General features: G+C 37.8%; 4 protein-coding genes across 11 annotated transcripts in view; 2 read left to right on the top strand and 2 right to left on the bottom strand.

Annotated features, from left to right (window-relative positions):
- Positions 1 to 14,623, top strand: part of tmod (tropomodulin) — a 69,194-nt gene extending 54,571 nt beyond the window's left edge. Inside the window, 7 exon segments of the mRNA XM_074086614.1 lie at positions 470 to 585; positions 1,459 to 1,563; positions 2,166 to 2,417; positions 3,157 to 3,304; positions 6,283 to 6,329; positions 6,331 to 6,614; positions 11,579 to 14,623. Of these exon segments, the coding sequence (XP_073942715.1) occupies positions 470 to 585; positions 1,459 to 1,563; positions 2,166 to 2,417; positions 3,157 to 3,304; positions 6,283 to 6,329; positions 6,331 to 6,614; positions 11,579 to 11,684 (1,058 nt within the window). The 3' untranslated portion in view covers positions 11,685 to 14,623.
- Positions 14,624 to 30,801: 16,178 nt separating this feature from the next.
- qm (geranylgeranyl pyrophosphate synthase quemao) lies at positions 30,802 to 52,912 on the bottom strand. 2 transcript variants are annotated; one of them, XM_074086599.1, is made up of 8 exons: positions 52,752 to 52,912; positions 51,862 to 52,016; positions 45,821 to 45,965; positions 44,892 to 45,012; positions 42,214 to 42,353; positions 38,053 to 38,155; positions 37,152 to 37,279; positions 30,802 to 35,332 (listed from the first exon to the last, which is right to left on the bottom strand). In XM_074086599.1, the coding sequence occupies exons 1-8, from the start codon at positions 52,794 to 52,796 to the stop codon at positions 35,261 to 35,263; spliced, it is 909 nt and encodes a 302-aa protein (XP_073942700.1). In that variant the 5' UTR covers positions 52,797 to 52,912; the 3' UTR covers positions 30,802 to 35,260. The 2 variants fall into 2 exon arrangements, with proteins under 2 accessions (XP_073942700.1, XP_073942701.1); XM_074086600.1 differs by lacking the exon at positions 52,752 to 52,912 and adding an exon at positions 52,247 to 52,443.
- Positions 52,913 to 54,049: 1,137 nt separating this feature from the next.
- On the top strand, positions 54,050 to 57,008 carry LOC141427296 (uncharacterized). Its single transcript, XM_074086612.1, has 3 exons — positions 54,050 to 54,511; positions 55,130 to 55,331; positions 55,791 to 57,008. The coding sequence occupies exons 1-3, from the start codon at positions 54,271 to 54,273 to the stop codon at positions 56,527 to 56,529; spliced, it is 1,182 nt and encodes a 393-aa protein (XP_073942713.1). The 5' UTR covers positions 54,050 to 54,270; the 3' UTR covers positions 56,530 to 57,008.
- Positions 57,009 to 59,665: 2,657 nt separating this feature from the next.
- Positions 59,666 to 72,089, bottom strand: part of slo (calcium-activated potassium channel slo) — a 110,545-nt gene continuing 98,121 nt past the window's right edge. For 5 of the 7 annotated variants that reach the window (XM_074086601.1, XM_074086607.1, XM_074086606.1 and 2 more), the window contains 8 exons: positions 72,023 to 72,088; positions 69,074 to 69,245; positions 68,098 to 68,322; positions 66,961 to 67,258; positions 66,441 to 66,577; positions 65,901 to 66,037; positions 65,458 to 65,683; positions 59,666 to 65,224 (listed from right to left, as the gene is read on the bottom strand). In XM_074086601.1, the coding sequence (XP_073942702.1) occupies positions 65,132 to 65,224; positions 65,458 to 65,683; positions 65,901 to 66,037; positions 66,441 to 66,577; positions 66,961 to 67,258; positions 68,098 to 68,322; positions 69,074 to 69,245; positions 72,023 to 72,088 (1,354 nt within the window). In that variant the 3' untranslated portion in view covers positions 59,666 to 65,131. The remainder of the gene's footprint in view (positions 65,225 to 65,457; positions 65,684 to 65,900; positions 66,038 to 66,440; positions 66,578 to 66,960; positions 67,259 to 68,097; positions 68,323 to 69,073; positions 69,246 to 72,022; position 72,089) is intronic. The other 2 variants (XM_074086603.1, XM_074086605.1) reach the window with 1 other exon arrangement.

Here is a 72,089-nt window from a genome sequence, read left to right as displayed (position 1 = left end):
TGAGCGACCTTGCCCAATAAAGTTTGGAAAGTCTGTAAAAGTCAGATAAAGTGAAGGACAAAGACGTTGATGATAGCACGGTCCCACTTTCACAGACTCGGCAACTTTTTCTTTTTCAGGTGAAAAATTTCACTGAGCATTTGTCGCAATTTCAGATTTTTTAAAACTCTTTATCTCATTTTCTAAAGCTTCTCCATCTGTAGTCTATTTTTTAGAGGGGTGTTGTAACTTTGACGCCATTGTTTGTCACGCCATGGACCGATTAAGATGCGGTTTTTTACGTGAAAGCGAGTTTCCATGCGGTATTTCTTAGCTATGATTACATAATTAAAATCGCTTCAGCTGCTTTTGAGATAAGTATTGAACTTTAAAATGACATTGACGGAGGTTTTCCAACCTTTCCAAGTTGGTTAGGTTATAATACAGCCTGCTTACACCAACCTAACCTACAAACTGTTTGTCATTGCAGCTATCCTTGGCTTCCATTCGATGATGAATCAGGACCAGTACCACGCGTCGTTGCTCAACAAAGGGCAGCCGGTCGGGCTCGGATGGGACGGCATCACCAAGGCCACCAAACAAAAGGTAATCATCATCATCATTAGTTAGTATGGCCAGCAGAGCTTGGTCGTTTATCTTGTTCTTCAATTAGTATGTCAAGCATCTTGTGTGATGTGTGTATTGGATTACAGAATCCATGCATAACCTATCAATGTAATATACACTATCTCTGATTATACGATATCGAAGGGACAGCAATATTTGGCCGTTAAGACGTTTTGTAGTATGTTATAACAACTAGAGACTATTATAATAACTAGAAATATTTAGATGACGAAGGTTGCCATGAGACCCGCTATGTTATTATATAAATGATGTTGTTATAATCGATTTTGCGTGTATTTTTGACGCTTTGTATAACTAAAATACCACAAACGGGACGGGACTTATCATGCTAAATACACGAGTAATATTTACCACATTACAAATAAATAAGTATCCTGTTATAAATAAGTGTCGGCGTCAGGATGAACGTTCGGGGGGACGGTCGGACATTGTTAGTGTTGTATGTCGGAGTAATGAATTTAAATAATGATGATGATAATAATTTAAGCTTTCATCTTCGTGGAATCCTGTTATATATAAGTGTCGGTGTCGGGATGAATATTCGGAGGGATGATCGGACGTTGTTGCGTGTCGGTGTGAGGGGGTGACAAATAAAGAAATTACCAAGTGCGGGCAGTTCGAGATACTAATGCCGGTACTATTTGTGATCAAGTGCGGGTAGTTCGAAGGACTCACGCTGCTAGGCAGACTTAACACCCTCCACCAGCCGTTTGATTTAGTAATTTTAGTGCCTTTTTCGCTCGTTTTCCACTCTTAGTCATCGTATTTACTCTCTTACAAGTATTCGATTCTGTATGTGTAATGAGTAATATTGTGCGTGCTATGTTTCAGATTTACCCGATGGATCCCCCCAACGACACAGACCCCGAAAGCACTATCAAGAGCGTCCAGACCAACGACCAGAAGCTCACTGATCTCAATTGGAATAATATTAAGGTAATTTTACGTTACTATAAAATTTATCAAAAATTAGTTGTTTTTTTTGGTTAATGTTAAGCGCGGTTTGAATAATGCCAAATTTCAACTTTGCCCGTCGACAGGGATCAATATTATGATAAAGAGGTAAATAGTGTTTGTTTGTTAGTGTGTTTTTAAACTACTGAATGTTACACCGTCCCTGATTAACATAAATAATTCGATCTATGTAGCTTTTTCTTTCTTTCTTTATTCAAAATTCAAATTCAAAAAATATTTATCAGCACACATCATCCATAGGTGTTAGTATATTAAGGTAAGCGTGCATAAATATCTCATACGACTCTTATTTCCAAGGGCGGTTGGACGTGTCAGATATTTTTGCACGCTCAAATGGCAGATATTAATGCAGGTGAATCCATAGTGAAATAAACCCGGATAACTCACGTCTTGAATCGAGTTTAGCTCGACTGTTTCGGGCTAATTCGTAGCCCTTCCTCCCGGAGCACACATCACACCTCTGCCCGCATCTGCTCGACGAAGCTAATACCGGCACACAACCACCCACGTTTTCAAATGTATGTAATGTATATTAAATTCATAGACATTTTTCAATATTCCAGAACATTAGCGACGAAAAATTCGACAAATTATTCGAGAGTCTCAAAACGAACACCCACCTCGAAGTGCTAAATCTGGTGAACGTGGGGCTCACGGATCGCGGGGCGGGCCTGTTGGCCGCCGCCCTCGAGGCTAACACCACCTTGCGGGTGGTCAACGTCGAGACTAACTTCATCAGCCCCACCGGCGTCGTGCTGTTGGTTAAGTCGCTGCTTACGAACAATATTGTCGAGGAGTTCCGGGCTTCCAACCAGGTCAGTGCTAAACTAATACTAAATAGAATCTAAAATGAGGTCTGTTGAAGAACTAAAGTGACTGCTGAGAATTACCAAACTTAAGTGGCACAGGGTACATTGCTTGTAGAATTGGGTAGTTTCTTTCTTTCTTCTTTCTATTCTATATAATTAACGGAAAAAAATATCAGATTTTTAAGTAAGTAGCATCAATTAATTTTAGGAAATGAAAGAATCTTCTTTACCATCAAATTACGATAGTCTTGGTTACGGATTGTTCCATAGCTCAGAACATAACATTAAAAAATGTGTCTTTGACTCTGTAGTTTTGACAGGTGACACTCTTTACCAGTTCGGATAATACCAACATGGAAATACCTACCCTGTTTTTTCATGTACACGCCTATAGAAACTGACATGAGCTTCTATGGGTGTGTACCTGTCAAAACGAACTAGTCAGACTCATTTTTTAATTTTTTGTCCTGAGCCGAGATCGTCATTTGTCGGTAAAGATAACTCTTTAATTTTTTTTAATTAAATGATGCTACTTAAAAATCTTATATTTTTTTCTGTTAATTAGAAAGGTTATTCCTATCGAAATTTTCATCCATTCCACATTAAGGACCTTAACACCGTAGATAAACCTCCTAAGTTGCATGTTCGAGGTTCATCACTTAGGAGGTATTGGTAATTCAACGTGTCTCGCTGCCAAGTCACTTTTTTTTTTCAATATCATGGTTTATACTAATTATCTCCGCAGCGGTCGCAAGTGCTCGGGAACAAGATAGAGATGGAGATAACGGCGCTCGTGGAGCAGAACCCGACGCTGCTGCGGCTCGGTCTCCACCTCGAGTACAGCGACGCCCGCCACCGCGTCGCCAGCCATCTGCAGCGTAACATCGACCGGAGTGAGTGCACACACTTATACGGCCTAGGAAACATGGTTAAAGTAGCGGGTTCACGGGGGATGCAAGCCGCTTCTAACCGAGGCAGCTATGGTCTATGGGGGAGGACTATGTCCAACAGTGGACGTCCTACGGCTGAAATGATGATGAGGAAACAACGACGTCGCCAGTATCATGGGTGCGATTATTATACGTCAGAAGTGCTACAATTCCACATAATTGTACTTTTTTGTATGAGAAAGTTAACAATGAGGATGTGTATAATAGTGAACTTGGATAATGGGGAATGGATGAAAATTTTAGAAACGCTTGAATTTTTTTAAACGATAGGAATAACCTTTCTAATTAACAGAAAAAAAAACAGATTTTTAAGTAGCATCAATTAATTAAAAAAAATTAATGAGTTTTCTTTACCGCGAAATTACGATAGTCCGGTCGGTTACGGGTTGTTCCATAGTCCAGAATAAAAAACATTAAAACATAATTTATGTGCTTTGACTCGATCTTTTTGACAGGTGACACTCTTTACCGGCCCGGATAATACCGACATGGAAATACCGACACTGTTTTACACATCCATAGAAGCTCATGTCAGTTTCTATGGGCGTGTATATCAAAAACAGGGTTGGTATTTCCATGTCGGTTTTTTTTTTAAATGGCGTTTGTCCAATGAGACAATTTTGCCAGCGTCAAGGTTGAGAGCATGTCGGTATTATTCAGCCCGGTAAAGAGTGTCACTTGTCAAAACGAACGATTCGAAGACATATCAATTCCTTTTTTTAAATTTTTGTTCTGGGCTATGGAATAACCCGTAACCGACCAGACTATCGTAATTTGGCAGTAAAGAAAGCAGCAGCAGTTTCTGCTGTATTATTTTGTTTTAGTTGGAATGGGGTAGTATCTGACTGTTGAATAAAGATAGGATGGTGTTAATGAGGCTACAGATTTTGTCGAACGCTTTATGAGCATTTTTTGGGGATAGAAATGTTTAGACCATCCCCGAGTGTGATACTATAAGACTGAGAATGAAAGAAAAAGTATCTTAAAGAAGAGAAAAGTAGGAAATTGGCTAGTTCTTAGTTATTTCTGACATAGAATGGGACGCTTAAAAATGTTTCTATGTGAGACATATTTCTCAAACTCTTCATTTTTTGGACAGAAAAGTTTTAATACATGACTTTGACCAGCAAAGGGGACAGGAAAATATAGCGTATGTGTTAGGTACAATACGAAAAGTGGGATTGTTTCTTGGTTTCTAAAGTAAAGTATGGTATTAAATCACGGGTGAATCGGTGTATGTTTATAGAGTGGTGTTATCATGGAAAGAATTCTTAAAGCTGTACGTAACATGATGGGGTAATAATACACATTTAAGTATGAGTTTATTAGACATGTTGAAATACACTCTGAATTTCTTTTATCCGTATAAATTAAGTGTAGAATGTGCATTAAAGCGTGTGCTAAAATCACCTGCAAGATTTAGCAAAGTCTCTAGATGATAATTATTGTAAATTCTCACATAACTGTTCACATAAACTATTTTCACGCACAATCAAACTCACATATTTTAAACATTCACGATTGAAGCATATGACATTGTGAATAAACATATCACGTCACAAATCAAATATTTGGCCACATTTCAGACGCTGTTTAGTAAGTGCTTCTAATTATTTTTATTTAGCTCAAATACTTTGATATGAGTTGAATAGGGATACAAAATAAGCCGACAAGTTGCGGTTTAATTTACGTCAAAAAAAATTAAGTGCAATAAGGATGTTGTTCCACCAGCTGAGCTATTACTAAGCAGCAGAACATTAATGCAACAATTGCGATGCAGATGGCGCGCGCGAACGGGCCGCGTTCTACCGTCGGCGACGCTAGTAATGTTTCGTTTCACCCCATAGCATTAATACTGGCTTGTACGGAGGATTAACAGTAGTTGGAGTTACGCGACAGGTTGCGATGAGTAACGATACAAATAACGGCAACTTTGTCTAAGCCCGGTTTAGACATGTTTTGTTTGTTTGTTTATACTCTTTATTGTATAAAAAGGAAAAACAAAAAGGTTACATAGAAAAAGTAAAGTGTTAAGTACAAAGGCGGACTTATCCCTGCAGGGATCTCTGCCAGTCAACCTTTGAGTGGTAGAGGAGCAATAAAAAAACAAGGATCGACAAATAGAGCAAAACATGTTTTAAAATGCAAGAAAAATATGCAAGCGCCGCAATGCAATGCAACTTTTTTTTTTATTCGACTGGATGGAAAACGAGCAAGTGGGTTTCCTGATGGTAAGAGATCACCACCGCCCATAGACACCTGCAACACCAGGGGGATTGCAGATGCTTCTACGATTTTTCTTGCGAGTCTAAAATGGGTTTTAGATTGTTAGGCAAGTTTGTGCGTATGATTCATTTGTTTGCTGCGATCACAGCTAAAAATTGGAAAAACGCGAAAAGGAACGAGTGAAATGGTGAAGGGGGTGTGATCCAATAAGGAGCGCCATTAGATAGCGCATTCATTTATTTATTTCAAGGCATAAATGTACGCACTTTCAGAAGTTAACAGACTATTTAATATGTTCTCATTTCAAAAACGAGCTAAAACGAATAGGTTTAGTTAGTGAAGATCTCTAAAGATGTGTAAGTACACCATTTAGTTCAGAGGTTCCCACACTTTTTTTTAATCGTAGACCACTTTTAAATTTTTACTGTTTCGGGACCTGGGGTCCACCTGGACCACTTTGGGAACCTCTGATTTGGTTAATAAAATAATAATAATAATAATAAAACTCTTTATTTTACAAAAAGGAAATACAAGAAGGTTAAAACAAAAAAAAAATCTAATCGTTATTCATCGTAACTCATCCCATTCAAACGTCAACTAAACACCACAGAACTCCCATCCCTAGTGTGAGTAGACCGGCGACCATAGCATGCGCTTCGTATCGATAAATATCAAATATCGATATTCGTGATCAGATTGCCGAATACAAAAGCGCGCGAGCGCGTCTTTAAGCCTGCGCCTGCCCGCGCGGCCGGCCGCCGGCCGTGGGTATTGACAGCAGCTTTTTCAACATGACCCCGCCAAGCGCCGAGGCCGTCACCCCAACCAACCAGGAAAAGACCATACTCACAGAAAACGTAGAAAGCTCCGTCACCGTCGAAGCCAAACCGACAGAAATAGACACGTCGGAAAGAACCATACCGGTCGAACTGGAACCGGAAAAACCACCGGAAACACCGGTAACGAACGGCGACGCGGAGAGATTCGTGAAGGCTGAGCAACCCGACTTTAACCCCAATCCTCACTCGTGAGTAAACGCGTGGAATTTCACTCACACACGCGTGCCCCCACCATTTAAAAACTGGAATAATACGACATTTCTGGCGAATTAGCTAGATGCACCTTATTATTCCAGTTGTCCCACACGTGTTCTAGGTACACTAGCCCATAGTCACAGTATGTGTTTCCATTCCAGTACGGAAAGACCTAACGCTGCGACTTCAGTTCAGATTCTTTAACCAACTGCAAAAGGGGGCGCGTAGCCAATAGAACTCGAAAGGTCAGGCCCGACTGGGCGTCCTGTTAGCACGGCGGCCAATAACATACTTCGCTTACCAAACAGCTTATTTGAGTGTCAACACTTACTTATGGTGCAGTTTTATACCATTAAATAAGACCACGCTCTTAAGCATGGTTTTATTATATTGTTTAAATTAAGATAGGGTTGCATTAGTCACTAAGAGTATCCCTAAAATATTTAAATAGGGTAGAAAAAAATGCACATAAAGAAAAAAATGTCTTCTCATTCGACTGAGGAGCCACTTGTACTATGTATTTTCCAAATATTCTATAACACTAATTATTGTACTGATAAAACTGCACCAACTAAATATTTGAAGAAATATATCACTTCAAAAGTGATATATTTAATCTTTAACGTGTTTTATTACTTTTACTCTATAAACTTTTCTTTAAATAATCTCTACATTAAAGATATATGTCTAAAATTCTTTACTTTCAAACGAAACACCTAAATTGTAGTATTTACAACTAATGCAGTGTTTTGTTTTATAATTTTCTAACAGTTAACATTTGATTTTTAGCCGAGAGGGGAGCGTAGAACCGAATGATAATAATTAGAAATCGGCCGCAAAAATCGGTAAAATTCCAGTGTACTTTGCGCGAATGCTGTAAAGGCCGAGTGTTTTTTTTTTTCGGGAAATAACGGTTTTTTACAGCGCAAAGCTTCAGCTAATCAACAGATCCGCTTAGTAGGCCTGGACATCGCTAAGGGATTCCAATAAGACAGGATAGACATTTTTGTTCGACCATTGTCTTCCCGATTGCCTTTCACTAAACACTGGTTCAAAGTCACAGAGATCGATGACTAGAAACAATTAAAGTTTTATATAAAAAAGTTATGACTAACTTTAACCTGTCATACACGATCCATATACTTGTCTATTGCAGCGAGCTGTAGTAGGAAAGTAAAATTGAAATAGCCAAAAGTAAATTAAATACCATAGAGACGACAGATAAAGCAATTTATATTTCTCTTACATATTAACGCTAAGTCGTCCCTTCGAATTGTTGGCAAGGCCAGTTGGGCATAAAACCGTTCAAAAAATACAGCTACCAGTACCGGTGCTTTTGGTCTAGTTTCAAAAACGAATACTGTAATACTGTAAGTGTTAAGGCTGTATATACCGGTATTTTCGGCATCCGTCTCATGTCGAGCCCTAATGGCCGGCTAATAAATACTGTCATCTCTTTCTGAAGCTGGAGTGGCTGTATTATTTTGGCTGCTCATACAAACTATTTGAGTGGATGAACCACGTTGGATAGACAAAGAAATGGATCGTTTTGAACTGGTTTTCTAGCATGCGTGTGATATATTAACTGAATGCAGAATGCCGTGATACTTACAAAATACCACTCGATTTACAAGGAGCATGATTAACTTATCGCAGACTCCGATTTCGTTTGTCACCTCTGAATTGTTGAATAAAATCTTTGATTGAACCTGAATTTTGGTACTGACATTCACTACTTGAAAATTGAAGTATTTTTGTGAAATATAAAGTTTCTTTGATGCCGAATCTTTTACTATTTGTAATGGTACAAAAAGCGAAGTATGTACGGTCAAAAGCATAAAATGTATACGTTACCAAGACGTCAAAAATATCTATACACCTTTATGCCACTAAACATAAGATCGATGTATACATATTTTGACGCTATGGCTGTATATATTTTTTTTGCAGTCGACTGTACATATACCTTGCTAGGCTAAAACTACACGCGCAAGGTAACTTTAATTCATGCATATGGACCTCCGTAAAGCAACACCTGAATCAATCAATTAATCTTTAAAATTGTGTAAGTAGTGAACGTCAGTAGCTAGTAAGTTTATTGTAAATAAATCCCCTTATGTTTGTCGGTGTGTATGCATTTCAGTACGCCAGCAACGTCGGAGCAAGAACAGCGCGTAGAGCCTTGATCGTTCGCGTACGGTGAGTAACTATAGTCAATATAATTTCTTTATTATATTATCAGTCCGTCTTCAGTCATACCATACGGTATTTTATCAAGAGCCACATCAGTGAAATGAAAAGGCCTACACTCATTTTGACTGTTCTCACGCACCTTTCCACTATACCGACGTTACGTGGCACCGACGAAGTTGGGTCCTGGTCAGAATAAAATTATAGTTGCAAAAAATATTTAATGTTTCCTTCCGATGTTATCCTTCGTAGTAAATACAAAAAAAAACTTAGGCTAGCCTGAATTTGTGTATTTTCACAAATAGAACACAAAAAGGAATGCACTAGTTGCTCCGACCTATTTTTATTTCTATTTTGATATTTTCATAGGTTTCTACCTCTTTTTCGCAGTCGTCAATTTAAAGAAAGGGGTAAATATTTGTTATAATGAACGTAATTTTAAAAGTGTTACAGTTATATACCTGTATGAATATTTTTGCATCTCGTGTTATATGTAAACCTTGCATTACTTTATTTCTGCCGTTATCTTCATGTTATGCATCGTGTGCATGGTCATTCCTTTGTATATACCTCATCTCTCAGGACAATACCTACTGCTAAACAAAACAGGAAAATACTTAAGACTAGCTGCACTCGTTTTTATTGTTTCAAATATTTTATTTACTTTTGAAGAAATACACTTACAGAATAAAATGTTTAAATCATTTTATAATATACTTATTTATACTTTTTAAAGCTTGTGCCCAGCTGTGGGATGTATAGTTGGATATGGTGATTGATCTCTTAAGGTTAACTTTACGTCTGTAAAGGACGGGGTGATAAGCTAGAGTGAGACACGTTTGCCGATCGAATTCTATGAATATAATAACATCGCTTACCATTATCATACTTAGGGGCTGTTTCACCATCCATTGATTAGTGTTAACTGGCGGTTAAGTGTGATGCCGTCTGTATTTGTTTTGTTCGAATAGACGGAGACGGCATCATATTTAACCGTCGGTTAACGCTAATCAATGGATGGTGAAACAGCCCCTTGATAAAATAACGTATTTATACACAGGAATGAAAGGGTGGAGTCCTAAAACTTGGGTTAAATATTCAGTTGTGCGGTTGTGCGGCATAAATTTAACCATACAATTTGTGAATAATATCTGTTTCACAATGGAACTTTCCATTCAGTTGTTTAGTATGGTTAAGCGCATCGAAAAACGTTGAAGTTTTTGAACTCCACCGTAATATAACGCCTCTAGAATATAATTCACGCGTATTACTGACGCATTAAGACTACATATCTACATGAGTTACAACAATCAACGCATGGGCATTTATAAAAAAATATGCCAATTTCATTTTCTATTTCGATTAGCAAAAAAAAGCCCAATACGTAAGTATATTTCAATTTACCTGCCTGCAATTTTTTTAACAAATCGGAATCTGAAAATGAAACTTACAATATTTTGAGAAATACGCGATTTGTCACATTTGTACGGTACATAGAGTAAGATGGTGTTTATACAAAATCTATAATGCAAAATGTTCAAGCGCCATATGTGTTGTTGTGTAAATTAACAATTTGCGTATTGAATTTTTTTCCGTACACATTTTGTGTGTTGCAATTCTGATTTTGTAGAACTTACGTGCAATTAGTATTTTGCGTGTCCTACACCATCAGATCAGAGCAACTTGTTCTTAAATGTCAACTAGTGGGGCTTTCTTGACAGGAAAAATATCGTTAGATGGCGTTAGTCTCGAAAGGTCCGTTTGGCGTTACGGTCTTGCTTGTGATTGGCACATTTAGTTATTTAACCAATCACAAACGTGATGCAAATGTCAAAGTTTTTAAATGGATCTTGCGACACTAGCGCCAACTAGCTGGTCACAGAAACTCTCATTAGCGATTTAAGATATTTTAAAATATGGTGGTAAAGCCCAGTTTAGACCAGAGGGCGTATTTCTTAACGTTTCTGACGCTCGCGATCGCAACCAAATGACAGTTTTTATATAGAAAGAAGAAAGAAAGAAAGAAAATACATTTATTCACAACACAAGACAACAATATTATTAGGTACAAAAAAAAAAAAAAAAACAACAACGGTATGTGTCATTGCGGTTGTGAATCGGACACTGGCTCAGCGTAATGCTGAAGCGTTAAAAACACCCCAGCGCTGATTTTCAGCCAGCACCGTCGGCAACCCTCGGGCTGTTATGCGAAATCTGTCATTTGATTGCGATCGCGAGCGTCAGAAACGTTAGGTAATACGGCTTGAGGCCCTTTACTTGACTTACTTTACGTGCACATTACTTTAAGTTTAAAATTCGAACTTCGTGTTTTGCCGTCCTGCTGGCGCTTATATTATTTAAGCGAGACGAGAGGGACGGTACGATGTGAACTTCGATTTTCGAATTACGTAGTAGGTAGCCCATCTGCAAGAAAAATTGTGCAAGTTATATCACATGGCAAGGCACTAAAGCGAACGAGTTGGAAGTCAATTGAGCCGCTCAATGTAATGCAACTTGCACGATTATTCTTGCAGGTCTAAACCAGGCTTAAAGCCCACTTTACACTGCGAGCCGAGCGGAGTCCTTACGGACTCAGTTTGACGTACAGTCGCCATCGCCGTCGGCCGAGGTGGTCAAAAATATTTTATGAAGTTGGCCGATGTAAGTTAAACTGAGTACGTGCGGATTCCGCACCGCTCTCGGTGTAAATTAGGCTTTAGAAGCCACACTTGGATGCAAATTGGTCTAACAGCTCCCGTTTCCACAGTCGGGCGTCTGCGCCGCCTGACGCTGTTCACGCGCAGCCGCAGCTACGTCGTCGGCTGGATCCCCTGAACCCCCGCGCTTGCTGGCGCCGCGCCGGCCTCCGATGATAGTGTGAGACAATTATTGGTCAGCTATGGCGTGCATTGAGTAGCCAGGGTAGGCAGCGCTAGTGCTGCTGCGGCGGAAACTACCAACTGCCTACCCTGGAATCGACCCAATTCACGCCAATATTAGTCAGTATAATTTAACAGGTTCCCTGTCCTGTATACATTTGGATACAAAAACTGTTATCTAAGAGTAAATGTAAGCAAGATCTTTCATGATCTAAAGCGTTTTGTGCAGTGTCATGTGATACTTACTCGAACGCACTGTCGTTTTTAGATCTTCACACATTACTAGCCCCAAGACCTATGTATTTGGACTAAGGATACGCATAAAAACACACACACACACACACACACACAAAAATATATCAGAATGGTGTCAAAATAGTGGCAAATCGAACAATAAATTCAGTAAACAAAATACAGTAAATATTGGAGTGGACTTTAGGAAAATTTACACTGTGTATGGGCGTTAGGGAACGTGTTAATATCCGGCTTAATATGCTTTTCCAAAAAAGCGTAAAAGAGAGGAGTTTCGCTTAAGTACTGTTAAAGTATTTGAAGTTAAGAGCTTTTATAGACATGCAGGTGGCATGCTGCCAAAGGCACTTTGTGTACAGGAGTCAGTTGCAAAACGGATTTCGACGGATTGCACTATGAATGCGCACTGTAGGACTATTGACACGACACGCTAGTTGTTGCTAGTATTTGACAGTGAAGTTGTCTCTGCCTTTGGCAATATACCGCCCGTTACGGGAAACCAAAACGTATTCGAGATACGTAAATAACACATTTTTTTATGTTTGCTGTTATCTAGTCTCCTCGCGCTTTTGCTTTGATGGGATCAGTGCCGAACTACGAATATTATGACGCCTGCAGTATTTTGTGAACGAGAAGACAAAAAACACAAAACGATACATTTCTTTGCTCACGAACTCGTCTCTTGCTTAGATTTTGATACTGCTATATGTTTTCGTCTCCTCGCGTACTACAGTACGGCACAGTCGATATAGTTTCACAAAGAAGTCATTTTTAACGACATATTAAAATGCAAAAGTTTATGAAAACCTTTCTTCAATAAAATTACGGCAATAAAATTCTATATATATGTAATGCATTGGAAAACGACGATGAATTCATAATTTCTGATTGTTTGAAATTTGAAATAAATAATTGTCTAGCACGATCACGAAGGTCTGAGCAGATTGAGCAACTGAGCGATTGATGACTGGATGATGTGAGCAGACGAGAGTTAGGATTTTAAACTAAACTGGACAAAGCCCATTGTGACAAGAACCGGTATTTCCCAACACATGACGATGGCAGGCCCATCACTAGACAAAAACTGACAAATCTAGAATTTAATAAAAATCATAACTCTTGTCAACGAGTGCTTGATTTAGCGTACGTTTTAATATTAATTATTATTCTAGTGTGCTAATAAATTGTATTAATTTTATGACGATAAATTGTATTATATCTAGATGTATTGATATTCCATTCATGCGGCACATTGTTCGTTTTAATACCACGTTTCAGTCAAAGATTACCTTAACTCAAAGTTGCACTGTTAGTAACTATAAAAATGTTTTATTATATCGCATACTAATCTAAAAATTAAGATTTAATTGTTCAAGTGACCATTTTTTATCTAAATTAGCTTTAATGTTTCTCATGAATGTTTATTCAGCTCAAGTGATAATTCTATTTCAAAGACGGAGAAGCTTTATTTTGCGACCGGATGGCCAAGTGTTTAGAGAACCTGACTACGAAGCTTGAGGTCCCGGGTTTGATTCCCGGCCGGTGCAGATATTTGTGTGAATAATACGAATGTTTGTTCTCGGGTCTTGGATGTTTAATATGTATTTATCTATTAAAGTATGTTTATCCGTTGCTTAGTATCCATAGTACAAGCTTTGCTTAGTTTGGGACTAGGTCAATTAATTGGTGTCAAATGTCCCATGATATTTATTTATTTATTATTTATTAAAGTATAAGTTCCAAAATCAACTATGTGCCGCATAAATGAAAGTCATTTAATAAAGCACGAGGTGTCGTCGCATTGTGTAGTGCCTTCGCCAAAACGTTGATGCCGAGGCAACACAATGCCACAAATTTGCCACATAAAATATCTACCATGGGATTATTCTTGACTTGAGTGATCGATCAGTCACTAGCCGTGTGCTTTTAGCGCGCCATCCCTCTTCAAAGTATCACTTGAGAAAGAGACGGCGCGCGAGAGAATTTCCGAGAGGTTAATGTCCAATTGCTTCAAAATATGGCATGGTGTTGCATCAGTATTGACGAAACGAGGCCCATGCTAAGCTTACACAAACGTTCTTTTAGCTCGCACGGAAAAGGATCATGCTATTCCTTCGACGACGATATAATCTTATTGTTTCTAAGCATAGCTGCATCTCTTTCTGCCGCGATAGCGAAGTCTTGTGTAGTTTTACAAGGCCTTAGATGTACTGAGTAGCTTTCGTAAAAACCAACTGCTTTTTGAAAAAAAAATTGTTTGCTTATTTAAAATGTAACTTTATGTATATTTGAAAAGTGAATCTACTGGGGGAGCCGAGTGTCCATAACATTGTGATAAACATTATGTTTTTCCATTTTAAAATACTGCTTCGATTTGTTTTGTTTAAGTTGGGAACAATGGGCTATTCACCGTAATAACTAAACACCGAGTTGACTCGATAAAATATAGTATTCTGCACTTAGCAGCTCCACACTATTCGATACAGAGTTTGATGACTTAGTATTTTGCAAAAAGAATAATGAAGAAATGAGAACAATTTGTTTCCGTGGTCAAGTCTGTTTAAAATTATAAAAGATAAGAACGAACGAAAATACTAATTTTCATTGCCAATATGTTATATGTTATCAAGTTTAGCTAATATCAGGCAATTATAAATGCTGTTATATTCTCAGTATTATTACTAATTGGTAGTTATTTCATACGAATTCTTACCAATTAGTGATTCTACTACGAATACTGGGAATGAACTTAAACGTCCGCTTTATTGTTCCCATCTTAAAGTTTAATGTAAGAGAGATTATTTGTATATGAACTTAGATTTTTTTAAATATTATTTTATTAAAACTTCATGAAATTATTAATATAAATTGTATTTTATTGTAATTTTAGGATTATTTGTGCAGTTCAGGAGCATTTTGGTCCAAACCTTGACTAGTAGAGTTGCAGTTCTGTAGTTTGTGACATGTAAAAAGTCCAATAAAGTACATAAACATCATCTTGCTGTTTTAATATACGCTCAAATCCACTTCCTTTCTGCATTTAATAATTAAACAATAAAGCAATTTTAAGGTTAGCATATTTTATACGTACGCAAATTTTCTCAGAGATTGTTCAAATTGGGCACCATTTAGTATTTTTTCAATAAAACAAGTTGCTCACTCAAAGCTTTATTTCTAAAGGATATGCCGATTTCGATACAATTTTTTAAATTGATATTTCTCTTATCTTAGAACTACAGAATTTTTATTGTCATTATGGAAGACAGGGAGCATACATAAGCAGTCGAAGAAGGCGATAATATATATTTAAATGTTCCTGCGATACATCCCGCTTTCTTATATCAATAATACAAAAAGTAGGCAAATTTTATGACAGTGTCTTAGGCTCACAATCTTGCATGCTCTAACTCTAACAGTTTGTACAAATAAAGATTCCAATGCCGACCGCAAACGAATACTGCAGGCGACAGTATCGAAGCTTTATTGTCTAACGCACTCAGAATCACCATCGTTATCTCTTTCTGTCGCACGTTATGAGATGAGGAATAATATTTCGCAAACAAATCACTGAATCGAAAAATTGTTTTAGCAACCCCCTAATGGTTTTAAAAGAACTATCCAACGATACCCCACACTATAGGGTTGGATGAGAAAAAAAAATCACCCCCACTTTACGTCTATGGGAGGTACCCTAAAAAAAATTTTATTTTTATTTTTAGTTGTATTATTTTGTCGGCATAGTTTACTTATATATCTGTGCAAAATTACAGCTTTCGAGCATTGATAGTCTCTGAGCAAAGCCGCGGACGGACAGACAGACAGACATGGCGAAACTATAAGGGTTCCGTTTTTGCCATTTTGGCTCCGGAACCCTAAAAAGGACAAAACAATGAAAATTATAGTGATGAATCATTTGAAGATTTTGAATGTCTGGGTCAGGTTTTGACTATGGCGCAGATCATTTGGATGAATTTGAATGAATGATTTTAAGAATAAATTATATGCATTAATTTCCATTTTGTTTGCGCGCATGTGTGAGCCTTCTGTTACTTATTGGTGATAGATATTTTTTCTCACTGAAATGTGCTGCCAATCCCATTTTAAGGGTTTTATTTTTGATTTGCCGCCATCCCTTGCCGCCAGAATTCACTGGTAGAGCAGACTAAGTTTTTTTTTTATGAGTACTTTTAGATCAAACGCCTAAAGCCTAGGTACATTATTATAAAATAGAGTGGGTGATACACCTATTGCTGTGTTAAGGGGGTTGCTCTTCCATACAAACCTACGGACACCCCGCATAGCTTCCACGGACATGTTTTCTTAGAGGATTTTTTGAGAATAGTAAATTATGATATGCTCTTCAAGCAAAATCCAAAAAAAAGTAACTTTATTGCATCAAAAGTGCAGCGTGATGCAGTAAATTTTGATGCATTTACCATTGTATGAGTACAACTGACAGTGTTCGCAGCGAGCATGTAGTGACATCTTATATGGGTGCGTGAGTCAGTGTCACAAAATCAAACTATTGTAAATAGGTATCGACTATTTCGTGTGGTCACGTGACCATCACCTTTGGCTCAGATAATACGACAACTAAATGAAGAAAGCATGAGATCACTGAGAGATCAAGTTCAAGTTTCTGAGTCTAGTATTTACTTTTTTTGTTTTTAAATCTGTTATTTTCGGAAGTTGAAACGCCTAAACTATTATTTCTGATTAATGCAAGGACACAAACTTTAAGCAGGACGAAAAACAGGTAAGTTACTTTTAAAATTGTCATTTAAAATAATAATTATTTAAGTAACAGACCCAGTCCTCGGCAAAAATTATTTCATTGCATACTTTACATACATTATAATGCGGTGCTTCGATCTAGGACAAGTGGTTTTAAATTCAACTTACAAATTCTGAACAGATATTAGTTATTTACTCTTACGTAGACAGTAGCGCCACTAATTTATATAAAGCATATATATTCTCACAATAAAAGGTGCTAGGTGTAATCACTAAACTAATTAGTTAAAAAATAAGGTCTACATTCAACATACATTGCATGTGTATGAATATCAAGTTTAACAGTGAGGCTCAAATAAATTCCTACATATCACGGCATTTTACGGCCGCTAAATCTAGGCTCAGTGAATAAAAAGGTTTTCACAATCGAAGTACTTTTCGTACCACCTTTTTTATTATTATTACTGGCTAGATAAGTAAAATTTAAACGTCATTATAATACATTTTTGTCACAACGTCAAGTCAATGAGATTGATATTCAAAGCAATTATGTTTGAATAATTATGGTTTGAACACAAATTAAGAAGTCAAAAAGTTGGCGGACGAGAGGAAATTAGCAAGAGTGCAACTCTTAAACTATTTATGTATGTACGATTTGATGATGAGGATAACATATGTAATTGAATACACGGGTATGTTAATTTTATAATTTTTGTCAGAAACATTAATATTTGTTACAAGAACACCAGAGACAGGGCTGTAAGAATTTCATTCCTACTGGGTGGCCAAAGTATGGCTTATCGTGTGTACCAAACTTGTGGTCTGCAGCAACCTACTACGAAAACATACCAAATTTCCCTAACTCTTAGTTGCGCCGTGACATTTTCACTCCATAGAAGTAAGTCGCTTCCCACCGTCTGTCTGCATATGTACGAGTATGTACTGTATGTACTCTATTATGAAGTGATTCAAGATTTTTTATTTTATTTATAAGTGTGAGAAACGGCAAGGGTTATGGTTTTGGAGCATAATTGTATGGTCATTTCTTTCGCACGCTATGCAACAAGGCCATGATGCATCTAACAAGTAAGACAATAAACAACAAGACATAGAAGAGACAAAAAATAAGTCTTTGTTAGGAGTGACACAGGTTGTTAATTTTATGCGTATGTGAGTCTGTCTGTGTATCTTTCGGTCGGCCCATCCGTCCGTCCGTCTGTCGATCCGCCATCTGTCTGTCCGTCTGTCTGTCTGTCTGTCTTTCGAAGTGAACACTACATCATTGATGACATATGGATCCGAGACGTGGTGCTTTACTTTAGGCCTTATAAATAGGCTCAGAGTTGCTCAGCGAGCTATGGAGAGAGCTATGCTTGGGGTTTCTCTACGGGACCGAATCAGAAATGAGGAGATACGTAGAAGAACAAGGGTCACCGACATAGCCAAGCGAATCAGCTCGTTGAAGTGGCAATGGGCCGGCCATATAGCACGGAGAGCGGATGGCCGTTGGGGCCGAAAAGTTCTCGAGTGGAGGCCGCGGATCGGCAAGCGCAGCGTAGGACGTCCACCAACAAGATGGACGGATGACCTGGTTAAAGCCGCAGGTTCACGGTGGATGCAGGCCGCTGCCAGCCAAAGCAACTGGAAGTCTGTAGGGGGCCTATGTCCAACAGTGGACGTCCTACGGCTGAGATGATGATGATGATGGTGAATAAAGTTGTACCAACTGTACTTTAGTCGAAAATTTTACTACGACCTTTAAAATTATAAGTATTTTATTGATAATTAGAAGCAGAGTCTTGGGAAATAGCTCATGTTAGGAGATAGAGAGATCAGAAGAGGTATCGTTAGATTTGTCTCTGTTAGGCACTCCTAACACAGGTGTCACTACACAGGTTGTTAATTTTATGCGTATGTGAGTCTGCAGTCCTGGATTTATAAATAGGCCGTATAGGCCGCGGCCTAGGGGCGGCAGATTTAAAAAAAAAAATATTTTAGAAAGTTACATAGGGCGGCGGATATAAAGTGGCCTACACTCATAAAAAAACATAAATCCGCCACTGTGAGTCTGTCAGTGTACCTTTCCGTCGCCTCATCCGTCCGTCCGTCTGTTGATCTGTCCATCTGTCTGTCCGTCTGTCTGTCTGTCTGTGTTTCGAAGTGAATCATTGTCCTATTTTTTTAATGATTGTTTTACCAACGCACACACCAAACCTTTTATCCTAAAAAGCTGAAATTTAAGATAAGGAAAATATGGGCTTATTATGTACCTACATAAAATTCTACTGGTTCGTAACTATTATTTAGTTTTTAGGGTTCCGTACCTAAAAAGTGCCAACGGAACCCTATTGCTGAGACTCCGCTGTCTGTCTGTCTGTCTGTCCGTCCGTCTGTCACAGGGCTCTATCTCTTGAGTCGTAATAGTTAGACACTTTAAATTTTTACAGGTTATGTATTACTGTGGCCGCTATAACAACAAATACTCAAACCAGAATAATATAAATATTTTAGGGCGGCTCCCATACAACAAACGTGATTGTTTAGCCGTTTTTTGCATGATGTTAATAACGGCAACAGGTAGACGCTTGAAATATTCACAGAATATTTAGCTGTATAATTACTTTAAAAATAAATAAATTAATTAAAATAAAACAAATATTTAAGGAGGACTTCCATACAACAAACTTGTTTTTCTGGCCGTTTTTTTTTTTGCTTATGTCTAATGTTGTATAGATAATGGTACGGAAGACATCGTGCGCGAATCCGACTCGCACTTGGCCAGTTTATTTTTAATACCCAGGGTAGGTAGCATGGAATTCAATGTTATATATTTAATTTTACAACTCTATCTCCATATCACTAATCTCTGTAAATTGACATGCAGGCAGAAAGGAATAGCAAAAATCTAAATTCAATATCAGGATATTTTGAAAAAGATAAGTATTGTTCACAAACCGATCTTAATGAAGATGATGATGGTGATGATGATGATGATGATGATGATGGTCGTATGTCATCCCTGCCGAATTCTTACTTTATTCAATGAAAGACATGGAGAAACTTTGTCACAAAGACTTAGTTCAGATAGTTTGATATTACGCTGTCCGTCCGTCTATTTCTATAGGATTACTTAAACTGAAGCAAACTGAAGTGGCAGTGGGCCGGCCATATCAGCCGAAGAACCGATAACTGCTAGGGTAAACGAGTAAAAGCCTAGCGTGGCGTGGGACGCCCTCAGACTAGGTGGAGCGATGATCTTCACTGGGTAGCTGACAGTAACTGGATGAGAGTGGCCGAGGATCGTGCTCAGTGGCGTGCAATTGGAGACGCCTATGTCCAGTAGTGGGCTAAGATAGGCCGATAATGATGATGATGATGATGATGACTTAAAATAAGACAATAATCCCACTCATATTATAAATGCGAAAGTTTGTTAGTCTGTTTGTTTATTTCTTTATTACCTTTTCACGTCTAAATCGTTGAACCGATTAGGATGAAATTTGGGATACAGATAGTTTGAGTCCCGTGGAAAAACATAGGGTAGTTTTTTTTAATCACATAATTCCCGCGGAATAGCTATAAACGAATTCTACGCGGACAGAGTTGCGTGCAACAGTATGTACATTAGGGAATTTACCTACTGATAGTCTGATTTACGTCCTTATGCTGTAACTAAAAGGCATCGGTCACTTTATTCCTCCACCTAAGTATCTTATAGTCTGTCTGCTAATACTATTTCTGTATTTATTAATGCACAATTCCTTTCAGATTCAATGCTAACTAACTGCATATAACTTTGCCTGGAATCATTATATTGCGAAAGTAGCCATGGTGCTGTCATGCAATATTCAAGGTGAAGAAAAGAAGAAACGTTTAATGTTGATATGCAAGAAATTTAGGAATATCCGACTGATTAGATTTATTTATTAACGCTGTGTTAAAAAGTTTGTTCTAAATAAATATGATGTACACAATGAAATAAAGTCTTCGTAGGCATCTTTCTTTTAGCGTTCCGTGGGTGGAAATTTTAGTGGAGATTCTAAAAACAAGAATACCAACAGGTATGTAGTTTTTATTTGTTGAATGAAACTTCAGTAATTTCTGATGATGAGATAATAGGGGTACATTATATCGACACCTCCTACGTATACTGGTACAAGTGCATAATCATAAATTACAGGAGAGCTGTTCAAAGGTTCCAAAACCTGTAACTTTCTCATTTGATGATATAACTTTTCAAAATTTTGCATTGGTTCCAAGAAAAATATTTGCTTTCTACCTGTATTCATGGAATTTTGAAATTTCTTATAGTTTTTGAGAAAATTGCAGATACACTACTATACGCGTATTTTACATCTTGTAGTTGTGCGGTATACTGAGCTAATTACCACTTGCTCCAGTATACGGCGTAATGCGTAGATTACTGATCTAACGATATTTTTATATTGTATATGAATTTTTAGATGAAATACTTATATGGCTTGCAATGAACAATAAAACAGATGCTCTTTTACCTTCATCTATTGATTTATAAACGTTTTTATCACTTGCATCAATATACGCTAACATTAGCATGCCACTTGTACCAATATACCGCTAGTAATGTTTTAAACGTGCTATACAAAATACAGAAATATACCTTTATAAAAAACTCACTTGAAATATAAATGGTTTTATTAAGAAAAGTAATTGTATTAAGTGCTTTAAATTAATGGAAGCACATTCAATGGATTCGTATTCCTGTTCAAATGTGTACTCGTATTTTATTGTGAATGGTTCCTCATGTGATACATATATCGCATCGCACCCATTTGTATCCACATAACGGTTTAGCTTTTTGTGCTTCTTCAGGGTTCCGTACCCAAAGGGCATAAACGGAAACCCTACTTCTATATACTACTTCGCTGTCCGTCCGTCTGTCACCAGGCTGTATCTCATGAACCATGATAGTTAGACAGTTGAAATTTTCACAGATTATGTATAACTGTAGTCGATATAATATATATATAACAAAAAATAGAACAGAATAAATATTTAAGGGGGCCCCATACAACAAATGTATTTTTTTTGCCATTTTTTTGCTAATCCTGATGTAGTTGTATAGATGGTATGGAACCCTTCGTGCGCGAGTCTGATTAGCACTTTGCTTAAGCCAAGCTTTGACATGAAATATTGAGTCAAAGTCAAAAATATCTTTATTCAATTTAGATTGTAACAAGCACTTATGAATGTCAAAAAAATCTACCACCGGTTTGAAAAAACCTCTGTTGAGAAGAGTCTGGAATAAACCTAGGTATATTTTGTAAACAGATTTACAATCATATTTTAGTGATATCTATAGGGTACATCACAAGTATTTAGCACAACTACATATTTAAAACAGTTCTCAATTCGCTATTTGGAGTAAGCACTCGCCAATGCGGATCGGAATTATTTCCAAATTTCCCTATCCATGATAATCATTAATTTTAATAATACGCCTTATATATTAATGTCTTCTTGACAATAGATTCAAATTTTGTGTCTGTTTCCGAGTCTTGGGAAACTTCTATAACTTCATACGGTTTACCCGTTTTCGCCATATACATAGCCAGGTACCATTATTAGGTGTGTATATAAAAATGTGTATAGGGGGTTATTAAAAACCTGTACTATACTTTAAGCCACATTAGGCTACTAATTACTAATATGATCCAAGTAGAAAAATACTGTGATTCGAAAAAAAAAGTTTTGCATGGAAGTGGAGTCGCAAGAAGACTATCTAATTTCGATGTTTTCCCACTTATATCGTATTAGTAATCAGTACCCTCATATGGGTTACAGTATAGTACTGGATTTTTTTTATCAACCTGTAGGTATATTGAAATTTACTGTTCTCATTTTAATTAAAGCATGCATGCCTTCGCTTTCTTTTTGGGATGCTCAACTACCAGAATGCAATGTAATACTGCAATGTTATATTTCTAGCACGCATACATGTAGGTATAGCCGAGGAAACTGAATCACGTACTGGTACTGGGTGGAACCGTTGTACTACCAATGTTATGTTGACATCCCATACATTTGCCAAAGAAATCATAGCGAAATAGATCACGAAAAGGTTTCACATTGGATTTAGTTTCCATGACTGTCTATGAGAAATACGGCTATTGTGGTCTTGCCCTCCGCAATTGTCAGACCAAAACATGTTTTTTTATATATACTATCAAATTATGTGTTCGTAGAACAGTTTAAACGGTCCGCACGCAGCGACGGCTAGCGCGTACACTGAGGCAACTGCCAGTTACACTGGACTTCCCCGGCCCCGCGACAATATCGGTGCCGCGTATAGTGGTGCATGTCGGTTGCCTCAGTATACGTTGTACCGATTAGCAAAACGGTGTTAGATGCATTCATATACGTCACTTTATTTCCAAAACTAATAGGAATATCCGTGCAAATTTTTGTGGTAGGTAAATAAGGAAATATTAATCACAAAATTGCAAAAACTAAAAATCAGAAATTTGTCACTTGTACCAGTATACGTAGGAGGTATCGATATATAAAGTACTATAAAACCGTACAACTTTGACTTTTGAGATAACTTTGCCCAAGTTGTCATTTTTTTAAATATCTGAAATAAAACAAAATTGACTGATTTGTGACCACTTTGTGACATGCACATTTCTAAATAATTTTCGTACATTTTTTTCCCTTTTGTCACGAATAAGTCTTTCTTTTTCGATATTAGAATATTTCTTTATTCCTGACGGGAGTTACTTCTTCTTTTTAGGGTTCCGTACCCAAAGGGTGCCAACGGGACCCTATTGCTGAGACTCTGCTGTCTGTCTGTCTGTCTGTCTATCTGTCCATCCGTCTGTCACAGGGCTTTATTTCTTGAGCTGTAATAGCTACCCGTGTGATGTCGGGTTAGAATTAGACCTCTCCATTTCTTCCGTGGATGTCGTAAGAGGCGACTGAGGACCGTAGGCCACAGGCTAGCAACCTGTCACTATTGTACCGTTTTTTGTCAAACTTAAAACCTAAAATTGCTAAAAGTGGCGCCGAAGCTGTTGTTGACAAAAGATTCACCATACTGTTCTTTACGTAATCGTAAGGCACCCGGGCAGTGAGGCCGGTGCGCTGCCGTCGGTCATATTGTTTTTTTTAGCGAGATTGCGGGTGAGTGCGCGCTAGCGGGTGTGGCCCGTGTCACAGGCGAGTCTGTTGTGATGCGCGCGCGCAGCCTTACATGTTTTATGGCGAAAACGATTAGTTTTGTTTGTTATAAAATCGGTGTTAAACTGCCCAAGGTTTGAGTGTTTGTATTGTGGATGTAAACTTAATGATTAAGTGTTAATTAACCGCTTAGCGCGGTAATTTAAAGGGATTAGCTGTAACGTTTCGTGTGCTTTGCCTACCCCATTTAGACATACATGTTTGTGTGTGCTAGACACTTGAAATGTTGACAGATTATGTAGGTATTACTGTGGCCTCCATAACAACAAATACTAATAATAAAGTAAGTAAAATTAAAAAATAAATGGAGTTGTCATACAAGAAACGTGTTTTTTTTCCAGCGTTTTTTGGTTACTAGGCGTTGCTAAAACTTATTAGTGAACTGTTTTAAAAACATTGTACGTACGGAACCCTTCGTATGTACGAGTCCGACTCGTACTTGACCTTTTTTTATCCTGCCAAGGCCTTTTTGTTACAGCTTATATTTAACTCCGCGGGCAAAATAAATATCAACGGCAAAATTGGACGGTTTTATGGTACTAAAAAAATAGTCTTCTATTTATAACAGAAAATGTAATTTATGTAAATTATTGTAAATTTATGTATGTAGGTGCAGTGGGACGTATATAGGCTGGGATGATGATGATGATGATGATGTATGTAGGTAAATTATTTAATAGTGTTACATGACAGCAGCAGCAGCAGCTCGTGAATTTGCTGCTCTGTATGTATGTGTGTTCTGGTGTTCTAAGTGACGATTAAATATTCACAGAACAAAAACAACCAAAATAACTAAATATATATTAATGTTTATTTGTTAGGCCTTTACCATATGTAATTCGACTTTTTATGAGTGTAGTTTTTTTTTTTTAACTTTAGCGTACAATTTCGTAACATTTTTTCTGATTTACAAGAAATTAGAAAAGTCGACTGCTTCATAGTGAAAAAGATAGCGCCCGCCAGAAAGTACTTCAAATTAGTAGATTTTTTTTGTTTTTTTTTATAATCGGTTCCATTTTTTGTTAAAAAATTTTTTCATGTACCTACATTTTCTGATGTCAGTGAATTCCATGCGACACCATGTCACCGCCAGGAAGTATGACACTCAACTTCGAAGCTGTCTCACCCTGGAGATTGCGTGGATCGATATTTACTTGAAATCTTATTAACTTATTTATTGTTTTGTCACTAGTAACGTGCTAGCACAAGTCTTTTCGCGATAGTTTTAATCTTCTTCTGCGTGAAACATTGTAGTAGAAAAATAGTAGAATTATTATATGTTCAATTTTTTTAACAAACGAGTTAGTGTTATGCTCTATGTCACAGGATGACTAAATATTGACTATCGATATCGATAATAATATCACTCATGTTTAGACTTTGCTCATGTCTAGCTTTAGAGACATTCTTGACTGAGCCGGCCGCGATAACTGTAGTAGGTAGTATGACGTTCTTTTTAGAGTGTCATTGCTACTGAACTGTCAGGTTGCCTTACAGAAGAAAAGTAAACTCGTGTAAAATGACAATCTCGCATACAGATACCCAGAATCAAGAACCAAAATCAGAAGAATTGTATAAGTTCATATATTGATAATTTTTTATTGTGAGCTTACTTTTTTTTAATTATGTGTAACTATTATTACAAATTATATATTTTTAAGCTTCTGGTACCTTGACTTTTGTATTTAGGACTATTGCATGGTAGGTGCACGCGGCTAGTAGCTAATTTTATAAGATCTCCGCTTACAAATTGTATCTTTCGCGTCACTGCTTTTATTATAGTGGCATCATAATAATGTTTGATTTTGAGTTTGCATTATATTATAGGCACTAAGTAAGTATAGAAGTTAGGTTGGTCAAAACTGTCATATTGGCTGTACATTAATTTTCATCTAATCTAGTGTCCCAAATTTCAAATTTGTCAATTTTCAAAATCACTCAATATGCTTGACTGAAATGTTTACATCGTAAAATCTGGGCCATATTGTCCGAAATAAAGGTCGTTACTTATTATTGTAATAGCTGGTTCAGATTTTCGATCACGAACCCATCTGGACCCGGTCATTTGAAAGGCATGGGACCACAGCCAACATATCTAATATAGATGAGATGAGCAGAACTTTGGAGGTCTATCCCCTAATACACTATAAGGATGTGCTAGCGGACAGGCCTCTACAGTTGCCAGATCCGGACAGTAATTCACATGGAGTGGGCTATGGCGTTAATAGGATGCCGCATACAGCATTACCGAGATATGGAGTGAGATAACGGACACCTACCATTCCAATTTTCCAATATCATATAAATTGTACATTTAGTAGACGATGACATTATGCCGTTCACTAAATGGGCCGCTCAAACTATTGACCCCCCGAAACAACGAGGTGTAGTATAATATAATGCTTCAAAAATATATTTCACATACTTTTATTCTGACCTAGAAAGACGTGTAATAATATGTGATATTTTTGATTGGTTCGATTGTATATCTATCTTGTCTTGAGTGGATAGAGATGAACAAAATAAATACTTGAATAATTGAGTGGTTTCGGTGTTACCAGGTTCCTTGACCCTTGATGCGTGGCTTTACTGGTACGTCCATGAGGCACATGTACCATATGACCAGTGATGTAAATAATGGAGTTGTTCTTTCAATAAATAATAAACTTTATTACATACATTATAATAATTATTTTTATTCTTGAACCACATTTAGATAAACAATGAAAATTGCTACGGGGATATTATATTACCTTATCATTACTATGGCGACGTGTCAAAAGAACGCTGCACATTGCTTCGGGACAGAGAACTTGTTAATTTGCGGAACCTCATATAAATTGACAACAATATTTTTTACTTTACTTCTGCGCTACGAACCGTGCCCCACAACTACGTCCATGTGAAATATCTATACAATAAGTTTACATACACGCCCGCTCTCTTTCTCTTCGATGTAAAACAATATTTTATTATGTATGTATAGTATATGTCACACAAGCTCGACTAGCTGTCACAAATACCTACTATATAACTATTATTAGGTATTGTGTGATATATATATTATTTCATGTAGGAGGAGGGAGGTGGAGGAGGGCGTGTACTGCATGTTATTATATTATGTAGGAACGTATCACATAGATCTAACTGTGCCGCACGGTTGATAGCAGAGAAACCTAGGGCAAAATTAAATACTGTAGGTTCTAGATGCTGACTAACAGTCAAGCTCAAAAAAAATTAATTGCTAGTGGTACGGTTGGCTTGTTGATTGACTGGACAGCGGGCATATTTAACTTGTATCACAAAGTTTATACCTTTTTTTTGTTCTCAAAGTATTAGCTGAATCTAATGCCGACGTTGTTCACTAGCAGACCTGACCCCCTGATCCTGATAATTATTCTCAAACGCTGTCTAATGCGACGTACTGCATTTTACTTACCCCAAAGAAAAGATTGTATGGTAGAACTGCAACTGTCACAGGCGGAACGGCAGTGATGGGTCTGGTAATTGCAGCCTGCTCGCGTGCACAGACAGATGAGAGGAATAGAGCAACAAAATAATTAAAATAAACTGGAATTAATCAAAATACCACGCACAGGACTTATCACGCTAACGCACACGAGTAATATTTACCTCGACGTTTCGGCAACATTACAGTGGCCGTGGTCACGGGTAGACTGAAGTGTGGGGTGTCAAGTCTGCCTAGCAGCGCGAGTCCTTCGAACTACCCGCACTTGGTCATTTTTATTTGTCACCCCACACTTCAGTCTACCCGTGACCACGGCCACTGTAATGTTGCCGAAACGTCGAGGTAAATATTACTCGTGTCTAAAAATATATTGTTTCCAAAATAGTTACTTGATTTATAATGCATAATAATTGGCATGATAATTGGGATATGAATTTACTGTACCAGCGGGAAAATTACAAATTAATTATACCCACTGCCCGGTCAACCAGACTAGTTAGCCGTAGATACTACAGGCAAAGAGCGCTCAAAAAGTAGCAAAGTAAAGACATTCCCTTTTTACTCTTAGTATTTGAGGACATGTAAAACTATTTGAGCATTTCCAAATAAAGTTTGTACATTTGATTTGCGACTCCTATTTGTGATAAAAATTTGCAGGTTTGTAGAGTGAACGATATTGAGTCGTAATAACATAGTCTCTCAAAATGTCCCAATTGGTTTGTATGGAAATTTCCTTTTTTGTTACCAAAACTATGGATTTGCGGTAACAAAAAAGGAACTTTCCATACAAATTAATTGGGACATTTCGGGAGACTATCTACCTGCAAATTTTTACCCAAATCGGAGTCGCAAATCAAATGTACAAACTTTTTTAGAAATGCTCATTTTAGCACTGTAGCTTGCTGTAACAAAGTACCAAACTGTTCAGCTACCTATGAGCTTGACTGCTTCGAATTAGGTTTGATGCAACATCTGTCTCCGATGATGACGTGTCAGCTAAACTGAACGTGCCCGTAGTCTGCAAGTACGACGGATTATTTGCGGTAGTTCTAGTTCCTTCACAAGACCTTGAAGAAAGAACTGCGTTATTTTTCCGCCTTTGTACCTTTGCAAGAACTGAAGATGCTACTGCGAAAGGAACAAAGGCAAAAAAATAAACGCAGTTTTTCCTTCAAGTCTTGTAAAGGAACTAATGCAAAAAAAACGCAATAGTTCCATCGCACGAACATCCAAAGGAAACACTGCCAATAATCCAGTACACACGACTACAAGCCTGCTGGATCGGAAAAAAATCCTAGCAGATAATACTTACAATAGGTAGTTATATGATACGAATCGACAACTGTTTTCGACTCGAAGGTAACAAAGGGAGTGTAGATGATTTTGGAACTGCTCGTAGTCTTCTGCTGATTGTGCCAAATCATCGGTTATGATATCCTAACAAAATCAATTTATAGAGATAAGTAGGTACAAAATTAGCACGGGATAATTTTTACCGCAATTTGATCGGCGCAAGTTATCGGCGAGTGGGTGAACTTTTGCTGTTATGTAAGTATTTCGTAAGTATTTATTTATACCTATAAAGGCAAAACATGGCCTAAAAATGCATGAGATTTGGCAAACGTATTCCTTGAGGATCGCAGAGGTGCAAGAAGTTTTTTTTTTAAATTCGAATACCTACACTACAGAGTAGATTTTTTTCTTCAACGGGAGCGAAGCCGCGGGATTAAGCTAGTAATTATATATACGAACTGAGAAATCCAGATGCAGAAGCCTAGATAAACTCTTCGTCAACTCTTTTCATGGTTAGCAACTTATTAATAATTGATATTAGCAGTTTATGATTACTAATTCTCTACCAAAAGTCTTACCACAGAAATTGAGTGATGATGATGATGATAATTAGGATAGTAAACTCTGTATGGATTTTATTACCTCTTTTGATAGAAAGAGCTTACACGAAGCACTGTTCATAAAATATTAGGTATGTCTAAAGGCACTGTTACACATGCTCGTTACTGGACTGAAGCAAACGCGTTCACACTTGCTTATTACCTTTCCCCCTTCCACCCCGTCTCGAGCTTGCCACTAATAAGCATGCTCGATAGTAGCATGTCCTGTTCACACATGCTACTAGCTAGCATTTGCTCAATAGTAGCATGCTTTCTTGCTACTAAAGAGCATGTGTAACAGTGTCTTAAGGGACTTTGGCTTTACGGATGCCCTTGATAAACTTGATTGCCTGTGCATTCCTGTGCGTGTCGTACAAGATGACTAAGAGCCCTGGTGGCAGCGCTCTCTATTGCCAACTACGAATTCCAAACTCCAGCTCTGCGGCGTGGAAGGTAAGGACAAACCACCGCACTATTTTCCCAAGAAACTCGTCCTGTAGATTTGCTACCGATTTTCAACCGACGACCATGACCACTTTAGCAAGAGTAGTAACTACGAAAAGTAACTATAAATATAACCTGAATAATAGCAAGACCATCAACCAAGACAAGAAACCGTGGTCAGAATCTCGGTAATTTCTCAATTTATCGTACACATATTATGACCACTTGAAAGGCGTTTGGCTCGTATTATAATATGCGAACAGTTATCCAAGACCCTGCTTCTAATTATCAATAAAATACTTATAGATTTTATAGGTCGTAGTAAAATTTTCGAGTAAAGTACAGTTAGTACAAAATTTCGTGACTCGATAAAAAAATGTGAATATTACTCGAAGGAGTACCCCGATCGGGTAGCTAAGTGTCGCAATAGACTTTCGCTAGCTGGCGCTGTCTATTTGAGTGTGTGCGTGAGCTCCTAGTGTCCGTATACGGCCGCAATCGACGTTCAAAGTAAAGCACCTCGTTTGCGGCTTTGGCGGAATATTTCATTTCGAGTGTGGGGTCAAAAAATCGGTTACGCTTAGATACTCCCGCCACTAGTTTTTGGTGAAATAATTCTTCATAATTTACGAAAAAAACCTGAAAAAAGGAACTATTGATAACAGCGCCATCTAACGGGACATTGCTCATGAGCTAACCAGGAGCAAACCCCTTAATATAAGCTACTGAACTAGGTAAAATCATATGAGTAGAGAGCCTCCGCAGGCTAAAATTCGAGCCCAAATGAAACTATTTCTAAAGGAATTTTCATAAGGAGGACAGACCTTGGCCAAGAAGTGTAACACTGGAGCAATGGCAAACCTTTTAGCCACTCCGAGAATTATTAATTATGTAACCAACTTCGCATCGGCGAAGTAGGCCGATAGATGGTAGCAATAGCAACATAGGTAATTATAGTTTGCGGGAGCTCGTACCTTGTGCTTCGGTGTCTAATCTATGTGATAAAATTTCTAGAGCCTAGTCTTTAAAATATGGGACAAGTACGACGTTATGTCATCCAAATGTAATTATTTTCCACGTATGAAAGAATATTATTATAGTGTAACATTATATTGACTTTTATTCAAATGGTAAGTATTATATTCTAGCTCTAAGCTAAGTTTTAATCAACATGGAATGTGCAATATCTATTACCTAGTACTAAGTGCAATTACTAAGGCTATGTATTGTAAAGTCGATGTTAGATATGATCATGATCTATCGTAATAGCTCAGGCTAGATCGATTAATAGCCCCTGGAAACTCTGAAATAGCAAATTACGTCGAAATCGTTTGAGTGGTTTCCGAGATTCCTGAAATAAATATACAAGAATTTCTCGTTTAAAGATACTAGATAGATAGTTTAAGTTTAAGCTCCCTTCCTTTAATAATAAATAAGGACTTCGTACTTAAAAATATACAAATAAACTACTTACCCCAAAATAGGTTTCAATAAAATCCATTTGAAAAGCACCAAAAATGTTTGTAAATAAAAAAAATAAAAGCAAAACAAAAGCTTTATAAAAATATTAATATTATTAGTAATTACACTGTAGAGATCTCACACTTAACTAAGCCTCACGTTTAAAAATATGTGGAGGATTTACAAGTTTAGAACCAATTATAAGCCGCGGTCGTAAAGAAACGAAGCTATGTGGAGCACGTCATAAGATCGTATCTCAAAATCGATAAGCTTTAATAGTAGTTTTTTTTCCTCTTTAAAACGGATCAGCGGTTACGCTCTATTACATCGGATGCTAAGATGAGGCCAAAGATATGGCTCGCTGGTCAATGATGTATCTATTAAAAGAAGTAGATGGATGGAGTTCAAAAAGTTGGACACCTTAACGACGGTACTTAAAATATGTATGAAAGTTTCCCGTAGTGACACAAAAATGAACCATACATTTGTAAGGGTCATTTTCGGATCACAACTTTAATTAACGTGGTCCAATTTTTTGGTCTCGACCCACATATAGCGCGCCGGAAACAAAGCTTAAAATGACACAATTGTAGTCTATGGCCTCACTTGATGGAGAAGAAAAGAACAACAATTGTATTTTGTATTTGTTTGCTGCCCCTGCGTTCGGATCATGTATTGATTGTCACTGGTTCAGTAACATTTTTTTCAATCTGAGGCCGTAGTATTGCCTAACGTTTCTGATGCTCGCGATTGCAATCAAATGACAGTTTTTCTTTTTGTATGCGAAATCTGTCATTTGATTGCGATCGCGAGCGTCAGAAACTTAGGCAATTGCATCTGGTCTCTCTGGTTTCATTATATTTCTACGGCGCTGGAATTTTCTTCATAAAGGTTCCAGACCGGTTTTATTTAATAATAAATAATTAATGGTTAATGATGTTATTGTGGTTGTGACAAATAATATTTAATAATTTAATTTAATTTAATTGAATAATCGGAACTGTATTTTATGTATTTAATGTTGGAGAATTATTTATAAATCTACTAACATAGTTGTAAGATTTAATATTACTAACCATCTATGGACATTGTGTTTGAAATAAATGGATTATTATTATTATTATTATTATTTGATAGATTAACAGTTAATTTTAGTTTACTTATCGATTTTGAGAAAACAACTTCTTTCTTTAGTAACGAAATACTTCCCCGCTTTTACCAATCGGTATTAGTATGGTTTACATAAATTTACCAAATACCAATACCCTCGCTATAAACCGCCTGTGTGGGTTTTTTGAGCGATAAGCATAACACAAATGTTATTTACACGTTACTGCATAAAGATATTAATAATTAAAATATTGCACGCCGCTAGTACAGTCACCAGCATTAATATCTGCCACAGCGGAACGTGTAAAAATATCTGACACGTCCTTCCGGCCCTAGAAATAGAGTCGTATCAGATATTTATGCACGCTTGTTGTGTCAGATATTGGTGCCGGTGACTGTACACAGTAGGTAAGTTACCTAAACATATTTCTAAATAACACACTTTAAAATTGCAATTGATTAATGACAATACAAAGTAATATCAAAATAACAAGTGATCTAAAATTACGAAACAATTTCAGATTTAAAAATGAAATTGCATTCAGTGATAATTATTTGATTTATAACTAATGCCGGGTCACTGACAACGCAAGTAGCTTTACGATACAACATAAGGCTGCGTTTCCACTAGAGCTGTGTTAAGCGTGGGTAGGAACCTAACTTAAACGTTTCTACTCGTATTGGTTCATGACAAACACATGCTTCGCAACGCATCTCTAACACATCTCTGGTAGAACCGTAGCCTAATTCGACAATGCGAATCAGAATGTAGCCATCTCATAGTAGCCTTATAAGACATTCAAGATCTTGCTAATATTAGCGCGGCGGCGTGCTCCGTCAGTGACCGGTTAGCAAGGTATATGTCCGTTACATAATAGAGTAATGAGCAGTGGCAATGAAACCCAGTATTATGCGGTCTCTATTGAGTTTTATGTCATAAGTATACATTTTTATATGAAGCTTTAGGTAATAGACGACCCGTTGATTTATAATATAAGAATATCCACCTGTTTTGTTTACATTATAGATTTTTTAATTATTATTAAATAAACTGAAATGTTCAAACGGGTTGTCATAGAATAAATAAAAACCTCAACTATACTAGTCGCAAGAAAGTCACAACATAAACCATAATAACTATAATAGACGTGCAAATAACCACGCTTCGTGAATGCTTAAATTTTACAGCCAAACTCATCACTATGTTTTAAGGCTGTTATTTACGATTGATATAAACCGTGAAACTAAACAACTATGACTGGCACATTTTTGGTCGAATGTACGATTAGTTTCTGATTCCTCGAATTCGCTAAAGTAAAAATCCGATAAAAAATGATTCGATGAATGAACATTTCGATGAAATAATAATTTGGCCGGGCGCGGCGCTCTCCGCGATATAGGTAGGTTTGTACAGAAATTGGACGAATCAAAATTAGATGTAATAAGAATCTGAGCAATCAGGAACTAAGTCAACGGCAAATAGCTACATCATCTACAAGAAAATCTTAAACTAAATAAAAATGTACTAAATAATTATTAATTGAAGCCGCTCCAAATTTTATGCTATTACTAGATATCTACGCGATAAGTACAGGGATCTAAGTGAGCGTTTGAACGCAAATGAGTTAATATAGTCCGAAATTCGAGATCACAAACGCACAGTCAAAGAAACACTTAAATGACCATCAAAGTTGAGCTAGAGACAAAAAAAAAAAAATCGATAGGTAGGAAAGCAAATTAATGTTCTACGAATGAAGATACCCGTGCAAGTAGCTGACCACTATAATAATAGTACTTTGTCGCTGTAAACCAGTGCCGTATTTAGAGAGAGGCCTTGGGGTACTGAAAAGGCCGTAAGGCAGGCCCCTAAGGCGAAAATGAATGCCCCATACCCGTAGAAATGTGGATAAATGTGGGGTTAGGTGTGTTTTAAATCTCTGCTGTGGCGGACTCTCTGATGTGAAGTCCCTGGGACTGTAGCCCCGTGAGTATTTCTGAAAAGTTATCCCGTCATGAAATTGACAAGAAATCAGTTTTGTCGAGGGATTATTAACACTAAGGACGAGATCATAAAACATCCAAAATTTCTTGACTTCAGCAAAACGTCACGAAATTTTGTGAGGAAAAAATCGTAATTACAAGCTTTTATTTAGTTTCACCTGTCCCGTTATCTGTCTGTCTGTCTCTTTGTCTGTCTGTAATCAAATCTTGCAAGTTAAACTTGACCAAGTTTCAGTAGTCAGATTGTCTTGAAATTTGAAGTACTTATGTAAATCGCGTGACAATACAATACTCTGGTAGTGACATCCTGGTAGTCCAGCCAGGATCGTCTCCGCAGGACGGAACTCTTCAACGATTACTAGAATCAACTTGAAATTTTGTATGCAAATGTAGTTTGGGTGACAATGGAAGTACAGTCAGCAAAAAAAGCTTGTGTTATTTTGTAACTACATCGAAACTTTCTATTGGATCCAACAACAAAGACTGACTTTTTATCACCTTTACCACAAGGTTTTGTATATATAAATACAATATTACTTATTTTTTGTGTTGAAATAGTGCCAGGTTTTTTTTTAATAAGTGGACAACTGAAAATGGACAACTTTTTGAGAAATAGTTTCGTATGTTTCCCCTAAATCCGGCTCTGAGCAAGCGACAGTTAGACATTTCTGTGTCTTGATATTAACGTCTTGTCTTAGTGTCTTGATCATATAATAAGTGAAATAGTATTAGTGTTCAGCTATTTGTGAGCTTGACTGAACATGTTTAGGTTTATTAGCAAGTTTTTTTTTTTAAAGAGCTTGTCTTTGACTGTGTCAAGAACTAAGAAAACTAAAATTTCGAATTTCAAAATTGTTGCTTTCAAAAGGCTTATTTCATGCAACGATCTCGTATTAGTGGGGTCAAATTAGGCAAAAATTTGAGAAATAGGCCCTTTTGAAAGAACACTTCTAAATAATAATGGGCATTTGTTTTTTTTATACGAGTTCCTACCGCCGTCGCCACGTCAGCAATTCGTCAAGAAGATTTTCTAAGTATGGATTACCCCCGAGCCGTGCGACCTGCGAGACAAAAAAAGAAATATTATGAAAGAAAATTAAATAAATTTATTGAATCAGGCGTTACTTTCCATCATATCAATGAACTAAAAGAATTTCCTTGATCACCCGCGACCTTACGATAGCTAAGCTTATGCAAAATATGCGTGTTCATGCAGTTCCTCCACGTCCACACTGTAAGAACACACACAAATCACACAAACCCATCTACCAACACCAGCACACCACACTGACGCGTTTCGAACTCAACCAGAGCTCATCTTCAGAGTAATACAACCGTACACCATGCTACCAGTTGTTAGACTAACAAACCACAACCACCGTTCCGTGTAACTCTGAAGATGAGCTCTGGTTGAGTTCGAAACGCGTCAGTGTGGTGTGGTGGTGGTGATAGATGGGTTTGTGTGATTTTTGTGTGTTCTTACAGTGTGGACGTGGAGAAACTTGTTGCTTCTCAAGCAGAAGGTCGTGGGTTCGATCTATCTATATGCGAATTTTTATTTGAAATTTACCATAAGCTTTACGGTGAAAGAAACATCGTTAAGAACAACGGCGAAGAAATTTGATGGTGTGCCCAATCCGCTGAGCCCTCGTGGGAACTATGGCCCAAGCCCTCTCGTTCACAGAGGAGGCCTGAGTCCTGCAGTGGGACGTTTATATCGTCCGAGATGATTCGGCCCTTATAACTTGGATTGTGTTATTATAAGTGTTTCAACTAGAACAGTATTCGTTTGCAAGTCGTAACTGTTCCAGATATAAACAAATAAATAACTGGGTCAAAATTATTTCCGTTGCCTTGTTTCTGACAACTGTTTTGCAGGTGGTAGGACCTTGTGCAAAGTCCGCCCGGATAGCTACCACCATCTTGCTCGCTAATCCTGCCGTGAAGCAGGAGTGCTTGCACTGTTGTGTTTCGGCGTGGAGAGTAAGACAGCCGGTGAAATTACTGGCACTTGAGGTATTTCATCTTAGGCCTCTAGGTTGGCAACGCATCTGCAATACCCTTGGTGTTACAGATGTTTATGGGCGGTGGTGACCTCTTACCATCAGGAGACCCCCTTGCTCGTTTGCCATCTAGTCAAATAAAATAAAAAAACTGTGTCACGAAATTATTTGTCTTCTGACTGACAAAAAAAAAGTGGTGCCATTGTTTGTCTTTTTCGATGTAACTAATATTTAACTAGAGAAAAATTTAAAATGCCACTGTCCCATACAAAAAACTCTACTACGTCACATTTTTTCAGAAAAAAAAAACAAGCCAACGAAAAGAATTTTCTCGAAAATACAAACTGAAATATAGATGCACAGATGCGGAGGTTTTCAATTTCGGTTTTACGGGATGACCGTAAAAGTAAAACTTTGGAATTGAAATAAAAATACAAAAAGATTCCAAAAAAACAATCTTAATTTGATTGCTTAGAAACGATATCTCTTGTCCGGGTGAGCGGTTAGTTCCAATGGAATGCCGAAAAGTCTGAGGGCTACGGCATAGATGTCGCTAGCGTCGCTGCTTAAGTGACTAAGTAAGAAACACAAGCTGAGATATGAGGTGCATAGGGAAATTCGTGTCGGTACCGTTGACCATCAGTGGTGTAGCGGTATAGCACGCGGTACGGATTACCGAGGACCTGGGTTCGATTCCCAGTGATGGTCTTATTTTTCTGTTTTTTCTGTGCATCTATATTTCAGTTTGTATTTTCAATTTCGGTTTTACGGGATGACCGTAAAAGTAAAACTTTGGAATTGAAATAAAAAATACAAAAAGATTCCCAAAAAAACAATCTTAAGAATTTTCTCATTTTTTTTTCTAAGTCAGTTTAACCTCGTCTCTAGCGTCAGCGTCGAGCCGCGTGAGCGCGTCCCGCGTGTACTGGAAGCTGCCGATCCTCTCCAGTAGACTGATGCAGTAGCGCTTTACCTCCACGTCGCGAGTCCTTTGCCGGAGGATGTCTGGTGCTGATTAAGGACAATGTTACGGAGAGAAAACACGTGTAAAGAAAATGATTAGATGCCATTTAGGGTCCTACATCTATCCACGCGAAATCGGTAAAAGCCGATAGAGAGCTTTATGTCCACGGGAAACTAACCAACAAAGAGTTGGAAACCCCCGACTTTGTCACTTCAAAGTTCAAAATCTCAAAAACAACTAAACCAATTTGATGAAACATGTCTAAGAACCATCGCTAGAAAACCTGATTTCAAATAAAAAAAGAACCGCATTCAAATCGGTCCAACCGTTTAAGAGCTACGGTGCCACAGACAGACACACATAGCAGTCAAACTTATAACACCCACCACCATCCACCATCTTGCTCGCTAATCCTGCCGTGAAGCAGCAGTAGAGCGTGCAGCGTGTAGAGTAAGACAGCCGGTGAAATTACTGGCACTTGAGGTATCCCATCTTAGGCCTTTAGGTTGGCAACGCATCTGCAATACCCCTGGCGTTGCAGATGTTTATGAGCGGTGGTGATCGCTTACCATCAGGAGACCCACTTGCTCGTTTACCATCCAGTCGAATAATTTTTAAAAAAAAAACCCCTCTTTTTCCGTCGGGGTTAAAAAGAGGTAAGAAGGCATGGCCATGTAAAAGAACCCTTCGACTACTTACAGAACAAAAGTATTGATTTTGTTTTTCTTGATTTTGAATACCGACCCTTGTTTGTAGATACCTAACTACTTTATTATAATATTTATGTCTGCGTCATAGTAATTTTAAAGGATACGAAGTACTTGGTTGTCGCCTTCCTGATTCCGGATTGCGTGGATGATCGGGAAACTGAACTTCCCCTCGGTCAGGTCCTCGCAGAAACTCTTGTTCTCCGAATACTGAAAAATTAAGCCTGGGTTAAAAAAGTTGTGGTACCATCAGCCAAAAGTTTACCACCCTAAAGTTAATAATCGTTTGCATGAAGTTTGCATGTCATCTGTATTAATAATTTCGTACCGGTCTACGGTAGACTCGAACGAAATGCACATCAAATTGAAGAGCGTAAAAAATGAGTCAATCCGAGTCGACAATTTGTAGGCGGAAAATTCGGATTATCGAGTATTTTTCAATATAAACTTGAATAAATTACTAAGTATATAATGGCGTGGTAAAAATACATTAAAAAAAAAACCGAAATGATTTAGGTGAAATATCTAATCTACTGGTGAAATACCGATACGTATTTATAATTTAGTTACGGTTGGTATTAGTAACGTTAATTATTTACACTTGATTCGTTGTCATAGGTGTTTCTTTGTTCTGAAATTCGAGGTCCCGCCATTGTGGTTCGCGTTAAATAAACAATTTTCATGCTAATTTGTAAGAGCCATATTAGTATAAATGTGGCGTTATCTGGGAAAAGGTACCTTGTTGTCGGTATTGAGTTATTGATATCCCCATAATCTACATACATTTAGCTATCGAACCATGTAAGAAACATGCATGTAGGTTTAATAGATATTTTTTAAAAAAATGTTGAAGCTCAAAAGCCAGAAAAGGTGATTATGAGAAAATTGAAGTCAAACTTATACACCCAATAAAAGTATGTTATTGTTGGAAGTTACATAGATGACATGCTATTTGAGGAGTAGATTGTACGGGCTTTCAGGTTTCAAGAACAATTTTGTAATTGGACAACGGTTTTCCTATAGTTTACCTTGCTAAAGTGCATAAAGTAAAAAAAAAAAGTTGATGGATTTTTTACATTTTTTTCTATTTATAGTATATTTCCATTGGATTTTATCGAAGGAAAAAATATTATGCGTAATTGGACACTAAATAAGAACTACTCCGTTTTGATTTAACGTTGTTTATTATATAAAAAAATACTTTAACAAAAATAACTTTGTTGTTTACAAATGTAATTAAACAGTCAAAATCAACAAACTTTTATATTTAGTACGCTAAAACATAGCCAAATGAGACCAAATTAACTCAACAAATCTTAAAAAACTAGTTTTTTCAGTCTCAAAATTCAAGGTAAAGTTTAGTAAAAAGTTGGTACAATCACTATATATTTTCTAAAAGGTACCTTATCGTCGGTGGTCAAATATTTAGTGATTATGAAGTGATATCATTTGAAAACGACTAATAACTTACGATTAATTTTAATAGTCTTAATTTAAGAACACTGTAGTATTAAAACCCTTACCAAAAACCTATAAATTTGTCTCAACACACTAAATGATTAACGTATTTGAAAAGGTACCTTATTGTCGGACGTAAAATGTTTAGTGACATAGTTAAGAATAAGATCTAAAAAAATGCTTTAGATTTGTAGTTGTAACTATTAATCGTTATTATTATTACTATAAATCAACCTCTAAAGACCAGCAGGTGGTAGGACCTTGTGCAAGGTCCGCCCGGATTGCTACCACGATCTTGCTCGCTAATACTGCCGTGAATAGCAATGCTTGCATTGTTGTGTTTCGGCGTGGAGAGTAAGACAGCCGGTGAAATTACTGGCATTTGAGGTACTTAAAAAATTCAAATTCAAATTCAAATGATTTATTCAGTAAATAGGCCGCAATGGGCACTTTTACACGTCATTTTTTTAAACTACCAGCGCTTTCGGAAAGACCATCATTGCCAAGAAGAATGCGCCGCAAGAAACTTGGCAGAAAGTCATTTTTTCATAAAAATATAATTACAAATAAAATAAAATACTTAAAAACTATATTATACAATTAAAGAAAAAAAATACAAAAAATAATAATAAAAGAAATACAGGGATGTATGGGGTCCCTTAGTTAAAATACTAAACACTAACTATATCTACGTTCAGTGGAAGTGTAGAATGCTTCCACCGTCATATCCCATCCCATCTTAGGCCTTTAGGTTGGCAACGCATCTGCAATCCCCCTGGTGTTGCAGGTGTCTAAGGGCGGTGGTAATCTCTTACCATCAGGTGACCCACTTGCTCGTTTGCCATCCAGTCGAATAAAAAAAAGACAAATTGGCGTAAATCGTCAATAAGGGCCTTATCACACTAGCGATTCGCGGGAGAGTTGAAAGCGAGGCAAGCGTGCAGTGAATTCGCTGCGAGCGTATAACGATTTCGCCGCAAGCGCGCAACGATGTCGCTGCTGCGAGCGCACGGCGAGTTCGCTGCTTTAGCGCCAAAAACGCCATATTGTAGACTTTTGTATAATAAATAGGGCGTCTTCGGCGCTAACGCAGCGAACTCGCAGCGACATCGTTGCGCGCTCGCGGCGATATCGTTTCATGCTCGCGGTGAAATCGTTACGCGTTCGAAGCGAACTCGCTGCGCGCTCACCTCGCTTTCAACTCGCCCGCAAATCTCTAGTGTAATAAGGGCCTAACTGGCTACCGCCTAAGGGTGGCCAGTTATTGATGATTTACCTTACTCTAATTAAACGCATTTTATGATGATTCTTGACGTTTTTTACACGCTGACAAGCACCGCAATGGGCCCGCGTGGGAACTAATGCCCAAGCTCTCTCATTCTGAGAGGAGGCCTGTGCCCAGCAGTTGGAAGTATAGGCTAGGATGATGATGATGATGATGATGACGCGCCGACAAAGTACCGACGTCCGACACGTCTTCCAAACCGATACCGAGCGCACAGAAAGCATTCAAGAGCGGCACCGACAATAAGGTACCTTTCTTACTAAACTTTAAGGGATGTTTTAACTCATAAAAAATCGATTTAAAAACTTGTGTCTCTGTCAAATTAAAATTTAGAGCCTGCTTATTAGTATAGAGTAAAAAAATAAAAAATGATTTTTTTCGACATTTTACTTCAAACGCGATTATCTCGGAAACTAGAACCGACAACAAGGTACCTTTTACCAGATAACGCCACAAATATGTTACTTGTTTACTATACAGATGTATACAAACTATCTAGTAATAAATAATATTTGTTTTATTAAAAGAACAGATAGTGAATAATATTCGGCCATTGTATTTTTTCGGAAAAGCTCGTATGTACCTTGCTTTCTAAACTAGCTTACCGAAGTTTACTGAAAATAATTGAGAAAGCAACACGAACATATCCGACAAAGTGCAATGGAAAAACATTATGTAATAGTCAAAATACCACAAACAGGATTTATAACGCTAAACACACGAGTAATATTTACCTCGACGTTTCGACCACATTGTAGTGACCGTGGTCACGAGTAGACTGAAGTGTGGGGTGTCGAGTCTGCCTAGCAGCGCGAGTTGTTCGTACTACCCGCACTTGATCACTAATAGTGCCGGCACTCGTATCACGAACTGCCCGCACTTGGTCATTTTTATTTGTCACCCCCTCACACCGACACGCAACACTAAAAACAACAACGTCCGATCATCCCTCCGAATATTCATCCCAACGCCGACACTTATTTATAACAGGATTCCACGAAGATGAAAGCTTATATCCATCGCCCCGGTTGAAATTTTCATGCTTTTTTATTACAACCGTAGAAATGACGTTCCGTGGAAAGAATTTTGGGATTGTAAAGCTCAATCCAGTGGTTTGGGCCAGATTTCAATAAGTGTTTGTCTATGGCTGACTTGTTCACTTGGCGATATTTAACAGCTGCAATATGTTCCTTGACCATCTCAGCTATTGTTCTTTTCGGCTGTTCGAAGAGCTCGCGCTGCTAGGCAGACTTGACACCCCACACTTCAGTCTACTCATGACCACGGCCACTGTAATGTGGTCGAAACGTTGAGGTAATTAATCGTGTGTTTAGCGTGATAAGTCCTGTTTGTGGTATTTTGACTAGGTATGAGTGAAAATCATGAAAGTTAAAAACGTTATATTATGCAATCTGTACGATTTTTTTTAATCTTAGTTTTCGTTAGCAAGCAAGGTTTTCATCACTCAAGTGGCGCGGTGGAGAAACTCAACAGCAGGCAATAGATCAAACTCCTCGGATCCTACCTCTTGCAAGCACAGGTTGCAGTAGTCGTCCCTGATCTGAAAGTAGAGACCGAGGATGGCCGAGAGCTTGCTGAAGTCTGATTTGTTCTCGCTGAACAGCTGCATAAGACGAATGGCTAACATGAACAGTCCGCCGGTTTCTGTAAAAAAAGTTGTATTTTTTAAGACATATTTAGATGGTGCGAGTTTCTGGTCTCATTTCGTTGAAATGTTGGGTTATGCAGCTATGCAGTTATGAATTAATTGTTTATTTTTAGATACTCTTTATTGTACACTATAGTACAAACAGTTCAGAGTATGACTGCCCCGTTTAACCCGTCGCGCGACCAACGACTTTTTTGGGTAATTTTGGACTAGTACCCTATGTTAAAGGCGTTCGACGGGTTAACTCAAAAGGGGGTATCTCAAAAAAACATTTGAGTTAGTTATGTCCACAGGTTATATCTTTGTGTAGTAGCTTTAGACATGCTACATCAGATGGCATAAATGTAAAGTGATTTTTTCGAGATACCGCCTCTTGCTTTAAGAGAGCAGAAAAGTACATCAAGAAAGTTTCCGCGCTAAGCAACGCCCACGCCCCTTCCCTACAAACAACACAATACAAGAACTCTTTATTGAAGGTATATACATATGTCGGCGGCCGATCGTAAAATCCGCCAGATCACAAAATTCCTAGGCATATCGTGAAACGCCGCCACAATTCACAATTTGTGGTCACAATTCATACTAACCACTCCTCGCTTAGCTCGTCGTATCTAAATTTTTCTTTTTTTCGGAATATCACGATGTGCACGAGAGAGAGTTAGGAATATCGACGAATGCGTTGCTCTAATGGATCTGCCTTATTGTATCTTAGGCACATCGTGATATGCCTGGCCAACTTTTAGCCGTATCATGAAATGGCGCCGTTTTATGATATGCCGAGGAATTTCGTGATCTGGCGGATTTTACGATCGGTCGCCGACATATACAGAGATTTTCTAAGGTAAGCAATAGGCCTTATCGCTTCAGAGCGATCTCTCCCAGGCTACCTTTACAATGGACAGAAGTAAGGAATAAATGTAACCCACTAACCTACTATTTAAAATGGAAGAGATCCCTTTAAGGGATAAATTCGCCTTTGTACATGTACATCTTTTTCTCTTGTTAACAATTATTTTAACATGTTTTATGTACAATAAAGAGCTATACTTACAATACAATACAATACATTTACGCGCTACCTCGCCTACGACTCATTATTCAGATCGATCCCTATGTTCTCGAGTTTTGCATTTAGCAACACATTAACCGATTCATTTTCATTTATTAAATACATGTAGATTATACAACGTGCTATTTTTGATTTCCGTTAACTTTAAAGGAACAGTCCTCAGGTCAAATGATGTAAATTTCTGCAATACATTAGGGGTCTAACTCTTACTGTTTAAAAGAGAACCAAGAATTAAGACAATAAATTATGCGCGGTAAAACAGTACAGGTAATTTATGACTTTTTTAAATCCGTACTAGCTTAAGTGTTTTAATTCACAATATTTTCTGTTAAATAATCAATGCTAACTCCGGTTGTACGACATAATTATTATGACAGCTTACTAGGGTTAAGAATATTTCACGCTATAATAATTTAATATAGGCTACTTTTTATTCCGATGTTCCCACAGCATAGGGATAAAATCTCGTACTAATAACCGCTGGACTTAGAGTCATGAAATTTGGTATGTAGATAGCAGGAATCTGGAATAACACATAAGCTACTTTCTATCTCGATATTCCCACGGGATAGGGATAAAATCTCGAAATAACAACCGCTGGGTTTAGAGTCATGAAATTTGGCATGGGTGTTTTAATTTAACGTCAATGAAATCCGGGATGTAATTTTAGGGAATTCCCACGAGAAATTAATAAAATCCCAGAATTTAAATTCAACTGCTGTATTTTATGATTAACGCGTGCGAAGCCGCGGGTAAACGCTAGTTGTTACATAAATATGTAGCAAATGCTAGGACTTATTTTTCAAAAGCGTTTTTCAATAAAAAGAAACGTCAAGATCGCTTACCTTTAATGAGTTATGAAGGAATTGCCTTAAAACTGTCATAACTCCTAACTATTAGTGGATTTGTACTTCATAAAAGTATAATTTTAATAAGTAGGTAACTCAAGATAAATCACCATAGCAACAACGTACACTAAAGAGTTGGTTAAGCCATTTGTGAATGTCACCTTGAGACAAAAGCTCCAAGTGTTGCAATCCAGCAAGTAAAAAATAACCCGCACACATGTTTTCATCGTACGTGTCGTTCTAAGAAATGTATATTAGTCATACCCAAAAATAAATTGATCCAAATCCGTAAAAAAAGACAAAAAAGTTTGTGGCGTATATCAATGATATCATTACCATTACAATAAATAACAATCATTAAAACCACGAATTGAAAGACGAAGCGTTGGCAGGCCTTCCACTAGGTTGATTGATGAGATCGCGAAAGTTCCGGGCAACCGGTGGATGCAAGTGGCGAGTTGTTTTTCATTGTGGCGTTCTAAAGGGGAGGCCTTTGTTCAACAATGGTGGTCTTCCGGCTGATGATGAATCATTGAAACTTTCCTTAAACTTTTTTAGTAGATACGAGTATCTGATCTAAAAATATGATTATGTGATGAGATTATAAGAGCACTCACTTTTTACAGTCATTTCTTTGTACTCCTCTTCAGAAGGGCAGTGGAAGTTGTCGCGCCAGTAGATCTCCATTCCCTGGCCCCTATGTAGCTCCAGGAGTTGTTCGGTATAAACTGCAGTGGCCTAAAACAACGGTTTCGAACTATCAGTTATGTTGAATATCTATGTTAGCTGGAAGAGATCCCTTATTAGGGATAACCTCGCCTTTGTACTTCTCTCTGTGTATCTATATTTTTATTTGTATTTTTTTATGTGCAATACTTCCTAAACCGGGTAGAGTTACCATAATCTCAGGTCATAATACAGGATAAAATAGAGCAGATTTTTTAGGTCTTTTAACTAAAGCCACAAAACAAAACAATTTTCTTTATACAACAAGTAGCGACTCATTTAAATAAATATGCTACCCTGAGGTACCCTCCCTCTCTGACGCGTTAGCATGACCTCCATGCATAAAATCGTATAGCTTTTTTAACCCTAAACTTGGCAAGTTGAGACAAGTGTAGGTACTCAATTCAACCTCGTTGGATTCTTGTAGGTAGAGCTAAAAAATTACTTTAAAAAAAACTACAAAAAACTTAAAACGATGATCTTAAATTACGTATTTCATTAGATACGCTGACAATTTCATGCCTAATTCAATATTACGTTTGAGAAAAAAATCTGAAATACAAAAAAATATCAAAAAAATAATTAAGCTCTTTCTCCAAACTTTTAGGGGCTGTTTGATGGATAAATGTGATGCCGTTTCCGTCTATTCCAACAAAACAAACAGAGACGGCATCACATTTATCCGTCAAATAAATTTAATCAATGGTTAGTGAAACAGGGGTTTAATCTGATAAGTTGATAGATAACCCTACCTGCGTGACAATGCTACTGCTTATAGCTATCTCTTTTATTACCAGTTCTGCATTCACAAGTAGCTTACCATCGGATGCCCCAGCTCCAAGGTCTTCTCAAGTGCTATGATCATGACATAGTTGGCGGCGTTGATGGTGCTCGCTACCCCGTAGATGGAGTGAGCCACGGGGATCCCTCGCCGCAGGATCGAGTTGTCCTGGATGTCGTCTACCCTGTGAAGTTCGAACATCGTCAAGGCACAGGTTAGCTGCAGAGAAAGGTGCTAACACTGTATCTCAAATAATTTATTGAATCAGGCGTGACTTTGCGGAGGTCCATATCAATGGTGAGCCAAAGTAATTGTTTCAGTTAACTGTATATCAAATAGACAGATAGATAGATATAATCTTTATTCTTCAAAACAAATACATGGCTTAGTAACTAAAGAGTAATCAAACTAACAATTTAGCACTTAAATTAAGTAACAATTAAACAGATCAGACACATAAATGAGTAGCCATGTGATGCACTGAAGAACAGGAGCCGGCTGGCTCAGCATTGTGCTGCGGTAAGCCGCAGCGCTGGTATTCTAAATACGGTCGTTTATGGCGTAGGTATATTTTACCATGGTACCTACAAACTTGGACGTAATCATCACTGCGCTGCGCCGACTCGCTTTTGGCCGGTTTTTTTACATCACATTCCAAATACACTTCCACTAATAATAAAATGCACATTAAATTTAACCAAAATGCTACGTCGATATTTAAAACGTCTACTACTTAATACTTAGCCGTGCCGTGTCCGGTTTTAGAGTAGGACGGACCTATCTCCCGTTGGTGTCGCAAAAGGCGACTAAGGGACCAGTGGCGTTAATGCCTAACGAAATGAGGGCTAAAAGACAGGAGAAATATCACGAGATGGCGTTAGTATCGTGAAGTTTTCATGACGTTACGGTCTTGCTTGCAATTGGCTAATAACTAATTGAGCCAATCGCAAGCAAGACCGTAACGTCAAAAAAACCTGACGACGTACTAACGCCATCTAGCGATATTTCATCTGTATTTTAGCCCTCATTAGAATCATGATCGTCGCCACTAGTTCTTTCTGTAACACGGTATGTGATGAAGGCAGAAAGAGATGGTGAAAGCGATCGCGACTGATCTGAGAGAGGACGGCAGCGCTTTCTATTGCCAACTACGTACCCTGGACACAAGCGCTGCGGTGTGCAAGGTTAGGGGAAACCACCACACCACTTTAGGCAAGGATGCACAGACTTTTGAGGACCAGGGGACACTCGAACAGATTATAAGCTAAAGGCGGGCCGCAGCAAATGAAAAAAAACTGAAGTTAGTTATCATAATGTCGCTAGGTTTTCGCTATTTCTATTAGGTCGGCCCGCGGGCCGCGGTCTGTGCATCCCTGATTTTAGGTTTCAGCTCTTTTAATTTTTCATTAGGTAAGTATGTGTCTAGTTTTGTTTCTGTTGTCTTGATAATCGTTTAAAGGTTAAACGGAAGAGTTTTCTTATGGCAGTGGTTCTTAACCGGTGGTCCGCGGACCACTGGTGGTTCCTGGAAGAACTCGAAGTGGTCCGCGAAGCCATCAACAACGAATTGGAAAACGCGCCAGTCAAGTAGCAGTGCAACCGTTTATTCATTTACAATTTTACTTTTACCGTATATTACCTTCAAACAGTTGGTGGTCCATGGCAAGACAGAAATCTTGACAAATGGTCCTCCTAAGTAAAAGGTTAAGAACCGCTGCCTTATGGGATAAATTCGCCTTTACGTCGATTTCTCAATGTAAACTGTTATGTTTGTGTGTTTTAAATACAATAAATATTTATACGTTATAATACAATACTATTTCCCTAAGAAAGTCGTCATGAAGATTCACTACCCTATGTAGTGAAGTGACTTATATTATAAGACTTAATTCCCAATCTATTTTCATCTACGGCCTCCCCTTTTATAGACTATACGAGTATTTAACTTGATTGTGATTAACCGATATACTGCATTCGTCGATGACTCAGTCGGAATACCCATGTGCTTCTAATGGGTGACGCAATGGTTCCAGAAACGTTACGTGATGGGAATCTAATGGATGCATAAATGTTTACCAGGAATACTTATACTGTTTGATATGCAGAGACATTTTAAAAGTTTTGAATTAGCTGTAAATGATGTTAATTACAGGAGAATATAATACAAAGTGTTATTTTTCATTTCCGTTACCTTAACATTCAATAAGAATAAGAATGGAGAAAGGAAGGTGAAAATAAGTTAATTTCTCCAAAATGCTAGTGGCTTCACTCTTGGTTTGAAAAGATAATCAAAAATTAAGAAAATTAATTATGCGCAGTAAAACAGTCTACAAGGTTCTTAATACCTATATGACGTTTTTTAAATCAGGATTAAATAGTACATTGTGTCTTAAGGGCGGTAAAAGGAATGACGAACGAGAGTCTATTAGAAGCCCGAAGTCGAAGAAGGAGGGCTTTAATGAGTCGATGTTCGTAATTCTAGTACCGCCCGTGCGACATACAATGTTTTTCATCACATTTGCGAGTAAAATTGTATATTTGTAAAACAAAAACTAATATTTTTTCAAATATTGCCGATATCGCTGACTGCGCTCTTGGCCCCCCCAGCACGTGGCACGACGTGCGCGCGCCGCGAGCTGCAGGCGCTGCAGCACACCATGCAGTAACAAACTCATTTACCGACCACGGGTTTCATGACAAGCACATTAAGGTCGAGGGTTTTATTTGGGGGGTTGCAAGCAAGGTAGCCTGAATGTTACGACACTGTTTACGAGCAAGTGTGACGAAAATCATTTTTAATTGACATATTTAACAAAATAATGTTGCGTGTAACGCCGCCTTTGAGCGAACACCATTGTGCATATTCCACCAATCCTTACAATTCTCCAGGAATTCCAAGATATAGGTGTAAATAAATATTACGGTCTGTATTAACGTCGCCTAAAAACACCACTACCAAATTTCATGTCTATGGGTGGTTTCAGACTAGCATTTTTCTTTCTTTCTTTCTTCTTTCTTTCTTTCCTTTTTATCTGCGCGTATAAGATCGTTTTAGTGCATATGAGCTTGCGCTAGATTAAAGGTGCGACCAAACCGCAGCTTAAAAAACGGTGCCGGCACAGAATCGCAGTGCGTATGCCACCGTTTTTATAGCATGCTCTCCACACCGCTACTTAAAATACGGAATTGCAGTGATGTGTCGTAAACTTCAGTTCTTTACCGAAAAAAAGTCGTGATGTTTACGGCACGTCACTGCTATTCCGCACCGTTTGCGTATTTTAAGCAGCGGTGTGTATAGCATGCAAAAAAACGGTGCGCATACAATACGTCACTGCGATTCCGTACCGTCATCGTTTTTTAAGCAGCGGTTTGGCCGCACCTTAAACTGAACGCGCGTATTCCTGCGTGTTCAATGCTCGAAGAAAATAAAACCGCACCTGCAGGGCTACTACGAAACTCGAAACTCGAAGTTTGTATGGTACCGTCCCTCTCTGTAAAGCTTTGATGTACGCGCTTCCAAAAACGTGCTTATACGCGCAAATAGTTAAAACGCTAGTCTGAAACCGCCCTATAAAATAGGGATTGAGATTTCGGGGTTTTATCCTGATCCCGTGGGAATATCGGAGTAAAAAGTAGCCTGTGTATTATTATATACTGAGCGGCCAAAAATCTGGCACTCAAATGTATGCAGTAATAGGTGATGTTGTATGTAGTGGGCCAAATTTTGTACCGCTGAGTAAGATATATATTAGTAGGAAACAGGATAAGTTATTTTTTTCACCCATCCCATTAACTAATGAGTTTGCTTTATCACTTCCTGGTTTATTTATTTAATGCCATTTGGCATTAACTTTCTTTTGTGTTGCTATCTTGTCTAGTTAATTAGCTTCTTTTGAATTTTGAACTATCTTTGAAAGGCCCCATGATTGAGTAAGGAGTAAGGACAATAAATAAACTAATTAAACATCCTGACTAATGTTATAAATGCGAAAGTGTGTATATTGACTTGTGACGCTTTCACGCTCCAATTGTGATGAAATTTGGTATGGAGATAGTTTAAGATCCTGAGAAGGATATAGTTTTTATAGTAGAAAATTGTAGTTTCCGCGGCGCCTAATAAATGAATTATTCGCAGACGAAGTTGTAGACAACAGCTAGTTTTTTTTTAAATAAAACATAATTACTTCTTTTTCATATGCTCTCAATGTAAGTAAACGTGACGTACCGTTTTTGATTGAAAAAAAAAAACTTTATCAGACTTTGATCCCACTAATATTAATAAATGCGAAAGTTTGTAATTCTGTTTGTTTGTTACTTCATCACGTCTAAGCCATTGAACCGATTTAGATGAAATTCGGTATACAGATAGTTTGAGTCCCGGAGAAGAATATAGGATAACTTTTATACCGGAAAATTGCATGGTTCCCGCGGGATATCGATAAACGAATTCTACGCGGACGGAGTCGCGGGTAACGGCTAGTTTAATCATATTTCTACACAACATAACTCGTCATAATTTTTGAAAAAAAGCTTGTTCGTAAATTGTAAAACGTATGGGTAGTTACTTAAGTCAAATTGTACCTTGAAGCACACAGCGTAAAGTTATCGAAAGCGTAAATACAGCAAGCTATTCGATTATGTTTAAAATGTGGTGATATAAAAAGTTATCATGAATAACTCTAAAAAAAAATGCTTCTCTCACTCATCCACTCAAAGGTTGACTTGTAGAGATCCCATAAAGAGATAAGCTTACTTTTGTACATTTGAATTGAGTTTGTTTATTTATTTTTGTACAATAAAGAGTTTACATACATACAATGAATTTTGTGAGTCAAAATTTTACATTACAAGTAAAGTATGTATTAATATTAATATGATATTCAATCAAATGTAAGTATGCTTGTAGCTATTGGCGGAACTATTATGGATTCTAAAGATATGTCATGCTTCAATGATATGAGAATTATAATACAACAACATATGGTAATGATTTTGTGTTGTAATGTAATACAATGGGTGCTTTATGAGAACATTTTATTTATTTCTAAGAAGTAACCCAGGTAACTCTTACAAGTTAAATCAGAAACTGAATTGTATATCTCAGTGAAACCATTAAATTTTACAACATAGGTATACACCACAGGTACAGGTAGTTTCAATCAATAAACTGATCTGTGTGTGAGTCACAGTTAATGGAAATCAAACAAAACACAGTGTATATTTCCCACAGCCACTTCTTTGATATGTACCTTGTGTAGGGAAATGAGTGAGCACCTATGAGGCTGACATGATCACCTGAAGTGTTCAAAGCCTCAACAAAAATAAAAAATAAAATACTACTTAGTATCATGCTGTAAATTAACGCGATAATTATCATGAAAAATATCCATCACAATAATTATCTTGTGCAACCCCATTTACAAGTAAATTTTTGTTAATAAATTAACGCCTTTTCTTGCTTGCTAGTAGCACCTTCCAGGCTCCTGTACCAAGAAAATACAAATGCTACAAATCAAGATAATTGTTAACATAGTAACCCCCTTATTCATAAAACTTAACAAGCCTATGTTAACTATCAAATGCTTTGTCCCTTTCTAACAAATACAAATGTCGAAGTGACAGATAAGGACAAACGAATTTTAGCGGCATTTTAACTAAAATAGGTTTGATTGTCGTTTATGAATAAGGGGGTTAGTGTTTAAGGGTTTAATTACCTGACTCTTTTTTTAACTTTCTCATACAAAAAAGTGTCAATTATGTAGAATTGTAGCATTTGTAACGTTTGTAGAACAGGGGCCAGTGGTCAGGTTATATATATATAACCTAACTTAACCATCATAAAAAGATGGCAAGCCCCTGAAATTGTCATTTCAAAATTTAATAACTCAAAAACGGCCAAACCGATTTTTATTAAACATATCTAAAAAAACCTGCCGTTGCTAGAAAACATGCTTTCAAATAAAAAAAACGCATCCACATCGTTTCACCTGTTTCAGAGCTACAGTGCCATGGACAGACACACAGAGTGGTCAAACTTATATCACCTCTTTTTTGCATGGAGGTTTAAAAATTGTACTCACAGCAAACTGGAGTTGTGCAGCATCTGAACGATCTCTCCAACTGCTTTCAGTTTTTCATCTGAGATTTTCAGCCAGTTGTTGAAGGCCGAAGTGAGTTTTGTTCGGATTTGCTTCCCCGGAACTTGAAGGATGTATGTGTATGGCATGAGGATTTTCTAAAAAAGAAACAGTACACCATTTTTGGGATGATAGCTCTACACTGGGAAAACTGTAGGTACAGTTAATTTTAGTAAATAATATTACACATAATTAAAAATGAGAGGGAGGGGGGGGGCATTTTGCTACTGACGACTTACAGTAAATAATTTTTTCTGAATAAAAATAATAAAATAGAAAAAAAGGGGTTTAGAAATAAAACTAATAAATAATTTAAAAGCATACTCACGGTGGGTCTACTCAACATAAAAATGCTAAACACTGATTGTTTATTGTTTACTATTGTTTGCTTGTATACGGTCTATTCAGCACGAAACTTCAAAGGGGAATTTTAATTAAATAATTATAAACCGAAACATGAATGTAATGTCATGTGTTGTACGGTCAGTGGACATCTGGTAAATGAGCAAATGATATAGGTATTGCTAACTATGAATCAGATAGTACTATGGTGCCATGTTTTGTTTTGCTACACAAAAAAGAAACGCGTATTCAAATGCAGATCGTTTTCCTTATCGCGAGTTTCATCAGCATCGTTTCCGATATAGTATGCGGCACTATTCAACTAAACCGGCACTGTTTACAGAAGAAAACAAATGTTACACAAGAGATTCTGGTCTAATTCAAATTCTTTAAACGCTGCAAAGGCACGTAATCTCATGAATTCGCACATTTTTATAAAACGGAGGCGGCAAATTGAAAATTAAGCACTACGAAAATACAATCCTTCTTACCTCATCATGGCTTTTCTCGCCGCTTTTAGTGAAAACTTGTGACATTTTTAAGTAATTATACTATTTCCATAACACGTGAATTTAATAAATCGATTTTTACCGGACTGCGGTATGCGAAACAGTGCGCTCCGCCCAGCCAGACAAGTCTATGACAATGACATGACCTCGACATGACAGACAAAAGGAAGACAGACAGCTGTAAAGTGACAGCTGCCAGAATACCCTAGTTGTATGTTTAAGTCATTGCTTAACCTGATTTCGTGAAGACTTTATACCACCTTTATACCTATTGCCATCCACGGAGACGCGTGATTTTGTCAAAATTAGACATTGTAATAAGAACCACGGCACGGGTCATCATAAACCATAATATTAGGTTTATACGCGTCATCGTGAATGACTGACTACCTATAAAAATAAGTAATTATAAAGACTGGACAGACACCACTCCATGACCATTCATGTTGATTTTGATTTGAAAAGGGGGCAGGGGGGAGGCCATTGGGTTTGGGAAGCTTTTGCTCAGGCTGTGATGGTTACAAAGCTGATTATTTTGATTTTAGTCGCCATGTCGCCATTTTTTCAAGGTGGTAGCACAGCTGCGCGCTAGACATGGGTAATCTCAACTCCGCGAAGTGATCTGACTCACTAGATCCAGCTCCGGTGTCGGTACCGAATCCGCTTATTGAATCCGACTCCTTTATTGACTCCGGTTCTTTCGAGCGATTATTAATTTATCTATGGCCGATCCGCCTCGGCTCGGTTCGGTCGGTCGGTGTCGGTACGGTACTGCGGTGCCCCAACCGCTGACTGAACTGAAGTACAGATTCGTGAGAGAGAAAGATTCGTTCGTTAGTCCAAGTCCGAGTACCGAACCGAACCGACCAACCAAACATAGATAATAAGATCCAAGTCCAAGATCCGATCCGCAGGGCTACTACGAAACTCCAAAATCGAAGTTCGTGTCGTGCGGTCCCTCTGACACTTATACTATTTAATACGAGAGCGAGAGGGACGGTACGATACGAACTTCGAGTTTCGTAGTAGCCCTGCCGATCCGATCCGAGCCGAGCGAGAGCGAAAGCAGGCGGACGGAGCGAGTCAGTGTGAGTGAGCGTGACGGCGATCACGAGCGAGGCGAGCCGCTCGATCCAGTCGGAGTTAGTAACTCCGGAGTCAATAAGATTTGAAAGGAGTCATTAAGGGATTCGGATCCGCTTGAGGATCTGACTCTTTTGAATCTTCAGATCCGGATTTACCCACCTCTACTGCGCGCTGTCAGAATCAGAAGTGTCAGAGTCAGAGTAAGTGAGCTGTCCTGTCATGCTGTCAAACTTAAATGTGCCTGTTGAGTTGATTGATTTTATTTCCCAACTTTTCTAGTTTTCTGGAACAACCAATTATAAAATCACATTAGTTATCAAATTACATTGTTATATCTTAAAATTATCTAAATTCTAAGGACCAAGCATGCACAGAAAGTGGTTTAAACGCATATTACGCAGATAAAAGTCTGATTATGTCTGCGCGTAATTATTTATCGGCGCGAGAAAAGAGTATAAATAAGTTTATTGATTCGCTGCCGGTCATAAATTCGCAGAAGTTTAACTACCGTTCGCAGGAGCTACCTGCTTTGTCAGCTAGTAAAAACAATCTTTTGAATCGAAATTTAAATTATTCGTATGAGGTGCCGTACGGGTTGAGTAGTGCAGAGAGAGCTACAACACCATTCTCGGATTTCTTTTCGGAGAGTGAAACTGGTACGTTACACACCTCTTTTATTTAAGCATGCAATGGATTGGTTCGCCCATGAAGCACTTAAAAATATCATTAAAATTGATGACCTAATTACCGCAAGAGGCAGAAGTATTCGCCTGAAAAATAAATGACCTATTTAATGTTGTGTCATAGCATTAACAATAATAAGCATTAACAATAACTGCTTAACTTTTTACTTATGTGCGAGAAAGGAGAGTGGACTGTATGAAAATTTGCGAAAAGCGGCGAGAGGAAAGTAGGGATGGTACTGAGCTTACGTTAAATTTAAATAACAGTTGAAAGAAAGCTGGCAAAGTTCGGGCAGCGTAACAGCTGTGTACAAATAAAATTCTTACCTGATATTAAAAAATACGAAAAAAATAAAGAATTGATTGGCCTCCAGTCCAGTCCAGCTGACCAGGAGCAGTTATGCGGATGTCGGTAGTTTTGATAATCCGGCGTGGCCACCGCGAATAAAAGTATTAGGAGATTGAGGCTCCTGACATCTGGCAATATTGAAAAACTTACATAATTCATTGCTACTCATTGATTACCAAATTTGTTTCTAAAGAGGTTCTATTATTGTCTGGTACTTATTTTTATTATTTGTTTTTTTTAAGGTACACCTGATTTCCGCAGTGAAGAAAGTGACAGCAGTTCAGGGTCTGCACTTCGGAGAAGCAATGCAGAGGCCACTAAGACACTATTGTCAGAGTGGGAAAGGATTGAGCGGACTTTGTACAATGAAGAAGGAGAAAAAAGCTCTCGACCACAGATTATTGAGGAATGCAAGCAGTGGAGGCAGCTGCATCCACAACTTAGGTATTGCTTAAATTAATGTACCTATGTATGTAAAACTTATGAAAAAATTATGGTGAAACTAAGAAAATTTTAAAGAAACTTGATATACTCGTAGTAAGGTTCAGTCAGTACCTTGTCAGTACAGTAGGAATTTCATTATAGTACATCTATTTTGTCCCATAATTGTTGTTGAGGCTTTGAACTTCGATTGATGCTTGATTATTTTGAGAGGAAGAATGGCTTTTGCCATTTGTCTGACTGTAAAAAAAAAAACATTTTTTTGTAATTCATGGTAATTTGTTTATTTGGAAAACATACAGGATATCAGTGGATAGTCAAGGCCAAATCAAATTAAATGAAACTAGCTTTACCCTAGGTCTTATTCTGTTTAGAAGAATAAAAATTCAACAAGCTCTCTATCCTCTTTCACTTTTTAAAAGGTCACTTTTAATTATTAATTATAACTTGCATCAATTCCAGGGTTGTTGGCAAAGCAATACCATTACCGGACAAGAGGCTATCCTGCAGAACAATTGAGCATGAAGAGGTAATAGCAATGCACTACAGTGATTATGAGGAATTCAGCGAGAGTGAGGAACGTCTCTCACAGAGCAGCACGGATGTCACTCCACAGAACTCTCCTAGAGTTTCCATAGAAGACCTGTGTGAGCCAAAATTGATGAGGGAAAAAGTTTCATTTTACCCCATGTTTGCGGAAGACCATGAGCTGCCAGACACATTCTGCTCATTGCTACAAATCACACCAATACACATACATAGTCCACTGCATAAGAAAAGGCAGAATCCCTTTATAAAATCGGAGATAGCATCATCCCGTTGGATGAGAAATTCAAGGCCTGATTCGTCGGTGAACTATGATAGAAACAGTGCTAAATCATTTGTTTCTTTGGACCCAAGGACTTATGGCAATTTGGCTTTGAGTGCCACTGAAAAAAACAATGGTGTGAATATGAACGGCAGAGTTATCACAGCAAGGAGCCGGGAACCTGGTAAGCTAGAGCCATTATATACACCAGAACTACATCAGGATGTCCACAGGCTACCCAGCGGGTTTTCTACACAGCATAATGCAAGAAAGGTTTCATTGCCTCCTTTACTGTTGGAGGAAGAGAAACGCAAAGTTAGTTCAGCTAAGAAGCACAATATTAAATCACGCAGAGCCTCTAAAAATGGTTTTCACTTGGACAGGGTAAAGTAAAATTGACTTTTTGCACCTGCTAAAGCTAATTTCGAAATGTGACTGTGTAATGTGAATCTTCAAATTAATTGTTATTGATTATGATGTTGTGTGTAGTAAAGAACACTATTTATGTGAAGGTTTACGAGATATCTGGTTAATTTTATATACTGATGTGGACACCTGTACTGTGCAGTAGATGATTTAGCACAGTTTGGATTGTGAGTTGATATGCACATAGGATATGAAAACTTTGACTACTCTTGGACCCTGGATTGAGGTAGGTGTGAGCAGTATTATTATATTTTGTTTAAATCAAATATTTCTAGTCAAGTTTCTGAAGGTTTGTGATTTGACCATCAGATATATTTTAAAATGAAGAATTATGTTTTATTTATTTATGTTTTAACAATATGGGTGTGCCTGAGTCATAATTTTTTGTTACCTCCATATGGAGAAAATATGTTGAAATGGAATATATATTTTTAGAACTAAACAAACTTAGTTTATTTATCTATCCATATCCATACTGATATTATAAATCTCGACCCAGATTACACTACCTAGTGTCAAAAACAAATACACAAAGAGAGAGCAGAGGGTGTGGTTAGGAGGTTCCTTAGGAGCATTGCAGTAAAATATATTCATACTTTTCTTTTAACTGCCAGAACGGAAAAGGGGAAATGAAAGCAACATATCAAATACAAATACAGAATTTATTTTGATATTTACATTATTTGCATTTTATTAACAATCAACATCAACAATATTAAATAATTTGTCCTTGTGGTGTGATACATTTCGAACAGTCGAACAGCGTCACATTCACCTCCACGTCAGGAGAGCGTGTGACACTTCGACACAGCCATATCAGCTGGCGCTAGTGACGCGGTGTCACACGCCCCACAAGAGAATGAATGACGCGACGCTTGCGTCACGCACCTCCGTAGGTTAGTGAGCGTGACGCTGCGATAGACCACGGTGGTATTCTGTAAATGATCGACTAGAAGCGGTGAAAACATGGGGCTATGTTATGCTGAGAACAATTTGAGCAACTGCTGAGAAAGCTGTGAGCTTAGTGTTGGGTTGCCATAATAATCATTCTCCACCTGTGTCGACACTTTCGGAAGCCTACCTGAATGTGCACATCAGACAGCATTGACATACGAAGTTGTAACTCGTATGTCCACGTCTTCACAAAAATCCGCCAAAATCTACATTTGAAAATTGGCGGATTTAAAAAAAAAATCTCTATTGATATTATCTTAATACGGCTTTTGTTTTACTTGTAAAACTAGATAAATACACGGCCATTTACAACACACTTCGTTTGTCAATATTGAAAGTGGTAAAGCCGATGTTTGTTACATTGCTTCTCAAAAATCAAGGTAACGAGTTTGATGTTGTGGCAACCCACAGCGTAAAGTGGCGCCATTTTACGCCAAGATTATTTTATGCCTCGCTTTAGCACTACAAACAGTTTTCTGCTTTCAAAGTAGGCTGTCCGATCAATGTAAAAGTTCTGGTGATAGCGGCGATGAGAGCTATTTTCGTTTGCAGACTTTGCAGTGCTAGTCGGGGCCGCGTCTAAATTGGCAGACCAATCGTTGCGACAGAGCGATCTGTTGTGTTGCTATTTTTATTTCATTTACACAGTATAAATTTAAATTGTTACAATAATTTACCTCACAGCCATCATTATAATATTGATACTACGTTAATAAAGAGAGGACTATGTGTAACAACACGATAAGATGGCATCAACTTACAAAAAGGTCTAGCGAACATTCGTAGTTATTAGAGAGTGTAAGATTTATTTATATACGTATATAATACATGAAAAATTCACCATTCCGTTTCTAAAAACGTTAACAACCTCAAGCTATTAGCAATAGTCAACAATGTTGTTAATTCTAGTAGTAATGCACACAGAACATGGATTATTAGTTCCGAATAGGCATTTCAGAGTTTTTTAATTCGATCGAAATAGTTCCTAATGTCTGATTATTAGAGGGGTTATACAAGAGCGAACATCTCTTAGTTGGTAGGACTAACCTGACTCTATCTTAGGCTAATTCCAACCAAGTAAACGATTTGAAATTAGCCCCACATAGGTTGCAACACGCGCTACGTAGTATATACCTTAAGTGATATGTGACAATATGTTGGCTCATTTCTAACCCCGCTAAGATCCTCGGTGTTTATAATTTGATAGAATACAAATGGATGAATTGAACTGAGAGAAACCGCAAACTAACTGGCCACCACTGAAATGCTTACGGACGTGAGATAACATTACCGAACGTAACATTGCGATAGTTTGTACGTCTGCAACAATCAACCATCTAACGGTGCAGAACTTGCTCGAAATAAGATTATATTAAAATTATTACATAATTGCATTAACATAGCTAAATAACTAAGACAACGTAATCGCGATCAAATTGTTATTACAACTGTAACTCTAGAGATGATACGTGCTTGACGATGGCGCAGTAGCGCTTAACTTAGAATCTCACTGAATCTTCAATGTACAAAATCCTTTTCATTGACTAGGTACTTCTTTTAATTACGAGGAGATATCACTATTATTTGCTCTCATTTAATAGCGCCTGGCGAACTTTTCATTTGACTCTGTTTTGATTTTCTAGTAATAGGTACCTACTTATAGAGAAATTTGGTTTCTGACCCAACGTAAACCGTTTTCACAGTAAGTTTTATTATGAATTCCCTTGTTAAGCCTAGACTTTCTGTGAAAAGGTTCCATGGTGAGTCTCGCACGATTCAGTTGGGATAGTACTAATATGTTAGTATTAAATGAGTAGACAGTTTAAAGTTCAGTGAGATCTTGTGCACCTTTACGTTACCAAGAATCTTTGACCTTTTTGCCGGTAGTACAAAAAGGGATTGCATTAGGCACTGTTATATCTAGTTTCTCGGCATAAAATTGATAGACCGAGACTCTTAGGGCTCTTTACCACGGACGTCCAGTTTTGCAGGCTCGGGTTTTTACTGTAGGTATACAGCAAAAATCATACCTGTGTTCACACACAGAAGTTTGCATCCTGTTTTTTACGGGATAGCATTGGCAGTCGGAGAAGAAAAAAAAACGGTATGCAGGATGCTAGTGGAAACACTTCCATTCCATTTATATATACCAAATTCAGTCGTCCGGTTTTTAGTGGCGAAATCGTACAGCACATTTCGAACGGAACGGATTTTTGCGGTATGCTGCAAACCGAATGCTCATGTCAGTGTTACCACAGCAGCACGTATTAAACGTGATCCTGCAAAAAACCGAATCCGCAAAAAACGGGACCCTGCCGTGGGAAAGGGCTCTTAGTCGACACTGATACTTCATTTGTTATGTTAATAGTAACCCTTTTATTCCTTTTATCAGAAGATCGTTATGCGCGTCTTCGGCACGCGGAGCAGATTCTGTATGAACTCTGCTTAACTTGCAAGAATCAACTTCATAGAAGTTCGGTACAAACACTTCAATACAGTTGATCGCTGCGAGTTAATCGCTATCCGCGCGGATATGCTCCGCTAGTTGTTGAAGGTGGACATTAGGCTCTGCAATGTAATCCTTTAGCGTCAACTTTACCTTTCAGATAATTTCAATCTGTCTGGTTGGCAAAAAGTATTTACAATGATATTAGGTTTACGGGTTGCCAGTATCAGTGTCCAGTAGAAACTACGTTCATGACAGCACTAACAGTTCGAGCATTGTGTGACGCACTTATAACTATAATACGGGACAGGCGAAGCGTGCCCGCGGTTCATCAGTGCATTGAGGATCGCTGTTATCCCGCTCGAGTTATTTCAATTTGGTGTCATGTCGTCAACGTAGCCATAATAATATATCGCAGTTAACTGTCTAGTTGGGCAATTGTGGTGGTTTTTAACGACATGTTTGGTTTGAAAAATTAGGTTTCAAACATTTTCGATGACACCTATAAATCCAAAAACAACTCATTAAGGGGTGCTTGTTGTGGATTGTAAATTAAAATAGAAATAAAGTTTACCTAATTGCTTAACTAGGGGATCGCGAGTTTCGCGAGCCTACGTACTGAAAAGTTCACGACAACTTTTTCCATGCCTATAGATTACAGGCCGATACTTAAGTATTTTGTTAACAAGTTCAATGTGGCTCAATGTAGCCAGATAAGACGCGACGCCGAAAATTTCTGGAATTTCTATTATTGAATTCAGAATAATCAAATCTATCGATATATACGATTTTGGCTCTATACCTAACCTTTGGTCGTGGCCTCCTGTTCTAAGATAAACATTAGTGTAAGGGCTAAAACTTCACAGCAGGTACAGGTACCTACTTTTCGTTTGAATCCGCGATAAATGAACCTCATTTCCATTTAATAATTGTCGATTAAATCCTTTCACTGAATCCACGTCGGTTTTCTTTATATTTTGTGTTGAATATGGCCTACACTGGGACTTGATTTTAAATAGTGAGAATTTCGGGCAAGTATTCTTCTTTTCTTTCTTTTGTAACCTATGTTAATGAGGGGACTTATTCTTTACATCCACCATTCGCTCGTTCCTTTCGTCATATTTTTACGCTCCGCTCATGAACATATCTTTCGGAATTGTGGCTACCCTCACTTCTAAGTTGGAAGTTTCTTACAAGCCAGTGTAACAGCGACCCTCGTTGCCGGCGCTGCCTAGCGGGCGGCACCGCACGCGCACTGCACACTAACACACGGCGCGCGACGCGCTCCGCTCAAGGACACGGCTATATTCTCTCTCGATAAGGCGATTATACAAATTTAAATACTATATTAAATTGCACACTGACCCACCTCTATAAACTTTTAATTGCGATAAATATCCGTAATGCTGTATAAAAATATTAAAGGAAAAAATCGTCATGTTATATTTAATCTTATTTAACATTCATATTAAACCAAAATAATAGCGTGTATTTTACATTTTTACATTGAGACGTCCGAACACTATTTCCTAAGTGACATAGACATGAAGCCTAATTTACAACAATCTACACACGATAGTATTGAATATAAACTTTTTAATGTAGTCATAGCCTTCTATTTTAATGCAAAGGAGATGTACTTTGAAAAATCCTTACGTAACATACAAAATTACATTTGACTATATACAACATTCTAGCTAGATTGTTTTAAAAATGTATCGAATGTAGCACGCTGTAAGTACTCTACACATTACCCTAGTTTGGCGTCTAGGAGGGCTTCGTAGCATGCATGGACACTAACGACCAGATAACAAGCTCCGTTACAGCTAATCCACATTACCAACTATTGAATACATCCGTCAGAGCGTAGCTGCCCTTATAGTACGAGTAGTTCTCAAGACGGACCGATTTTATTTAAAATTTTAATAATTTAACGTGCACAACCTTTTCAAAACTTTATCTAAGACCATTCTGTTGCTTATACGTGCTTGAGAGTTGAGAGTCACGCTTAAATTGCAATGTTTGTAGACAGGGTGACTTCCACCTGAACTGAACTTACGGGAGTTGCGGGAAGCCGGTGAAACCCTACGAATGGACCACTAGAGTAAAATCTTTCCATTGAATACTAAAAAAATCGGAACACAGGTTCGATAGATAGCACTATGCTGTCCAGTTCGGTAATCGATAATATTTAGCGGTGGGTAGATTGTTATTTAACATGATTTCCAAAAGATTCCCGAAAGACTTTTTGTACTTTTTTGATGTGAGTTTTTCCGTAGGACTATGTAGCGGAATTATAAAATATATGGCAGTATGTTTGCATTCAATTCCTTAACGAACTAAGAATTAGTAGGTTGTCGACCAAGTTAGTCAAAACCGTCCACACGTAATTGGATTCTCACACGTCACATCACACCCACTACCTAATAGCAATAAGGCCGGCTTTGCCTATTCTATTTGAACGATGAAATGATTTCTATGTTGCCACGAATTTGCCAGGCTGGGTTTTATCGCGGTCTTGGACTCGAAACAATCTCTACACAATGTGATAACATTATAAATTAATCATTTGGGTTGGTCCTATTGATCTTGACTCCAATGGCACAATAGAAAGATTTAACTGAGCCATTACCACTCTACAATTCTTGATTAGTAAATGTATTACTTTGTTGTAGGTCGTCTTAATAGTCTTTTAGGTAGAGTTCTTGAGATGGTTCTTTTGAGCATTTAATACCCTGTAATAGTCATTGGTATACTGAGAGTTCCATTTACGAACTGAATATTCCAATATCTCAACAAGACTTTATTTTTCAGAGGAGAGAAAGACATTATAGGTACTGGAGATTTACCTACTTATAATAAGGTTACAATATCGCAAGATTACAAATACAAATTTGACAACAGTTAAATTATCAGTCGTTACATTTTATAAATTTGGTTTATGGTATGGTAGGAATCGCATTGCTCTGGCAAATTTGTTGCATGTTACTATGACGCGACGGTGGGCAACTATGCACAGGATGTTTGATGAAAATTAACATAATATTCTCAACTAAGTTTACTCACTATCAGGTAATTGAGGTATTTTTAATTATTATAAATTTAGTGCTATTTGCGTGCAAGTGACGCCGTGGCGGACTTGGGGTTCGTTCATTTTGCTATCTACATCATAAGGTTCATCAAACATCTTGTCCGTTGGTTTCGACTTGCACGTTATCTCGATTGTTCTATATGCTTTTATTATTGGCGAGGCGATTGTAACTACAAGTAATTACCTAGAAGTTCTAAAAAGGAACTCTAATCAACTGCAAAATTGATAATTGTAATTCGATCGCTGAATTGTGTAGTCGATTAAAGTTATATTATCTAATACATTAAAGGGCATTAAACTATGAAGAGTCCACAATCGTCAAAGCACCCGGAGTTAACACTAAATACATCGCAGGCTTCAGAAGCCAGTAACAACGACGTGTCGAAAATAATATCACACATTTACAGCAAAATTACACTTTGCACTGACGTCCGCGCACCGCGCAGGCGCGCGCGCCATAGTCTGTCATTTATCTGAATGTGCAGCGCCTCCAGCCACGTCCACCCGTCCCCCGCCCAATAGGAAAAAAAACAAAATAGAATAATGAATAAATAAAACTTTTATTAAAAAAATAAACAAGATGTGACTAAAATGAGTAACTAATTGTAAACTAAAATGATATACCCCAAATACCCAATACCATACGCCAATACACAGGTCGCAAGGTGAACTAAAAGTCTTAATTAGTGGACATTTTATATGTGTAAAAACATAAAATAAAACTAAGCTAAGCGATGGAACTGTATGCAGACTACTACCATAGGTGCATTTCAAGTTTTGAAAAGTTGTCTTAAAACTAAGTATAATATACATATTATAATGTAAATTGATTCAATGAGAATCCATATAAAACAAATTTTAAACTAAAACAATAACTTTACGCTTAATCATACATAACACGGTCTGTGTGAAGATGTATGAAGTGTCCTTCATAACAGTATTCGATCAGTCGTTGGAAATCAAAAATGCTTAAGGTTATACTTTAGTCCAACGAGCGTCCCGAATGAATAAAAAGATGCGAGAAGAAATATTAACTACAGAGAAACAAATAAACCTACACTAATAGATGATAGATATCAAATAAAACATGCAGTTCCTAGACTAAAATCTGTCCTGAAATCACACGATAGTGCAATTAAAAGTTTTAAAGGTTCATTTAATATTGAGCATAATATCGCTAACAAATAAAAGTAATATTTACTTACATATTTCTAGAAACTTACTTTATTTGTCAAAACCGTAAAAAATAAAGTGACCTGACCACACTCTTAGAAATGGACTGTGTAGTGTTTCTCCGTAAAACCGAGAAAATAATTTTGAGTGTAACAGGTATTCAACTGGTAGGTAACAAAAAGTAACTATTGACATTTTTACATTATGTAGGTACAACACTCACACTTAAGCATAATGTCTCATCTTATCTGATGTTAGGAAATTACTATTTAGGGCATTCAGTACCTTTTAATATATAAACCAACTTGAAAATACTCTTAATATCAATTATTCATGTTAATATGTTGTGTCGAAATTTGAGACAAGGTTCTGATTCGTTGTTTTCAATCAAACGCCTTAGCGTAATCGTTTTTTTTTCTGTTGATTAATGTAAAGAGGTCGTGTGCTTAAATGTGATAGATGTTGATTTGATCGAAGACAGTGCCAAGGCTTGTGCTGTGCTAAAAGATGCATAGGAACCAGAGAGTGGTTTTCCCCATGAATCTTCTAAAGTGCATTTGAAGAGTGAAGATTGCTGTGCAGTGTCCAAAAAAGTGTCCAACATAACTGATACCTAGCCAATCCCAAATGATAAGGAAACGAACATAACTTGCAGATAAACGAGTTATAATCTTTTGTTGAAGGTTTCACCGCAAAAGCTTTGAATTTTGGCTTCAATAATCAAGTTTCCAGAAGATAAAACCAAAGATTTTGCGCAACCTAAGTAAAATAGTATAACTCAATAACTGAAATTGATTGTTTGGGGGTTGTGGAGTGGCGACGGGCCCTACCGCCTACTGGCCGGGCTGGATCCCGGTTTATATGTAGGAGTAGGGTCCGTCGGTAAGGGCGCTGCACAGCAGTAGTCAGGAAGCGTCGTCCTTGCCGCTGGCGGCCGAGCCCGCGCGCCGGGACGAGCGGTACTCCACGCCCGGGTCAAACTGCATTAGGACGAATACCTGCGTACACACCACTATGTTAACAAATTGGATTCAACTTCAAAAATGACGGGATTGTTCCGGTTGAGGACAACGTTTTTGTTCGAAACAAAACAAGAGGAAGTAATATGTCCCAGCAATGATCGTTTTTCTGGAACATTTGAAAACTTGAGATGGAAATGAAGCGAATAATAACGATGGTGATGATTATGAAAAGGATTCACTGCTGCTGAGGATAAAAATGATGGTTATACCTGATCAGTGGGCAGCAAGATAAAGTCATCCGGCGGATTCGTGATGACATATCGCTTGCTGCTCGCGTCGCAAGACGACGAGGTGTCTCTGAAGCGGTAGAGACCGATGCACAGCATGCCATAATTTCGTAGCGCAGCTACAAACAGGTCCCCGTACTTGCCGGCTTCACCAAACTGAGCCAGCGGGCCGTCGTACAAGGAAATCTGGCCTACTCTGCATCGGTCCCTGCAAAAGTGAAGGTTATGTATTTTGAGTTTGATTTTGTTGAGTAATAACTGACTTTTGTGGAAATCCTGAATTTGAAGTTGTAAATCTAGCTCTTATCAAAGGGGGTTCAGATTTCGTCAGCAGAGTTTGATGCTGGCAGGAAGCAATATCTGGAATTGATGTCATATCTGATTTTACTTAAGACCAGTGTAAATGAGCTGAGATAGTAAATTACCGATTCGCTAAGCTCTCGGCAGTGGAGTATCCGCCTCGGAGACCAGCTCCTTCGGCCAGGATCAACTCCAGCTCTGGCGTTGCGCCACCCGTGATCAGCGACCGGATCAGCGTTAAGGCATTCTGGTTGAAATAAGTCTGAAACAAGAATTGTAACATAACCAACTTGTGACGACAAGTAGGGAATTATTGTAAAAAATCTGAAAATACGCTTAAGAGACTTGTGAAATGTGATTCATATTCTATGTAGATCTACACAGTTCGCACCCAATTTACTACTTACAACATTAATCGTTTCCATCGTCACTTTCTTTCCCGCTTCTACTTCCAGGCATCTCCTTTTACGTCAGATCTCAAGTAACAGATTTTTATTGCACGTCTTCAGCATCATGCATGCTAGCTGCTAAAATAGTTGGCCACTTTGAAAGCAATATTAGTTCGATGCACAAGGCGTACGGCCGTTGATTGTGGTAACAATTGACGGAGATTTCTGGGAAATAGTGGAAGTCCTTGCTTTGAAAGCAAACAGAGGAATACTCACAGTGGACATGAGCGAGTCAAGCACACTGACGGCAAAGGCAGTCCCGCACGCGAACGGCTGCGTCAGATACAGCTCCGTGTCAGGGTCGTCGTCGTCATCCTGATCCAGGAACTGCACGTTGCTGTCGTTCACGAGCTCTGTGACACAGAGGTTGTAGTGAAAGAAACTGGGTGCAGAAGTACCTACTGTGTCTGTGGTGCACGGTAATTCATTTTTTTGTGATTGCGTAAAAATGAGCACGTTACTTCTTATTGTTTTGTGTTTATACTTATAGTGGCTTAGAATAATACTTTGGATTCTGGATCTCGACGATGGAATTGGGTACCTTAAGTTTTCTGAGATGATCCATCTTATTATTTTTTATCAATAGTAGACTTATAATGAAGCTCACTATTTTTTCACTTGCCGTTTTTTTGTAAACAAATTGAAACTTTATTTCGGCAAACCTTCGACATGAAGTGAAAATGATACCACTGTTGGCCTCATTGTCATAATGTGAATCATCGGGATTGGAACTTACCAGTAATCATAGGCACATTGGCACCGTACACCGACCCTCGCCGCTGCAGCAGCACGGGAGCGGGTGGCGCGCCTGGCGGCGGCTGCGCATTGCTGCTGCCGTTTGTCCCCACTCCCCCGCTCAGCACCCCTATCGTGTCATCGAAAGTCATCGCTTTGATGTTCAACGAAGCCAAAATAGCTTCCTTGTCGGCCAGCGTCGGATCGTCGTTGGACGGAACCTTTGCGGATAGTATACAGCACATGTCGCAAAGGTTCACGTTCACTGCACGCAAGTCGGCTCGGCTTAGCGGTGAACCCTGATTAAGAAACAAATCCTTGATTATCATTGAATAAGTCTACAATCCGTAGGTACATTGTCAATGTGTTTGTATGATTTGTGATGATTATCTATGATAAGGGACACCCTAGATGCTGAGGTTACAGGTTCATTTATATCTTAACATTTTATTTTCAAGCTTTACTATACCTTACAGGTTCGTATGTACTCGGTCGAACCGTGTCGCAGGGAACCTCTGCTACCTTTATCTAGATTTTTTTGATAAGTGCTCTAAATGCTGCGTTAAAACCCTGTTACGCACAAACTTTTCAAGGTAGGTAACAATTAGGAGCATGAATTACCAAAGTTTTAGCATTCGGTAATTTCCACTGAGTTTTACAGTCGGTAAGAGTAGGTACCTATTTAGTAACTAACTATAATTCTCATAGGTATCATATATTAGATGGCCCCATACACGGTACGATTCGTCTGTACGATCCGTCGCTTCAGACCAATCGAAGCGACGAATCGATAGTGTACGTGAAGATCGTTAACGATTTACTTCATCGAAGACGATTTTGGAACAAAATCCTATGCAATTATGAATATCGTAACGATGAATCGACAGTGTATGGCTCTTTATTTTTTCTAACCTGTGTAATGTGTCACTGCTGTTATAAATTATTTATTTTCTTTCTTTTACGATCAATCGTCACGATTTTCATCAGATCCATCGTGCAACAGACGAATCGTGCCGTATATGGGGCCGTTTGGAATATTCACAGCATGGCCGAATATGATTTCAATCGGTAAATAGATATGCAGCTGTTTAAAAGGACACATCCTTACAGTAAACGTTGAGTAACAAATCAAACTCACATTCAAAACAGAAATCTTAGGCAGATTCTGCAACATCTTCCATTCTCTTCTGATGTAGTCTACACTGCCAACTATCACCACGTGTTTCAGTTCGTGATAGTGGAAGTTTGAGGCTCGGAGTGGCATCACGAGGTTCCGGAGCCCTATGAGCGGCGAGTCAGGGTCCGCGAACAAGCAGACCACTACGTGCCCGTTGAGCACCGTCATCGCCGCTTGATTTCTATCCTGCAGATTGAAACGCGGTTTCAGGAAGCTTCTGGATTGGTCTAGAGACTTATACGGCGAAGACAGCTTTTTTATGGCAATATACAAGTTCAGATAGAACAGACGCTGTGCCGATAAAAAGTGAGGAAACGAGACGGAGCATAATACAGGACGGGAAATAGATTCCTAGGAATAAAAAGGAGGTAAGTACAGTCAGTAACACAAGTGGGTTTGGTGGTCAAAATGAGCTGCACACTCTTATTATATAGGCAGTAGAGTCGCGTGTAGATTATTTTGAACCTGCTCCACTTCCTTCTTTCTTCTTTCCACTTTCCACTTCTGCTGCTGAATGTACCATGCATTAAGATTGGGTTCTCGGCAAGTTTCAGCTAGGTTTTGGGCTTTGAGATGTTGTGTTGCTTGATCACAACGTTGTTATGTATATCTGCTTAGTTATTCAATATTGGCAAACTTAATAAACGTAAGGTAAATGTCCGAGTATTCGACACGCTTATGCCCAATAGATGACACCCAGCTGTCACCTCTATTTCTAGTAACATCAAACTAAAGATGGCAAGTGGCAACTATTGGGACAGTGACAAACACTTATACGTGTACCTTACTTACATGCCGTGAAAAAAGAATCTACTCGGCATTCGTCGAATCATCACTGAAGTTGACTCGACGACGATATTTTGTGGACCCTAGCTTCCACTTATTAGTAACAGTCAAATTAAGTATGTATCTATCTAAAAAGTTTAAATTCACGTACTAATATACAATCCTCTAGATTCTTCGCGGGGCTCCAGTGGAACATGCCCGTGGAATCGTATTTCATTTCAGTCTTCTCAAAGTCGAAATCCTTCGACTGGTCGTCCGCCAGGCCCGCTGGCAGACTAACGCCATTGCTGTTCTGGTTCCCGCCACTGCTTCGACTCGTCGGCCTGGTAATTAATAAAACACAATTTGGGAACAGCATGGGAACAGCAATGGTATCGACCAGCTTTGGCGGGAATCTTCATGTTCCAAGCTGAGATGAACTGAACACCAATTTCTTAATTGCTCTCTGATTGGCTTACAGCGCTGGTGTACGTACAGTGTATTCGTAAGATGTGCATTTGACTGTAAGTGATTTTTAGATTTTATTTTATAGTGTTGCTTACTCGTGAGTTTATTTTTAATGGTAATACAAAAATCGAACACAAAAAATAAAGCCAGTGTCACAGGACGTGAAACCTGTGATCATTCTGAAGAACAAACAAACGTTCTTCCAACTTTGTTCTCCTTTTTCTACATTTTGTAAATAAGGATAATAGAGTAGGTAGCATGCCGTAACTTTGTAAAGGGGCATTTACAGAAAAAGTTATAGAAACGACTTTTTTTTTAGGTTTGGATGAAATTTCGTTTTCCTACTCAGAATGAGGAGCACTTTCTGGAGAGTGGAGGAGAAAAATAGTGTCCCAGGTTTTTCATATAATTTTGACGTGTTATATCCATTACACTACCGCCGCAGAAACGTGTAAGAAAACGGTAACGTAATGGAATAAAAAATCTTGGGACACGTTTTTTCTCCTATTACAATCGAAAGTGCTCCTGATTCTCAGTAGGAAAACGAAATTTCATCCAAATCTAAAAAAAAGTAGTTTCAATAACTTTTTCTGAAAACGCCCAAAAAAGACTTGGGTAAGACAACAACTACTTCTTTATTAATTTGTGTTCAATCATTGTCTTTACATATTTGACTGAATTGTACGAAAATGACTATGAGAATGAGAAATATAAATGTTATTTAAGTAGTTTAGTTATACATGATAGGTACGACATATTTTGAATAAAAAAATGAAAGCGATTAGTAAACGCTACGTGTTAAAGTTAAGGGAATATCATATAAAAATAATATTCTTATGAATAAGAATATTCATAAAAAGAAGATAAAGGGTGCGTGAAAATAAATACATTCTATAGGTAACTAATAGGTAGGCCTATTTTACAGGTGGTTCTATAACCACCTGTTAAATAGGTATTATTATTGTGAAGCCGAAATTCCATAGCTATGCTACCATATTTCTAAAGGAATTTCGGCTAAGTTGTCGCAATAACAATATTACATATTTCCACGCGTGTCTAAAAGATAAAGTAACTTAGTAAAATCGAAAAGAACCTTTAAAGAGAGTCTTATTCAGAATGAACTTGAAATGAAGGTCTACTAACAAAGCACTATTTTAACAAGTTTGACTGTAAACAGAAATTGGGTTCAACACATGCTTCCTACAGAATAAATTTGCTGTGCTCATTTAACGTGCATTTGTACATAAAAGTTGATAAATTGCATCAGAGAATCCGAATTGAATGGAGTACGTTGACTATTATTTACTTCGTTTTTTACAAGCTTTTCTTTAGGCTGCCCCGGTTATTTTGCCATTAGATAGAAGGTAAGCGATCTTGACGTGTCTTTTTATTGAAAAACAATCTATACATTATGAAAAATAAGTCACAGCAAATATGTAACAATTAGCAAGGACATATATCATTTATACGCTTTTGGTGCCATAACTAGGTAATAGTTACAGTTTTTGAAAACGTTTTTCAATAAAAAGACTTGTCAAAATTGTTTAACCTTTTTCTAATTCTAAAAAAAAAACGAAGTATAAGTAGGTTCTAAAGTTAGTCATTAGGTAGAAAAGGGAATGATTGAGAATTACTAGCAATCGACGATCGACGAGAAGTCGACGGTAGAAGGATACCTACCTACTGTTGATGTCGATCAAAAATTTCTGCCAGATCAATCGATCGAACGTCAGAATGGATTAAGTAGTTGTACACCGGATGTGGCCCATGGTCGTATTACAATACCAGCAAAAAATTAAAACATAGAACGTCCTCGTCAAAATGAACAACATTAGTTCAGCGACTTTTAAAAATATTGAAGTCTTTGAATTTTCCCTTTTTCATACAAACTAAATACTGCTATCAATGTACCTACGCCATCCTAGAACCCAACTGACGTCGCCTGTCACGCTACAAACATCAAGCATTTTGCTTTACATTGCTTCTTCGAATAAACTTAAAAGTGTAATAAAAATTAAAAAAAACAATTATTTTTAAAAGTCGCTGAACTAATGTTGTTCAGTTTGACGAGTATGATCTATGTTTTAATAATTTGCTCGTATTACAGGCCACATCCAGTAGACACCCTGGGTTAGTACGGGTAAGTCTAAATTCTTGGGTTTTGTCAAAAAGGCTAAAGTATGAAAGAAAATAATGTTCAGAAACATATTGTTTCTAGGATCGATGCTGAGGAGCTCTCCAAAATACCAAAGACCATCTATACGGCAGATAGACAGCAAAACTATGCGCAGCAATTGCAGATACGACTGTAGAAACATCAGATGTGTAGGTAAGTGCAACTGTGTTTTATCTAGGTAGGTACTTATATTATTAGTGGGTACGGAACAAAAAATCACTAGTTTAATCAGAATACAGCCCTCGCAACCAATCAGGGCGTAAAATATTATCTATTTTATTAGTACACACACATTCAATTCGAACACTCGTAATCTAAAGGCACTTACCTACAATAAAATATAAACTACCCTACATAAACTAAAACGTATTCAAAGCAAGCTATCTATATCAACTGTAACAACGGTATCGCATCATTACATAGTCAAAGTCAAACTACTGTAATAAAAGTTCTAGCTGATATATAAGTTTGAATTACATGAGCTTTTTCACTTCGTAGGCAAGGTGGTACGCTTGATAATTCGTGTCCTGTTCCGGGGGGTTCC

This window comes from Choristoneura fumiferana, chromosome 4 (assembly GCF_025370935.1).
Source record: "Choristoneura fumiferana chromosome 4, NRCan_CFum_1, whole genome shotgun sequence".
NCBI lineage: Eukaryota > Metazoa > Arthropoda > Insecta > Lepidoptera > Tortricidae > Choristoneura > Choristoneura fumiferana.
The sequence above is the reverse complement of the archived record's forward strand: the minus strand, read 5'-3'. Positions and strand labels throughout refer to the sequence as shown.

Coding starts and splice junctions, on each gene's coding strand:
- qm (XM_074086599.1), bottom strand. CDS start 52,796: ATGTCACAAGTTTTCACTAAAAGCGGCGAGAAAAGCCATGATGAG. Junction 38,156..42,213: donor GCAACCTGTGCTTGCAAGAG/GTAGGATCCGAG, acceptor TTAATTTTTCAG/TATTCGGAGAACAAGAGTTT. Junction 37,280..38,052: donor AGGCGACAACCAAGTACTTC/GTATCCTTTAAA, acceptor AATCAGCACCAG/ACATCCTCCGGCAAAGGACT.
- LOC141427296 (XM_074086612.1), top strand. CDS start 54,271: ATGTCTGCGCGTAATTATTTATCGGCGCGAGAAAAGAGTATAAATAAG. Junction 54,512..55,129: donor CTTTTCGGAGAGTGAAACTG/GTACGTTACACA, acceptor GTTTTTTTTAAG/GTACACCTGATTTCCGCAGT. Junction 55,332..55,790: donor CAGCTGCATCCACAACTTAG/GTATTGCTTAAA, acceptor CATCAATTCCAG/GGTTGTTGGCAAAGCAATAC.